The 58,972-nt window shown below is 40.8% G+C and overlaps 1 protein-coding gene across 1 annotated transcript; it reads left to right on the top strand.

Moving 5' to 3' along the window:
* Window positions 1-8,161: 8,161 nt before the first annotated feature.
* Window positions 8,162-36,444, top strand: LOC119822239 (zinc finger protein 431-like). The gene is made up of 5 exons (XM_038341229.1): window positions 8,162-8,299; window positions 31,170-31,296; window positions 31,499-31,559; window positions 32,688-32,762; window positions 32,879-36,444. The coding sequence occupies exons 1-5, from the start codon at window positions 8,297-8,299 to the stop codon at window positions 33,762-33,764; spliced, it is 1,152 nt and encodes a 383-aa protein (XP_038197157.1). The 5' UTR covers window positions 8,162-8,296; the 3' UTR covers window positions 33,765-36,444.
* The last annotated feature ends 22,528 nt before the right edge of the window (window positions 36,445-58,972 follow it).

Consider the following 58,972-nt stretch of genomic DNA (forward strand, 5'->3'; position numbering starts at 1 on the left):
AGACTGGGCCAAGGGAAGATGGGGAGAGAAAAGTGTGAAGGGGAGAACGGGGGGAGCTCGGAGGAATGGGGTGCTTGGGATATAGGAAGGGTGGATATGGGAGCAGGGAAGCATATATCTTAATTTAAGGAGCTACCTGAGGGTTGTCAAGAGACTTGACCCTAGAGGGGTTCCCAGGTTTCCAGGGAGACGCCCCCAGTTAGTTCCTTGGGCAGCTGAGGAGAGGGAGCCTGAAAAGGCCAGTTCCTATAGCCATACTGATGAATTTCTTGCATATCACCATAGAACCTACACCTGACGATAGATGAAGAAAATGACAGAGCCCCACATTGGAGCACCGGACTGAGCTCCCAAGGTCCTGATGAGGAGCAGAAGGAGAGAGAACATGAGAAACAAAATCAGGACCGTGAGGGAACCTCCAGCTGGCGACAGATGGGGAAGGTGACTGAGCCCCACATTGGCGCACTGGACTGAGCTCCCAAGGTCCTGATGAGGAGCAGAAGGAGCGAGAACATGAGGGAGAAAGTCAGGAAGGAGAGGGGTGCGTTCACTCATGGAGACGGTGGGACAGAGCTAATGGGAGATCACCAACTCCAGTTGGAATGGGACTGATGGATCATGCGACCAAACCCCTCTCTCTGAATGTGGCCAACAGCGGGGGCTGACTGAGAAGCAAAGGACAATGGCTCTGGGCTCTGATTCTTCTGCATGGACGGGCTCTGTGGGAGCCTTCTCAGCTTGGTCGATCACCTTCCTGGACCTGGGGGGGAGTTGGGAGGACCTTGGTCTTAGCATAGAGTGGGGAACCCTGATGGCTCCTTGGCCTTGAGAGGGAGGGAGGGGAGGTATGGGTGGAGGGGAGGGGAGGGAAGGGGGAGAAGGAAAGGAGGGAGGGGAGAGGAGGAGGGAAGGAGATGGAAATTTTTAAATATAAAAAAAATAAACCATGAGAAAAAAAATAAAAAATAAAAATATAAATATCCTACTCCTTTTGCAAAAAAAAAAAAAATGAAAAATCTACAGCAGATTGTCTGTGGCACCCTGAGACGCAAAAATGTCAGTCCATGGTAAAGTGGCATGACCCTTTAACAGCTCAATGGAAAGGACCCAACCCAGTCCTAATCTGGGGTAGAGGATCTGCATGTGTCTATGATCAGACAGAAGGAGGCCCTCGTTGGCTCCCCGAAAGGCTAATAAGGCAAGTTAATATAACATCTTAGTCCAGGAAAGGAGAAAAACCTTCCCCTGAGACAAGTTTCTTTTCTTTTCTCTCTACAGATAATTGCCAAGATGCATTTCCTGCTCCTAATAGCTGGGATCCTGCTTGGCCCACCCCAGAGCTCCACCTCTGCTTCCAACCCCCACCAGCCACTTAATTATACCTGGATGGTAATCAATGAACGAGGTGACATCTTTTGGAGTGCCTCCTAGTTTCGCATGAGGACTGGTGGCCTATCTTATACCCAGATCTCTGAAAACTAGGCCTGGGAGCCAGAGTCCCCTGGGGAATAGAACATGTTTTCGATCAAAGTGCAGCTCCAGAGATAGACATGCCTTCCTCAGGTCAAGCTCTGGGGGGAGGGTCAGCTGGAGCCATAAAATTAGGAATACTTGTCCTAAGATCAGGCAGGCCTGGGTGCTCCAACCAAATTGCTAGATCTGTCCTTACGGCTTACCCTATGTATGCATGCCCAGGATACCATAGAGATCGTTCATTACTTCCCCAGTGTGGAGGGAAGAATGATTTTTACTGTCGATCCTGGTGAGGCTACTGGTGATACTTCCTGGAAGCCATTCTCCTCCTGGGATTATATAACTCTTCAGGGAAATTACTCGCACCCCTCCACACAACTCTCCACCCTGGATGCCTGTGAAGCTACCAACCCTAAGACCAAGGGATGGTGCCATCCGCTTAAGATTCAATTTACCTCTAAGAGAAAGCAGGCCACCTGGTTGTCTGGGTATTCTTGGGGCTTAAGGCTCTACAAGGAGAAAGATGATGATGCAGTCATCTTTACAATTAAACTATCCAAACAGGTCCCAGGGTCCACATCTCCCACCCGGGTGGGACCCAATAGTACTCTTGGTCCTTCTGAAGAATGACAGCCATCGTTTAATGAACAACGGCCATCGCCTAAGCACCTTGGGACAACTCCATCACCCCAGAGTCACTCTAATTACTCTGTATCTCCTGTTTTACCTCTTTATGACCCTGGCACCTATAATTTTGTTTTAAAAATAATTAATCAAACCTTTTAGCGCTAAATGCAACTAATCCTACACTAACAAATTCCTGTTGGCTATGTTATCATTCTACCCCACCTTTTTTATGAAGGTGTAGCCACCTATGGAAACTATAGCTACTCCAACGACCCCCAAAAATGCAGATGGAGCCAAGCCCCTACAAGTAAAATTACCCTGACTCAGGTTGTTGGCTCAGGATTGTGTATAGGAAATAACATACCCTCATCTCACAAGCATCTTTGTAACCAGACTGCTCCAGCCAACAGTACTTTCCTTTATTTACTTCCTGATACAGAGACCTGGTGGGCCTGTAGCAATGGGCTGACACCCTATATCTATGTCCCCCACCTTAAACAACCTAATAGTTTTTGCATTCTTATTCAGATTGTTCCAAGATTAATCTATTATACCTCAGAACAATTTGCTCAGGCTTGGGATTCCGACAATAGCTATTCCTTGACCAGAGTTAGGCGAGAGCCTGTGACCACAGTAACCTTGGCTGTTCTTTTGGGCCTCGGTGCCGCTGGTGCTGGAACAGGTATATCCACCTTAATTTACTCCAACAAGCACTACTCTGAACTACACCTCACTATTGACAAGGATATCCAAAACCTAGAAAGAGAAAGCTGAGAGAGCAAGAGGAAGGGTGGCTCAAAAATTGGTTCTCCACCTCCCCCTGGGTCAACACCCTCTTACCTTCCCCTTTGGAACCGCTTTTAGGATTTTTATTATTGATGGCTTTCGGACCGTGGGCCCTTAATAGGCTCACTAAATTTGTTCACCAACAGGTGGATTCCCTGGTATCCAAGCAAAATTGGGTGCATTAACCACCAGCTTGATCTAGTTAATCGAGGGCTAGAAGAGCCCCTTGAGAGTAAGTCTCCTATTGGAGCCACATAAAACCCAGAGATATATGTGCCTGTCTGATGTGGGAGAGTCATCTGTTTGTGTTGATTTCATTCGTTAATAAAGAAACTGCCTTGGCCCATTTAATAGGCCAGCCCTTAGGTGGGTGGAGTAGACAGAACAGGAAGAAGGAAGTGAGGTAGATGCCTCGGGCAATTGACATGCCTCTCCTCATGTGGGACAGTTGCCATGAAGCCAGCCACAAGGTCAGACATGCTGAATCTTTCCCAGTAAGACACCACTTTGTGGTGCTACACAGATTATTCGAAATGGGTTAATCAAGCCGGGCAGTGGTGGCGCACGCCTTTAATCCCAGCACTTGGGAGGCAGAGGCAGGTGGATCTCTGAGTTTGAGGCCAGCCTGGTCTACAAGAGCTAGTTCCAGGACAGGCTCTAGAAACTACAGGGAAACCCTGTCTCGAAAAAACAAAAAAAGAAAAAAGAAAAAAAAAAAAGAAATGGGTTAATCTAGATGTGAGAATTAGACAATAAGAGGCTGGAACCAATGGGCTAAGCAGTGTTTAAATGAATACAGTTTGTGTGTTGTTATTTTGGGTTATAAGCTAGCCAAGCGGCCGGGAGCCGGGAGGGAACACAGCCCACTGCTCCTCACTACACCTGTCCACAACAGGCATGGGCACCAGCAAGGGGTGCCAGGCAAAGCATTGCAGGGAAAAGACCATGCGTTCTGTCTCTGGGTCTCCTGAGGAACATGTCTGATTGAATAGAGGTTGCTGTCCAGAGGTATTGATATAAAAACCTAGATCCTCTCCTCCCCCAAAAAGACATCTATAACTCTGAAAAGAAAATTCTTCCACCAAGTTGGAAAGAATTTCCCCCACCAATTAAACATGGGAGGATAGGGCCTCTGTTCCCCTCACTGGTTAATGCCTGCTCATCTACCAGAAGACCTTTAACTCGCCTCACTCTAATACTTAAAGAGGGCAGACATGCCGGTAGCAAAGACCTGTATTTTGAGATCTGCATTTAGTTTACAGCCATCTTAAACTCACAAGTTAAGAAAAATATTTACCTCTATCCCCCCTGCAGGGTCTAGGAAGTCAACCTGGCATCTTATCTCCTAGCAGAGACCTGCAGGCACCAGACTCCAGAATCAATTAGTGTTTTCCTTTGTTAGTCAACAATCACAGACCCTCAGTATTTACTTATCAGCTAGGGACATCTCCTGACCTGAATTCCAGCAGACCGGAGTTTCCTGACACTCTTCCCTTCCCCCTTTGCCCGTTTGCTATATAACAGCTTCTGAGGAAATAATAAATGGGACGGCTTGATCAGAAATCCTGTCTTGCCGTCATTTCTCATGTGTCTTGTCCCTTCATTCCTCTCCCCTAGGTTTATCAGGGACCCCAGTTCGCATCCCGCTTTTCGGAATATGTATTGATATATATATATATATATATATATATATATATATATATATACTTGCATATTGTTTACATTTGGAGGTCATTGTCCTCATTTATTGCACAGTTGCTTATTAAGTTAGATAGGTATTGAGGATTATATAGATCACTATTCATCTATGTTTGTCATATTTATAATTAGACTAATCAGGTTCTTTAGATACACAGAGATTATATTCAATATAGATAGATAATCTTCAACCTCTTCAAAGAGCTGTAGAAAATGGCCTTTAATCTAACTCAGAGTTCCATGGTAGTGAGACACAATCACTCCTGGCAACACCGATCTATTCCCAAGAAAATGTTGAGCACCAAAGACACTCCACCTGGAGCCTTTTTTCTTGGCAGAACTGGCTTTTGGACAAAGAAATGCCTATTCCTCAACCATTGTCAGAGATACAGAGTATCTGTAAATGGGTAAAACAGGACTGTCCTATCCTGCCAAGACAGGGTAAGATAGTTTTGAAAAGTTTTTTGCCTTTGAAAATGGTATGTCAGTTATGTTAAGGCCTTAGCCAAAGTTGGTTGCTTCAACACTGCAAACATGACTTTCTTTGGGTGATTGCCCAGGTAGCCAGTTGTCTCTGTGATTTGTTGCATGTTTTGGAAGTTGTTTGATTGCACTTCCTAATTACTTGGGTAACATTATTTCCCTTCTCAGATCTTCAATGGGGATGAAGACTATATAAATGTATTTACTTTCCTCTCATGACTTGGCCAAGTTATTTATTATACAAGACTTAGGCTAGTTAGAATAGGACATTTGTTCTTATTGTATATAATTTCGTAGTAGATTTAGAACTCTCTTAAACAAAAGGGGGAGGTGCTGTGGGAGCTCCTTTCACTCCTCCAGCCAATAGCCGCTGAGATACCAGCCCACTGTGGCATTGTCTCCCTCTCCTTAAAAAGCAGTGGCAGCCCTCCTCATGCTCTCTTGCTTCCGGCTCCACTTCCAGCTACTAGACTCCTTTCCTGATCGTGCAGAGGGCTGTTGTCTGGGACAGTGATCTGTAAGTTTTTCCCCTTTAAATAAATAACCATTCAATGAATCATAATTTCCAAACTGGTTTGGGATTGTTTGTTCCCCTTCAGAGGGGAACAAAGCAATATCTATCCCACCCACAGAAGTTCCAATGACATTGCAAACAAAAAGTTCACCCTGGAGAACCAATAAGTTTATTGAGTTCATTTTCTGAACATGGTTAAGGAGACACAGAAGTTTAGATACTGTGATGGTTTGAATAGAAGTAGCCTGATGTAGAATTTCTGTCTGTATTCTATGGATATGTTTTATTGCCATTGGTTAACAAAGAAGCTATTTGGTCTGTGGCATGGCAGAATATGGTTAGGTGGGAAAATTAAACTGAATTCAGGGAGAAAGAAGGCAGAGTCTGGCAGAAGCCATGTAGGACCTCAAGAAGCAAGATGTGAGGACACAAACCACGAGCCTCATCATAAAATATAAAATAATAAAAATGGGTTAATATAAGATATAAGAACTAGCTAGGAATATGCCTGAGCCATTGGCCAAACAGTATTGTAATTAATATAGTTTTTGTGATTATTCAGGTCTGGTGGCTGGGAAAGCAAAGGCAGTCTCCATTCACAGGAGCCCCCAGAGTCCCATAGGGACTGGAACTATTAGGAGGAGTGGCTTTGTTGGAGTAGGTGTGGTCTTATTGGAGGAAGAGTGTCACAGTCATTTTCTTCTGCCTTCTATTCTGAATGTAAACCTCTCAACTTTTTCTCTAACACCATGTCTGCCTGCACCATGTCTGCCTGAAAATCACCATGCTTCCCACTATAACTACAATGGAACAAACCCTCTTAAACTGCATGTGAGACCCAGTGAAATGTTCTCCTTTGTAAGAGTTGCCATAGTCATAGTTTCTTTTCACATTAGCAGAATCTCTAAGACTGTTACTCAAAAGCAGCCACACAGGAATGTCTCCACATAACTACAGTGGTACTCACATTCTTGCATATGTGGAGTTCACCTTCTTTCTTCTTTTCCAAAGCCCATGTACTCTTTATTGCATTATATTTCACAGTGTACATAGAAGGTAGGCCTGATAGCACTCCAGGTAAATTCATATTTTAAAAAACAGCTTTCTCATAGGTCCATATGTAGAATCCACCTCCTCACAAGTCTTTTCTAGGCTATACACTCTAGCTTCTCCCAAAAACCATTAGTTCACAAGTCTTTAGGGCTGAATTGCATTTAGTTGTCAGGGAAGGAGGCTGTATACTCAGAAGGACAGGATACCTCTTTCTATGATGGAATATCAACAGTCACCAAGCCTGGTGGTGGTCATCCTTTTTAAGCAGGTACAGCTAGCTGACCTTAGTAATGTGACAATTGTTTGTCTTAAGACAGTGCTGAGCAACAACAATTAAGTTAAAAAAGTTGAATAAAAGCTGTGAAAAACATAGAGTAACAAATTAATATTTCCTAGGTACAATCTGTTAAACAGTTTTAAACCAGGAAACACAAGGAAGCCTTTATATAAAACATGGCATTGCTACTGTAACTATGCTTTTGGTTTTTAATGGGCATATGTAGTCAATACAAAGAAACAGCAAACACATAACAAAACATCATCAAATTGATGTGTACAGCATCTAGGACAACACTACTAAGAAATCTTTCTTAAAACTATGATGCCCCAGCTTACTACAGAGAAATCCTTACAGTCTCTATCCTCTCCATGAATGAGCACCCATTAGCTGTTTTTACCACAGATGTGTGACCAATAACAACATATACAAAACATAAGCAAACATTTAAATCCCAACACCATAATTTCTAACAGCCTGGTTAGCATACCACTCATCTTTGGGGTATTTTACAGTCAGCCCTCCTGTAGCTAAATTCTGCTTTGTGTGACTTTCTATCTCCTAGGTGTTGGTAAATCCTTTATACCACCAATTTTGTTCTTCTACAGCACAGCTTAGTAATGGAGTGTTACCCAGCATGTGAGATGCCATTTATAACCTCCAAAAAGATAACTCAAACACTTAATTGTCAAATGGGAAGTGCAGAACTTCTAAAAGATACTTGAGAAACTAGACCTCTCTGAGTTTGGCAGCCTGTGTAGGTCTTGAGAGGTTTTTCTAAGGCCCTGATGTATAGAGCAAAAGTAGAGCTAGCTCCTTCCCCAAAACCATAACTATGCTTGGGACAACTGGTAAAGGTCTGGGGACAGGGCCATTGGGAAGGGGTTTGTTTCTTCAGATCCTGAGAACCCAACTCTTTCCACACACGTGGCTACGGTTATCAGTCCTTCACACCACTGTTAACTTTGTTTATAATGTTCTTGAACTACCCTGTGTTCCTCTTGTACAACAATGTCTGATTAGCCTTCTTCTGAAATTGTACACTTCCTTTAAAAACTGAATCAGTCCATCGGTTTACATTAACAAGAGCCTTGCTACGTCATTTGGCACAGATTTCCAGCCAATCTGGGACAGATCTGTGTTTCGGTAGGAAGCCAGGGCTGTGAACCACGGTCCTGTCACTCAGGTCTCTCTAGCCAATCAGAACCTCGAGTGGACCCGCCTGTCAGATAGGGTTCTTCCGGGGCCAGGCTTCTGCTCTGTGCCTCTGCTGAGGAAGTCGGATGTCGTCCTCGTTCTGCTGTGGAGAGACCGTGGACTCACTTGGCAGCCGCACCATCGTAAACTAGAGACTTCGGTCCCCAGACGGGAAGGAGTGGCCGGCCATGGTGAGCGAGGGACTGCGGTCCCCAGACTGAGCCTGGGGAAACGGTGTGGTGGGGCCTCCCCAGCCTGAATGGGAATGGGCGGGCAGACACAGAGTTCCACATGTTACTGCATGTCCTTTCTGTCCCTGCCTGGTAATCCTTGCAACTCCGTGGGCTGCATCTGGCAGATCACTGGGAGTGTGGCTGCGCTTAGAAATATCCTTGTTTTGGACGTCACTGTGAAATGCCGGCACCTGTGGTCCTTAAATTGTCACTGTCGAGGGCGGATTTGCCAAATTCGGAGAGCCCTAGTCTCCCTAGTATCTTCCAGATGTTCCCACTTTTAGCATTTACGTTTAGGATCTGGCTGGAGTTGATTCTGTAGAGCTTGTAAAACGGTATCTCCTGTTGAGGATAGCACTCCACTGCTAAACTGTGATGTAGAAGAATAGAATTAATGATAATAGAATAGATGGTATAAGGATATACCAATAGGATACTTTAAGTCACACAAAGTAGAATTTAGGTAGTTGCCTACCAAAGACTCCAACGATAATGTAGTATGCTAATTAACCACCAAGCCTGCTAGAGATTAGTATGAGAAAATGCAAGTTTACCAGGTTTAACTGGCCATTGAACTATATTCCCATAACAAAGGAGACAACCCTAATTTACAACCAGCCAAAAGCCCACCTCCCATCAAAAAATGACCTCTAAGGTGCTGCTGGAGGGGCCGTGACTTTAAGTCCTGATGTGCCATAAAGGTATATTAATTCTAGAACAGCTGCATCTCCAGTCTCTGAAAAGTGGTTTTGAGCCAAGATATCCTACGTAGATTGAAGTGGACTTGAACCCTGCCTGTAGTCCATTGCTGTCCTCCTGACTAACCACCCTAAATTCTTGGATTACAGCTCTGCAGCACCACAGTTATAAAATTAAAAGTTTGAGTAACATAGTGGACTGACTGTTCATTGCAGTAACAGGAAAAGGATTTGCATGTGGAGCAGGGCTAGGCCAGGAGGAACTGTGTACTGTGTTACACAGTACTGTGTAGGGGGAAACAAGATTAGGCAATAGCTAGATCAATGACTGAAGCACTGCACATGTCCCCCTCATAAAGAAGAACTTGATGGGACATGGTGAGTGACTTACTCTGTAATTAACCAGCATGTATGAATTCCTTCCATGTAAATGAAGACAGACAGAATTAATGAGTTTGTATAGTTTAGGGAGGATAGCTTGAGCTACTAAGTATTCACTTTCCAGTTAGGGAACTTTTCTATGCAGATATATGCAATCCTGATTGACTCAGTTAAGTCAGCTCAGAGGTTTGAAGCACAGACTATTGGCTGTAAATCTTTCTTAGCTTAAAGCACACTCAGCAACTAAGACTTTACAGGGGACAAAGTCATACAATGTCTTAATAATGGTATTCTCTGTACCAGGGAAGCACTTACTTTGTTTCAAAGTCAGTATAGCTGTGTGTTCTTCCAATTATTTTTAATCATTTTAAAAAGTCAATTATTGATATTATTTTTTAAGTTTCATTTTCTTTAAATACATTACTGCTCTAATCTCTATTTGTTTCTATTTTCCAATGTTTCCCAGTCATTAAAAATTTCATTCCATTTTTTTCTTAAGTGCTCTTTGTTTATTTGTATCAGTTTAGAGTGGGGGATCAAATGACCCTATCACAGGTGTGGCCTAAGACCAATAGAAAAGACAAGATCTTTATATTACAGTTCATAACAGTAGCAAAACTATAGTTATGAAGTAGCCATGAAAATAATTTTATAGTTGGTGGCTCACCAAAACAACAGGAACTGTCTTACAGAGTCACAGCCTTAGGAAGGTTGAGAATTATGGGTTTAGATGAATTCACCTGTAGCTCAGGCTTGCCTCTCCCTATGTAACTCAGAATTGCTTTGAACACTTAATCTTGCCTCTGCTGCCTAGGTCTGGGAAGACTGTCCTGCAACTCATTTCAGGCTGGGTCTTGACTAGTCAGTGAAAAGGAAAATTAGACCAGTGAATTAGTGTCCTCCAACTTCTTTAGATTTTTATTGTGAATTTACAAATGAAGCGGGACCTGTGTAAGAATTGAGTTAACTGACCAACTGTAAAGCAGGTATTGTCACAGCACAGAAAGGGATTGGCAAGAAGGTGAAAGCTTTCCTGCTTTGACAGTAGTTGACATGAGTAGTAAGGTGATACATTTTAGGTGATCAAAAACTGTCCTGACTGGCCATATCTTGGGTTCACAGACCAGGCAGTTAAGAATCCAGATAAAGAACTGAACTTTTATGAAATGAAATTACTGTAGTTACACTAGTTCTTCCAAAATAGAAGAACTGAATAAAATTGTGTGGCCCTTCCTAACATGAATGTGTTTTCCAAATTTAACTGCAGCCTGGGAGAAAGGCATGAGTAGTACTTGGTGTGCTCTAATGCCTATTCACTGTCCCTGGAGCACATGGCCATAAAGCTTGTTTCAACTTTTTAATATAACATTTGGGAATTCTAATTACATCATTTTCACTTTCCTGTGTCTAAGTCCTCCCTTAGGCCCTTCATTGTTTTCTAATCTGTGACCTCCTTTTGCTTTCACAGCAGTAACTGTTTGAATGTGACCTGTGTTTAACTACACTGGACATTGATTGTGTAATGGAGTGTGTACAATGGACCTTGTGCCTTGTAAGAGCGACAGAATGTGCTCTGGAAAAATGGAAGATTCTACTAAACTACAATTTCCCAGACTAGGGCCCTGTCTGACCCTAGTGGAAGGAGAGAACTAGGAAGGCCTGGGCTGTCTGAGTCAATATCAGCTTACCCAATAGGGTAACTGCTGATTTGGGTGGTTCTAGATTATGAGGGACCCTGAGAAGGTTTAGCAGTAAGGAGTACCTATGAGAAGTAGCTTACAGGTTCTTTCTAGAATTCTCCTCTGGTTCTGCTATAGGAAGCTGTAAAGACCACAAGCTATGCCATGGTGTCCACTGTCCCCAATCTAGGGTGAACAGGTTGAATGAACTATCAGAGCTGCTGGGACTGGGATGGACCATAAACCATACTGGTTCTGTTGGTCCCTGTGTTGACCTGGGCAGTGTCCCTTGGCCTCTGTGACTCACTGAGTGTGGATTCCCTGGGGAGGGAAGGTTGGTATGGGAGGCTAGGATGCTTGTAACATCACTGTCAGTACACACACAGGCATTACTTTTGGTAACAGTGAAAAGACGGATTGGAAAGCTGAAGGCCTGGTTTCTAGAAATTCTGAATGTTGCATTCCACGTGCAGGTTTGTCTTATAAATGTTACAGAGAGTTTAGAAAATGGTAGAAAGGAGATAATGGGCATCATTCTTCAGCAATACATGTTTAGAATGCTGTTAACTGTCTGCTACTGTTAGCCACCATGGTGTGGATTAGTGAAGTCGAGTTTAAGGGGATAAAAGGAATTTCTGAGCTGCAGAAGTATCTCAGGTTTGCATGGTGTTGGGCAGATGCCACATCTTGTGCCATAATCCATACGGCAGGAAGCAGACATTAAATTATTCTTCTACATTACATTTTGATTGAACTTCATTAGGGCTCAGTTTGCCTAAAACCACAAAGGAACATGAGCCATAGTAAGTTCTAGAGGAGATCACCTTCGTTTGCAAAGTGAATTCTAGAGCATGGAGCCTTTCTGGAAGAACTATCAGTAGCTAAAGAGTCAGAAGCATAACACTTTAAGGGTCACTTTGAGTTAATTTTGTGAGAGTTGTGAAGTCTGTATTTATTAAATTTCTGTACACATAAAATCATAGCTAGGTAGCATTGGTTAAAATCAGTTTTTCTGGCTGAATTTCCTTTGGTATTTGGATTAAAAGTTGACTATATTTACCTGATTTTGTTTTTGACTTTTTCTATCTCCTTTTTTCTTTCACAAATATTGTATGCATTCTTGATTATTGTGGTAAATATAGAAGTCACATTATATCAGTATGTGTACTATTTGTTTTTTTTTTTTGATAATCCCATGTAGCATTCTGAAAGTTTTTCAGCTTTGCATGTGACTCTGAAATTAGCTTTTCTGTTATAAATTTTGGGTCATTGTCTTTGGACTGTATCAGTTTGTGGTGCAAATTGACCGTATACAACATGTTAACATTGATGCATTGTGTTTCCAAGGATGATTTATTTACTGTATATATTTCACTTTTGTTCTTGTTAATCTGTAAAAGACATTTAGACTCTTAAATAAAATATTATGAAGCTTGGTAGGTGGTTCAGCACATGTTCTTCTTCGGGATGACCTGAGCTCCTATCCTAACACCCAAGTCAGGAGGCTCATAACAACATACTACTCAAGGTCCAGGGGATCTGGTGTTTCTGGATTTAAAGAAACATACAATGTTTCTTTAAAAATATGTTATCTTGCCTCTGGTTTAGCAAAGTTTTCCTATCTTCACTCTGATGCATACTTACATCTAAATATCTAATCATCAATCAGGAAAGTGATTCTAACTTTTGTGAACATAGTATAATAAAAGTTGTATTTTATTATGCTGCCAGTCATCACAAAAGTTCACACTCTAAATTGCTGTGTTCCTAAGCCTATTTTCCCAAGGCTACTCAACTGTGTCAGTACCTTAGCTCAGGCTCTAACAAAAGTCTCTGATTCAAGGGACATAATCCTGGGGGCAGATGCTTTAGTCACTGGGCCAATCTAGATGATGTCTCTTCAGATGTGCAGAGCAGAGCATTGCTCTTGATAGCTGCTTCTTTACTTTGGACATCATGGGGATCTTGGGCTATATCTAGTTATTTGGAGTGAGTGATACCACTTGGTTCTGGTTGTCAGGTACAGCCTTGGGTGTTGTAGCTACTTTTATATATCTAATTACTGATTAAGCTACTTTTATATATCTAAAAGGCTTTTTTTTTAGAAAAAAAAAACTATGCTCATTCTTTCCCCTGGTCCTTGAGGCATACATAGTGCTGATGGGGACCACATGCAAGAATCATCAACTCTTTCACAGCAGTTTGCAAATTCAGACCACAGCAGGAAAAGGAGAAAGCATACACTACATATTCCAACTACTAATAGACAAATAAATGCAAGAAAACGAATTTCAGGGACTAAAACATGCAGCTATTAAGCAAAATGGTCAAAACTATGTAGGTCACAGGATATTGTTGTGATTCCTCTAGCATATATGTATTTTCCCAAATTTATATTTCTCCGGGTTTGGTATGCACCAAGTTGAAAACACATTTAAATTAAATGTAATCATTTTCAAAGGAAAATGTTGTAAAGGAGAGTATAGCAGGGTTGAAGCTCTAGGACTCTGAGCTAAGGCAACCATAGTACAGCATCTTCATTCTCTCATAGTCTTTTACAACAGGAATGAAATATACCATAAAATAATCTTTTTCTTTTTGTTAATCAGATTTTGATTCTTACTCTAGAACTGTCTGGAATGGATATTGATATTATAGACCAGGCTGGCCCAAACCCACAGAAAACCCCATTATTCTCATAAATCCCTCTTTATTCTAGAATTCATAGTACATCTCTGAAGTTCATCGTACACGTGTATGTAATGTATACTTTTTCTTTGAGACAAGTTCTTACTATGTGATTACCCCACTGCCTCAACCTCCTAAGTTATAGAATTAGAGGAATGATTCACAGTTTCTGGATCTGTTTTTATTTTCATTGCGTTCAAAAACAAAGAAAAGAAAGTCTTGAGAGTATCCTAACAATTTTAAGAAACTTAAACAAGAAACTTAAGAATGGTACAATCAGGACAGGAGAAAAGGCTGTGGTGTCTTTTTAAAGATTCCATGAAACTGTTCATAGAATTTCAGTCCTTCAGGAATTAGTGTGTACAAGTTTATTTGGAGTACATGATAGATGCTATTTTTTATGTTGGCCGACTTTATTTCTGCCCTCAGATTATACTTAAGGTGGAAACCTTCCTAGAACCTAGAAGAGGAGGCTTTTCATCCTCAATATCACCTCCTATAGTGATTCTGCAACACCCCCCAGTGGTGTTTTCCTTTTTGCCACATAGTGATTTTCCATATAGGAACCAGAGTGATCTAATTATACTGGCAGGAAAAACCTTTTGGTCATTTATTACCAATTTAGACATTATTCTAGCTGTTGTGCCCATTCTCATCCTTCGCGTCCTAGTAATCCTCTGATGACTAACAAGCCCTATTAGCTCTCTTCAACATGATTTCAAAATGTCTAGTCTAAAAAAATAAAGGGAGAGATAGTATGGACTGCAAGGTGACAACTGCTGCTTGACAAAGTACCAGCATTTTAACATTGCAGACCACACTTCTCCAGTATCCTTTTACTTTCATTTTTAGTGATCAATTTTAATGCCTTTCTTTTAGAAAATTTTGTGTGGGGTTTGATAAAGGATAAAAATGTATATAATGGTATCCTCTCTAAACAAAATAATTCTTTGAGAAAAAAATCCAGGGAACCAGGAATTCTGTTTTTTCCTCCTAATTACACCAAAAACAGGATTGTTAGAGATTCTTAGACACACCTCATCCCAAGGATGAAATGCCTACAATTCAGATCCACACCCTGAGGCCTTTTAAGGCAGTTAATAAATATAGAGAAATCAGAATGGTATGATATAATGGGAAAAGACATCAGGACCTTCCCTTTTGGGATCATTATCAGGGGAACAGGCTTATATAGTTAAAGACTATGAAACTGTGGTATAGTTTCTGCTCAGCAGTAGAAGTCCTTTTCCCAAGGTCAGACATTTGGATAAAGGGTCTCCAGTCCCTCCAGGGACTTGAGGATAGTTCCTGTTTTCTAAAAGGAGACATTGTTATCTCTAGCAAGAGGAATTTATAACCCTTCCTACTTTTACTTTTTATAGACTAGTGTCTATTGTCAAGGTCAGTGCTGGATCCCTCAACCTTTAATCTCAAGCCACACCCCAGCTCACATCCCCTTGTCTCAAAGTTTAAAGGGTAAGTCTTCTATCAATTCAGAGATGTTGTCTACCACCCCTATTCACCCTCAGATTGTGCAGGTCTCTTTCCCCACACATATACCTCCCCCAACTTCACCTTCTTTGGGATGTGAACCATCCCTCCACTTCCCACCCCTACCCTGTCAAAGCAGGTCAGGAACCAGAGTGTTCTAGTTAAAGGGTTGCTCAGTTCATGATGCTCTGAGGTTTTAGAGTTTTTTTAGGGACTTCAAATTCTTAGGCCTGTTCTTACTATTCTGAATGGAATTTTGTTAATGTTGTTTTAATATCTAGCCCAAGGTAGTCAATGATTCATGGTAGTTTTCCTCCCAGCTTCTGTGTGCTGGGTTACATGCTATGTACTTCTCTTAATAGTTAAAAGTTAATGTCAGATCTGAAGAACATATTTTTTTAGAGTTAGAAAGTGGTTCAGCCAGTGAGAGCTATACAACAGGCTACAGAGACTGAAGGTGTTTCTTTAAAAGCCTTTGTGCCCTTCACACACTGGGGGTATTGATATGAGAATTTAAAAACAAATATTCAACAAGCATGGAGTAACAGGATACAAATTTGGCTGCTTCTCAGAAATGCAAGAAGAGTTTACTACAGCTTGTTGTGCCACTGTCACAAGACCCCAAACTAAATAAGACTACCATAGAGCCAGTATCTAATGCAAACTTAAAGGGGTTTATTGAAACAAGTCCAGACTTGGGCAGCAACTCAACACTGGAGAGACTGAGTGCAGTATTGATGCTAGGATTTGTTATCATTAATAATGCTGGTGACCCATGATTGGCTTCATGAGGTGCAGCGGCGGGTGGCCCGAGGCCTTCGCAGGGAGACACAGATAGGCTATACAGAGAGAGCTGGGGTATAGGGTTTATTTAGCGGGTTATGGAAGGAAAAGGGAAGGGGGAAGAGGAGTGTAATAGGAGCGGCGGGCTGTCCCACTACCCGGCTCCCGGCCACCTGGCTAGCTTTACACCCAAAATAATTACATGGAAACTGTATTCATTTAAACACTGCTTGGCCCATTAGTTTCAGCCTCTTATTGGCTAACTCTCACATCTTGACTAACCCATATTTAGTAATCTGTGTAGCACCATGAAGTGGTCGCTTACCAGGAGAGGTCTTAACCTGTGTCTGACTCAGAGAGGGGAAGCATGGCAACTGCTTGAGACGGCTGCCTCACTGCCTTCTTCCCAGCATTCTGTTCTGTTTACTCTGCCTACCTAATTTTCTGTCCTATTAAAGGGCCAAGGCAGTTTCTTTATTAACCAATGAAAGTAACACATAGACACTCCTCCATCAGAGGAGAAGAGAGAGAAGCAGAAGCTACCTCTACAGAAGAAGTGGGGGAGGTGGGAGTTGGGGAGGGACAGGGAGACCTGCTTGCCTTGGCAGAAGGGGGAGGTTGGGAATGGGCAGGGCTTGTCTCTTAAAGGGACTGGGCACCAAGGTGATAGGCCAGGTCAGCAAATTACAGGATTTATAAAGGGGAAAACCATAAGTGGGTCACAGCCTTGTCGGAAGGTCTCAGGGTAGCTGACATCTAACTTGTTTGGTTATGATGAGGGGAAGTACAAAATTGAAGAGTAAAATAGTTAAAAATACATCAGTACATCAGGCGTGGTGGAGACATGTGGTTAGTGGCTGTCATCAGTCATACTCTTCATCAGTTATATCCAGCATAGAATTTGACTTGTTTTGGGAACTTGGGATCATAAAGAGGGCATAAGAAGGGTTGTTTTCATTCATACTGGTATGACCCTGGCAGGTCCTGTGGCAGGTGAGGGACAGACAGCCATGCCATGTAGAGAGAGCTTGGGTATAGAGTTTATTTAATGGGTAGAGGAATGATGTAGGAGAGAGAGAGAGAGAGAGAGAGAGAGAGAGAGAGAGAGAGAGAGAGAGAGAGAGAGGGAGAGAGGGTAGGAAGGTAGTAGTTACCTCTTCTGAAGAGGGACTGACAGAGAGTGGGCTAGAGAGGAGGCGGGAGATCCCTTTCCTCTGTGGTTGGAAGGGAGAAGATTGGGAATGGGAGAGACTTGTCTCTTAAAGGGACAGGGTACCCAGGTGACAGGCCAGGCCAACAGATTATAACAGGGGTAATCTTAGTTTAGTTCAATTTGACCATCACAAGCTTAACATCTGAGTTACTCTGAATCATAACACTTAGGAGATGGAACCTAGGAAATGGAATTTTAAATTTTAATGTTAGGTGTCAGGTCCAAATTTTAGGGACCCCCAAAAGACCACCAGGGAGACCAAATGCCACATGTAAAAGCAAAGAACCTTTATGCAAGTTTGAACTTGGGCTTTCCATGTGTTCAGCACATTGGCACAATCAAAGCCTCAAGTTCAGTTGGGGTAGAATTTTATCATAGCAGAAGTTGGGGTGAGGGATTTCTAAGGTTCAGGACCCCTGACTGACTGACATCTGTCTAGGGGTGGCTTGGTGAAAGTGGATGGGTGTGTGCTGGGCTAAAGGACGTCATGGATCCTATCTACAATGGTTGGAATGTTAGGTATGTCCTTTGGATGGTTAGGTATTTTCCCCAGGGATGGTCGGTCCTGGGTGGTCTCAGTTTGTGGTATGTATTGTGCCTGTCCTGACTGGGCCTTACAGTAGGTATTTGTAATGTGCTGCTCTAGAGAGTTTCACAGAAGGAGGAACTCTCACTCTGACATCATGTGGAATCTTCACACTGGAGTGGTTATTTGCTAATACATGTATTGTGTATTTTTTAAAGTTTAAGGACTTTCTTGTCACCTTCCTATACTAATGGATGATAATATAATTTGTATGCTATTTTAATTGCCAACTTTGTCCTGTGGTAAAGGTATCTAGCTAATGTCTGGCACTAGAGAAGTATTTGCTTCTTACTTTGCTCATAAAATCTAAGATCTCTTCCTGGATAATGTACATTTTAATGTTTGGTCATGACATACTTAGAGCAATTACAATACATATATTAATATCAGTTTTTTATTTTTAACCAACATTCTATTGCTGCTCTGGAAGTTTTATCATAAGATAAAGGCAAAATATAAAAGATAGTGATAATGCAGTGTCTGATATTTACAGCAAAGTATATCATTGTGAACCCAGACTCCCAGAATGAAGAGCAAAATACAATTCTGTATTTTAGTCTGCCTTGAGGATATTTAGGGGAATTTAATGGGTGGTAGCACATTTTGATAGATTTTAAAATGGCTACATCAGCATGCCTCTTCATTTTGTGTTTCTTATATGCAGCAAAATATGGACCTAGTCTGTGTCTTCTTATTGGATAATTCACACCATTTCTATTTAGCTATAGCAATGACCAATGATTATTGATTCCTGTTATTGTTGTTATTGTTGGTGTGTTTGTGTGTGTGTGTTTGTGTGTGTGGGGGGGAGAAAGAGTACAGTTCATGCTGTCATGCCATTCAAGCTGGGCAAGGGCTTTGTAATAATCTGTCCTGTCCCTTTAAGAGACAAGCTTAGGAAAACCTTTATATACCTAACTGCTGCATAATGAAAATCTCCCAGGCAGGTGGGAAATTACCAGGCCCAAGATGGAGTAAACAGTGGCCCTATAGCTATCCACCAGGGGGCAGAAGGAGCACAGGTACAAACAGGATGTTTAGCCGGAAATTGCAACAAGATGTCTGGCCAGCAACTGTCCTAAAGATGAACCTTGGGAGGAGGGGTAGACCTGTGGACCCTATACAGTTTAGTTGTGAATTCTATTGGTTTCCTTTTCTCAATATCTGAATGATATTGTGCAGTATGACTATAGCAGTTTTCATTATTTATTCATTAGTTGGTGTAAATCCAGGATGCTTTTATTTCCTGGCTGCTGTAAATGTAATCTCAATCTAAATGTACTGTAAATTGACAGAAGTCTCTAGAAAAGGATATGGACTCCCTATTTTATATTTATATATGGGAGTGGTACTACTGGGTCACATGGAATATCTAGAGTTAGCTTTTTGAGGAACCTCCATTACTAAGCTTTAAACTGTTTTCACTCATTTGCATTCCCTCAAGCACTGAAATGGAGTTTCCTTTACTACACATCTATGCCAGCACTTGTCATTTCCTGTTTGGGTTTTTAATCTTATCCATTCTGACTGGCGTAAGATGAAATCAGAGAGATATTATAATTTGCATTTCCCCAGTGGCTACAAATGTTGAATATTTTTAAGTATTTGTCAGCCATTTGTATTTCATTTTCTCATAGCTCTCTATTTAATACTACGTCTCAAGATTAGCATTTAAAACTCTTCTTAAAATATAGATACATATCAACTCACTTTCCTTTCTCCAATTACCTCATACCCCTCACTTACTGTCTCAAATTGATTGCCTCTTTTTCTTTTATTATTATTGAATATATATGTGTTCACTTGACTATTTATATACAAGCTCCTGAGTCCATTTAGTATTTCTTATATTTATATGGTTTCAGGGCAGACTACTTTGTATTGGATAACCAACTAGGAGGTTTTTCCCTGGGAAAACATTATTCTCCCTATGTCAATCATTATCCACATTTGGGGTCTCATTTTATCCCCCATCCCACCTTCTATGTTAATATGTTGTTTGGTCATGTTTTCTCCTTCACCTGAGATCTTGGGGGGCTCATGATCTGTCTACCCTGCCAGCTGTGGCTCTGGGTCCCCAGTTCCTGGATGAGTCCTGCCCTGCACTATCAGGGCCCTGTGGTTACAGTGGATGGTCTACCCTGGTGTCTGCACTGGCCTTGATCTTAGAGCAGCTCTCCAGTTTAGCTGCCAACCTCTTGCCATTCTGCCTCTTTTCTTGGGACTGAGGTCACCAGAGGAGGTCCTCTGAGTCATCTTAAAATAATTCTTAAGGACATTTCCTGGGGGCAGGTGTGTGAGCATGTTTTTTTTTTTTTTTTTTTTTTTTTTTTTTTTTTTTTTTTTTTTTTTTTGGTGTGTCTGTGAAGGACTTGCCTAGAGGACCTTCTGGAGATTGTTTTACTTGTGCTTGTAAGGGAGGGGGTGAGTGAAGCGATTTCTTCACTATTTGCCTCTGCAAGAGGTCTTTCCTAGTAGGCATTTGGCAAGGCTGGCTCAAGGAGATAGGAAGATAGTCCTGCATAGATCACAAGCTATGCTTACCAGCCCAGGTCTTGTCTTGCCTGTCTGCCAATATCTGTGGAGCTGAAGAAGGTGTTTCTGGAGCATCACCCTGTTTGATCAATTTTATCCTTGGGAGTCAGCCATGGAGAGCCTTACTGAGTCTTGCTGAGAAACGGGTCAACAAGGACTGATAATGAAACCCAGAAAGGTGAGGCCATGCTGCTGCCACTTCAGCACAGAAACAGCTTGCCATGGTCACACAGGTGAGCCCCTGGTGCTGGGAAACTGAGGCAGACATCCACCTGCCCCTTTTAAGGACCTTCCCACCAACAGGTAGCCTTCTAATTCCTTAGCCTCTAAACCACTCTCCAGATCCTACTTTGAGCCCAAAGGACTTCCAAATTCTTCCTGGAACCCAGCTGCTTTATAAAGTTTTCCATGGGTCCCATACTGCCTTCTTAGCCATCAGAAATTGCTAGAGACTTTGAATATTTTTGCGATAGCCTGATTAATCATATTGTTGAGCTCCTCAGTAAAACTAGAAATATAAGGCATGCAAACTCACATACTGTTGTTTTGAGGCATTCACTATTTTCTATTTTAAAAAAATGGTTATGGTGGCTATTATCAGAATTGTGGAGGTTGTTTGATGTTATAAATTGTTCCTGTTTCTACAGATTATGGTTTTGATTTGTTTTTTGGTAAGAATCATGGTAATTGTAGTTAGAATGGCAAAAACCCACCAAACAACTGACAACAAATGCTGGAGGTGAGCAAGAAGGTAAATATTTGTAGTTAGTAGAATATACGCTATATTTTACTATGCTGATGGTCATCACACAAGATTCACACTCTGAATTCCTAACTATGGTCTTAAGCCTATCTCCCCAAGGCTGTTCACCTGTTTGAAATATCTTAGCTGAAGGTCAAGTTCAGTCTCTAACAGAAGTCTCTGATTTGAGATTCATGAACATGTGGGAGACTCTCTAGCTGCAAGGCAGATCAAGGTGGTGTCTCTGGATGTGCATACCATAGCATTGCTCTTGGTCTCTGCTTATATACTGTCCAGTGGGCATCTTGGTTCTAGGACTATGTTTGGTTGAGTGAGTGATGTCACTGGATTCTAGTTTTCAGGAGTAGCCTCAGGTGCAGTGGGGTTCCTGAATAAGCTATTTTTGCATATCTAAGGGGATTGTTTTTATTGTGCTCATTGTAGGAAGGTTTCTGATTCACATATATGTTTGCCCATGATTAATAAATAATGCACTAGAATGACTTGGAAATGATGATGGTAGGGCTTTCCTTTGGGCAACTGAAAAAAATGGGAAAAATAATAGTTTACCCTGTACAAATTATTAGAAGCAAGTTATTAAAAATCGGGATCTCAAAACACTTATCTGGTATTAAAGAAGTGCTTCACTTACCTACCTGTCCAATTTGAGGACAAGGAGCAACCTTGTCATTATTCCCACATTGAGTTAAATATAAGCAGAGTATTTCATGTACTCTATCATGAGGTGGGCTCCACCAAATATTTCATGATCTAAAAAGGTATAGTGTGGAAACAAACTTACTTTTACTTTTTCTTTCAATAATATGGCTTTACTATTTCTTTACTTAGCTCACGATACAGGAGAACATATTATGAAAAGACCCTCGTTTTCAAGGGTGGCGATTTCCCCCTTAACTCCATAACCCGAACCAACAGATGCAATTAGCAAGAGGTTATTTTATTAATTTCACAGGCGTCTGTGGGTGAATCAGCAGGTCTTGCCAACTGATCACACCGATCCAACTCTTTATTCAGCTTTTATAGGTTTACAGGTTACATGGGGGGGGCTTAGTAACAGTAATTCTATTGGTAGGGGCTTGGGTCATCTTGGGGACAGTCCCATTTGTCTGTTCCCAGGTTTTCTTGCAAGGTATACTTCATCAATTTGACAGCTGTGATAAGGAGGTCTGAGATCTTAGTCCGGTCAGCTAATCTCTTGACCAGATATATCCCATAAAATACCCTGCTGTGGTGCCAGTTGTCCATAACGGAGACAGTATCTGACCCAAAGGTCACCTTATCTCTGTCTCCTAAAGGTTAGCTCAGTTCACGTCTGTTGTATATCAGGACTGGCCAGGACACCATTCTAAATTTATAGGGGGGCATTCTGGTCTTGTAAATGAAACAGCCAGTCGTAAAATGACCTAAGCTTCCCAAACATCTGAGAAAACAGCTCCCTGTGAGTGAATGATCCTTGATCTGCTGGAAAAGCTGCTGATGGTCTGTTCTCATTCTCCCAGACTTGCAACTATATATATATTCCTCATTTTTGGAATCCATATTTATTTATTTCTTGGACTCTTCAATTATACTTCCTTGTGAACATTGATACTTAGTACTTGATTCATTACCCTTCAGAGAGGAAACACTGCTAATTTTACTTTGATGCAATGAACAATAAATCCTGTTGTGCATAGGCTTTTGTAGTCATTCCTCATGTGTTTTTATTAGAAAATGTAGTAATCCAATAGAGTCCTCTTTGTTTCATGTAACATAGAATTGCTCCTATTTAACTCAATGTATTGATAGCACTACAATTGATAATATAATTGTGTTTCAACAACCTCCATTTCTTTTTCTGGTTCCCAATAAAATTAGAAAAATACTGGTTTTCCTAAAATTTCAATCCAATTCTTAAAAAATTTCTAACTATTTTCAAAGAAAAACTTTCTTAAAAATTCATTGGGTTACTATTAGCTGGAATATTTACTTTAATGGGCATTGTTTCAGCTTTCATAGTTGCAAATGACTCAATTTACAAACTATTGAAATGTTTCTAAAATAGAGTTCAAGAAAAGATTGATATTGACTTCATAAAATGATAAGGTGAAGGTGAAAGACCCCCGGAGTTTGGAGACTCTCACTCACGTCTCTGGATAACACGAACCCCCCAGGAACTCACAAGAGACCGTCCTTGCTGCAGTCACACCAGGTTTATTGACAGGACAGGAACCAGCACCCTGAGGCTGAGACTCATATCCCACACAGGGGAAGAGGAGTTCAACCCCCAGTAGCTGGGAGAAGGGGTATTTAATGGAAGAAACCATAACCCAAAGGGGGTAGGGAGGGCGTCATTGGAAAATTCCGAAAATACCAGTGATAATCACAAGGGGGTAACTCCCCGTTTCTCAAGATTGTTCTCAAGATTATAATCTAACTTTGTGGTCAGCCAGTTCCTGGAACAGAGTCACTGAACCTGCTAACCTAGATTTGTTGGCTCTACTCTTCCTGGTCCTTCCAAGGTAAACAACATAGGAGTGTAAACAGTAAATTTCTCTCGCTTCCAGTTCCTCTTCAAATATAAATATACAGAAAATTGCTTGGAATTTCCCTCTTGTTTAGAAAACTATCATACTTTGAATAATGAGCCAATAGTATAGAATGAAAGATTTACTGAAATTGTTTTAAAAGATTCAGTATACACTATTCATTAAAACATACATAGTGACTTCCAAGCCAACTGGAGCTCTCCAATGAGATCTTTTCTCAAACAACAAACCAAAATTATTTTTTTATTGACAGAAAATTTTATTTAATTTCTGAAAACCTTTCTTTTCTCTGTAACCTTTCCAGCAATATGAAGGCTTAATGGCTGTCCCTTGGACCCTATTAGCCTTCTACTATCATTATGTTGGAAGTGGTGCAGGGTTGAGGGCTGCCAGCCCAGTGAAGAGAGAGAATCAACAGGACTTCAGGATTAAGGGACCACCCTGACTTCACATTATTGCTGTATTTCTCGGCTGAATCAGAGGGGTGTCATTTTCAGTGTAGAAAAAAGTCCAAAGACACTCTACTAGTGAAAAATTACTTTTAACACTCTCTCTCTCTCTCTCTCTCCTTCTCTCTCTCGCTCTCTCCCTCTCCTCTCCCTCTCCTCCCCCTTCTCTCCCTCCCTTCTCCCCCTCCGCCCCTCCCTTCTCTCTCTTCTCTCCTCTCTCCTCCCCTTTCTCCTCCTCCTGCCTCCTCCTGCATTCTCTCTCTTCACTCATCTCAGCGTCTCTCTCTCTCGTCGGTCTCTCCTCGCTCTCTCTCGTATCCTCGTCTCTCATCTCTCTCTGTGTATGTGTGAGTGTGTGTAAAAGAGAGAGACTATGCAGCATGACTTTCCTCAAATTAACAGTGGTCTTCTTGCTTGTGTCTACTATTACATGATTGCAACTTCATTTCTGCCCAGTGGGGTGCTTCTAAAATTATTTAGTGAGACTGGAGAATGGTTAGACAAAGATACAGTTCTGTGGAAAGATGAAAACATTAGAGCTCCTGTATGTATAGTCGTGTTGTCTTGTAACAAACCAGTTATTTATAGGGACTTCTGCTGAGATTAAGCTGGGTCTCTTCAGTGCATTTTGGAAAAGGATTTCAAGATGGGTCAATACAAATCAGAGTTGAAATTTTATTTATTTTGAGACAGGGTCTCTATGTTGCTCTGGCTGTCCTGGAACTTGGGATGAAATCAATAATTTTAGATGATCAATAAGTTTCCCAACTGGCGATTTCCTGGGGTCCACAGACCAGGAATCTGGATAAAAGACTGACCTTCTCATGAAGCCAAATTACTGTTGTTAACATTAGTTCAACCAAAGTAGAAGATCTGAATGAAATAGTGTGGTCCTGCCTCACAGGACTGTTATTTTCCTGATTTAAGATGTACAACCTAAGAGAAAAGTTGTGAGTAATCCTTGTTGTGCTCACATACAAATCCCTAATCTCTGGAGGACGTGGCTATAAAACCTGTTTTGACTCTACAAAATAATTCTTTTTTTTTTTTTTTTTTGGTTTTTTTCGAGACCGGGTTTCTCTGCAGCTTTTTTAGAGCCTGTCCTGGAACTAGCTCTTGTAGACCAGGCTGGCCTCGAACTCACAGAGATCCGCCTGCCTCTGCCTCCCAAGTGCTGGGATTAAAGGCGATTGCCACCACCGCCCGCTACAAAATAATTCTTTAATAATATAACTTACATCATATACATAGTCTCTTTCCTGCTTTTAAGCCCTACCATGACTACTCATTGTTTTCTAATTTGTGTCCTGTTTTTCTTTAACAAAAGTTACACAGTAACAATAGTTACTGTTTGACTGTGACCCTTGTTTGACTGCAGGACTTCCCAGCAGTGAAGCAATAGGTTGGCTGTACTGGACATTGAGTGTGTAATGGAATGTGCACACAAAGGACTCTGCCTTGGGAGAGGATCAGGAAGTGCTTTGGGAGACTGGAAGAATTTCTACTAAAATAGAAACTTCTCACACTAGGGACATGTCTGTCTGGGTGGAAGGCAGTAAAATGATCTCTGCTCACCCAGTAGGGGAGCTGCTAATAACCTGAGACTCAGCGGGGTGGCCCTAGATAATAATGGTCTCTGGGAAGGATAGCAATCAGGAGTACCACTGCCAGAAGCTTGCAGATTCTTTCCAGGATTCTCTTTTGATTCTGCTTTAAGGAGTTGTGAGGGAGACTCATTCATGCCAGGATGAGTATGAAGGCCAATGTCCTTAGTCCAGGAGGAGCACAGTCTGCTGAACTGTCAAAGCTGTTAGGACTGGGGTGGACCAGGTTGTGACATTATTATTATTATTATTATTATTATTATTATTATTATTATTATTATTATTATTATTATTATTATTTGTTCCATGTGGTGGCCTGGACAGTGGCTTAGACTCTGAGCGTCCCTGTGTGTGAATTTTCCTGGGGAGCAGGAGTTTCTTCAGGCCTGGCGATGGGAGACTGTAATGCTTGTTATATCAGTTGTGTTCAGTGTGCCTAAGCAGGCATTTCTTTTGTTGTTTGATTGGAAGAGAGATTAGGAAATTGAAGGTCTGATTCCTAGAAATTCTGAAGGTTCTCTTCATCTTTCAGGTTTATCTTCTAAATATTACAAATAGTTTAAAAACTGGTAGAAAGGAGTTGTTGGGAATCTTCCTTTAGTGATAATACCCAATTACAACTCTTTTAACTTTCCACTACCAACCAACCTCCTTGAGTGATTCAAGGAAGTTCAGTTCTAGGGGGTTCTGATTTCTCAGCGATTTCTCAGGTGTGCATGGTGGATAGGTCAGATTCCACATCATGTGCCATAATCCATATGGCAGGAAGTAGACAGTAAATTGTTTTTCAACATTGTTTCACGATTGGGCATCAGTGGGGGTGGACTTGCCTGGAACCACAAATGAGTTACATAATGCAGTACAGGATCTGTGGGAGACAGAGTTCTAGAGCAATGGGGCTTTTCTAGAAGAAATACCACTAGCTGGATGGTCAAAACATAAAAGTTTAAGGGTCACTTTGAGTTAATTTTGTGGGAATTGTGAATTCTGTTTATTCAAATTTTGTATAAGTGGATTCGTAGGTAATTGGCTAACATTGATCAAGATCATACTTTTCCTGGCTGGGTATCCTTAGGTCTTTTGATTAAAACTTGGGTATATTTTTGTGATTGTTTTTCTTGGCTGCTCTTTCCCTTCACCTCCTTTATTCTATACTACTGTATACATTCTTGATTATTGTAGCTTTTGTGGTAAATACAGAAACCACATTGTGTCAATGTGTGTACTATTTTTTCATAATCCTGTTGAGCATTCTGAATGTTTCCACTTTTCATGTAGCTTTGGAATCAGTTTTTCTGTTATAAATTGTTAGGAATTTTCTTTGGATTGTATTTAATATGTGCTTCAAATTGACCATATGTAATATCTTAATATTGATGCCTCATGATCCCAAGGATAATTTATTCGCTTTTTTATTTATTTAGGTTTTGTTTCTTTTGTTAATCTGTGAAAGACTTTTACTGTTTTGGATAAAATCTACTCTGGGACCTGGCAGGTGTTCAGCACATATTCTTCTTGGGGATGACCTGAGTTCCTATCCTTACACCCAAGACAGGAAGCTCATAACTTCCTGCTACTCCAGGTCCAGGGGATTTTACACCCTTTTCTCTGGTGTGTCACCTGTATAAACATCGAAGTCCTTTTCTCTTTCATACACATACATATATAAATGTGCTCCTCTTCCAGTTGTCTCTCTTTGTATTATTTTGGCTGGCTCTCCCTACCATGCCTGATCCCTCATGTTCCGAGCCCCACCTACCCCATAGTCCATCCACAAAATCTATTCTATTTCCCCTTCCCAGGGAAATCCATGGTCTTCCCCCTAGAGCCTTCCTTGTTAACTAGCCTCTCTGGATCCAAGAATTGTAGTATGATTATCCTTTAACCACTAATACCACTTTTAAGTGAGTACACATAATCTTTTCCTATCTGGTTTTGGGTTGCCTCACTTAGGCTGAAAAAGAACTCAAAAAACTAGACATCAACAAACCAAACAATCCAATTAAAAATGGGAAAAAGCACTAAACGCAGTATTCTCAATAGAGCAATCTCAAATGGCTGAGAAACATTTAAAGAAATTTTCAGCATCCTTACCTATTAGGGAAATGTAAATAAAAACTATATTGAAATACAGCACAATTAATAAAAACCTAAAGACAGAAATAGGGATTCAACCTGAAGGTCAGAAAAGCAAAACAGCCAGCCACAGGGTCTTACCTTTACTTCAGTCTAAAATGACAATCCTGCCTCCAGGAGTCTCAGAATGAGACTATGTGTGAGAGTCTCTTCCCATCTTATATTCCTCTCTAGGACTGGGATTTAAGATGTGCACCACTACCACCACAATCTAGTGTGGCTACTGGGATTAAAGGTGCGTGCCACCACTGCCTAGTCTGTAAGGCTGATCAGTGTGGCTGTTTTACTCTGAATTTCAGGCAAGTTTTATTTATTAAAATACAAATGAAATATCATTACATTGAATTTCTGTAGTAATGAGGAGTGGCAGTGGGCTGTGTCCCAGCTGCTTATACCCAAAATAACCCCATGGGAATTATATTAACTAAATTGCTGCCTGACCCATTATCTCTAGCCTCTTATTGGCTAACTCTCACATCTTGCTTTAACCCATATTTGTGAATCTGTGTGTTACCACGAGGTCGTGGATTACCAGGAAAGAGTCAGCATGTCTGACTCTGGCGACTCCATGGTGGTTCTCCCTGACTCTACTTTCTTCCTCCCAGAATTCTGCTCTGTCTTCCCCGCCTACCTGAATTCTCCCTATCAACTAGGCCAAGGCAGTTTTCTTTATTCAACCAATGAAATCAACACAAATACAGAAGGACCTCCTACACCAAATTTCTATCTTATACCTATCAGAATGGCTAAGATCAATAACACAAGTGACAACTCATGCTAGTCAGGATGTAGAGTAAGGGGAACACTCCTCCATTGCCAGTAGGAGTGCAAACTTGTACAACCACTATGGAAATCAATATAGTGGTTCCTCAGAAAATTGGGAATCAATCTACCTCAAGACCCAACTATACCACTCTTGGGCATATACTAAAAGATGCTCCACCCTACCTCAAAGATACTTGCTCAGCTATGGTCAATGGAACTTTATTCATATAGCCCCAAACTGGAAACAACCTAAAAATCCCTCAACTGAAGAATAGATCAAGAAAATGTGGTTTATTTACACACAATGAAATATTACCCAGCTGTTAAAAAATGACATGAAATTGCAGGCAATGGATGGATCTAAGAAAAACATCCTGAGTGAGGCAACCTAGACCCAGAAAAGACAAAGATGAGATGTACTCACTAATAAACGTATATTAGCTTTTAGAAATATCACACTACAATCCACAGACACAGAGAAAACTTAAGTAAAAAGAAGGGCTCTTAGGGGACACATGGACTAACTACATTTTCATCGTGCCTATAGTGACCTGAATCAGCATGTGGACTGATTAATAAAAAAAAACTTCCTATATCGGAGGGTATATGAGAACCATTAACTCTCATGGTGGCTTTCTTTTTGTTGCTTATGGAATCTTTAGTAGGGGGGGCCTTTCTAGAGGAAGTCCTCTTATTAAGGATCTGATTTGAGGGTCTATAGCCTCACCCCATTTTCTGTAGTGGAAAGTTTCTCATTGAGGATGTGATTTGAAGGTCTATAGCCTTACCCGATTTCCTGTTCTTTGTGTCTACTTTCTTGTGATTGAAGTAGTTAAGCAATAGCTCTCATGCTGTCACCTATTCACCATCATTGTAGAAGCATATCCCTTGTAGCACAAGTTCTAATAGGTGTCTTAATAATAAAAACAAAAAGTAAGATAGGGGAAAATGCTGAGAGATAAGAGAGATGAAGGAGCAAACCACAGCCACCTTCCCCTACTCAACTTCCAGCCAAAAAGACTGAGCTTTCCATTCTCCTTTCGTTTTATCCTACTCCTCTCCCTGCCCAACCACATCACTTCCACAAACTGTCTGTATAGATCTCCAGACTGCTAGATCTAGATCTGCCCTCTGAATCTTCATGCAAGCTTTATTTGTACAGATATCACCACAATGCCCAGATAAGATGCAGTTAAAAGAACGTGCTTTTCATCCCCTAAGCAAGTTTAGTCACCTGTCTGTTGTTGTGGTTGTTTTGTTTCAGAAGACAATGGTTTCTCTATATTGTACTGACTGTCCTAAAATATTCGTCTTGAAACCAGGCCAGCCTCAAAATAAGAGATCTGCCCCACTCTGCTTTTCAGGTGCTAAATTAAAGATGTGGGCTATCATGCACAGGTTTTTAAGTTTTCATATTATTGGCCGGGTGGACCTGGAATGTAGTTTTTTGTACATGTCAAACATATGCTGTTGTGATGAACTTCACTGATGTCTTAAATTATAAACTTTCGCCAGAGGCTATCTTTTTTTTCTCTTTGGATAGCATACATTCATAACACTAATTCTATCTTAGGTTCTTGAGTCATTGGAATGCAGGTGTGTGACATTCTTACTACTTTTGTATCTGTCTTAATTTTTGGACAATGTGAGTATTTTGCCGTGTCTACATGGATATGTACCACATATGTGCCTGGTAAACCCAGTAGTCAGAACGTGAACTCCAGAAACCCTGAACTTGGAGTTATGGATAGTTGTGGGCTCTCATATAAGTACTGGAAATTGAACCCATCTCCTCTACAAGATTGGATAGTGTTGTTCACTCCTGAGCCTCCTATCCTGCCGTGTTTTTTTTCTTTTTCCCTTTTTTCATTATTTCCATTTACAATGCTTGCATTTTCATCTATCCAATCTCTAATGTTTTAAACATGCATTCCCTTTTAGTAAGATCTTATTCATCTTACAATTTAAACTATGACATTTCAGGTTTCTGGAAATGAGTGCAGAACTAAAATGAATGCATATCTCTTTGTAGGAACTTCAGTGAGATCCTCTTTTTTGTTTGTTGATTTAGGTTTTTTGGGGGAGTGGGAGAGGGCCCAAATATGTACCTTTGGCTGTCTTGTATGTCATTACATAGAACAGACAGGGCTCTAACTGAGATTCACCTGCCCTTGTCTTCTGAGTGGTAGGATTAAAGGCATGAGACAGTATATACCAAAATGAGTAAACATCTTTTTGTAGCTAGCAATTGTTCATTCAGTGTCTCTGATGCATACCTAATCTTATTTTTTTTCCTTGTCTCTGTATGTCTGTTAATAGTCATTTCTCTTGGAAGGGTAAATCCTTTTCAAAGGGCAAAGAAATGACATATCTGAACCTCCTTTTCAGTTTCTTTCTAGGAAAAAAATCCTCACTGTAATGGAATGAGTATGAAACACAATAATTATGCTCTTATATTGTAAAGATGTATACATTGACATTGTGATCAGTATCACACTTTCTGTTGTACACATGTATGGGATATTTCAGAATGCAGTAACCTATGATGATGTGCACATCCACTTCTCTTGCGAAGAATGGGCTTTGCTGCTACCTTCCCAGAAAATTCTCTACAAAGATGTGATGCTGGAGACCTATAGTAACCTTACTGCTCTAGGTAAGACTGAATTTCCCTTCAACATTTAAAATAAGGAGACAACTATGTCTTGGTTATTTATGCTCTTTTATAACTGAGTCTGAAAAAGCTGAAGAATGAGATGAATAAATCAGGCATGGTTCTTATGGTCACTGAATATAGTAACTTAAAGTTTGCATAATTTCCAGTAATATATCATGCATTTTCTGATTCTATATTTTAGGCTACAAATGGGAAGACCGTAATATTGAAAAACATTGTCAAAGATTTAGAAGACATGGAAGGTAATTTTCATGTGCAAGCTAATACAGATGTCCCACGGAAGAATTTTAATATGCCTTAGAAGTTTTAAAGAAAAGCAACTTTCTAAATAAGCACACCTTTAAGTGTATTGATGATTATTAAATTCTCACAACACTATATACCTAAATGTAAAGTATCTAATCTGTTTACAAGGCATTCTTCTAAGAAAGAAAACACTACTGGGCAGTAGTGGCACACACCTTTAATCCCAGCACTGGGAAGGCAGAGGCAGGTGGATCTCTGTAAGTTTGAGGCCTGCCTGGTCTATAAGAGCTACTTCTAGGACAGGTTCCAAAGCAACTCAGAGAAGCCTTGTCTGAAAAAAAAGAAAAAACAAAACAAAAAAAGAAAAGAAAAGAAAAAAAGAAGAAAGGAAAGAAACAATGCATTAACAAATATCACTATTTTAATTATAGCCCCATGAGAGCTAGGCTATAGATCTATCAATCAATTTAGTTCCATACCATTGTGATATAGCAAAACACATACCTGGTCATAAGTACATGTTAAAGTCTTCTAATAAAAAAATAATCCCTAGTAAAGTTAGTGCTACTGAAGTTCTTGTGGTGAGTTACCAAATTATTGTGAGTGTGGCAATTTATGAGAGTTAAGAAGGTTATTGTGAAGAAACTTTAATAGCATATCTCCATGAGGAACAAAAAATTAAGCTGTCTTGGTGCAATATGGAAACTTTAATTTGCTGTCTTTATTGGTATATTATATGTCACTCTTGAAACAAGCCATGTATGCCTAAAGGATAAGGAAAGAATAGCAATGTACTTCCCTCCTAGAACTATTAGAAGATATGCAATAATCCCCACTTTGAGTAGACTTTCTGAATGTGAAATAAGTTTACAATTATTTTTTTTCAAACTTCACCTGAAATATATTAACTCATACTACAGAAAATTCTGAATACGAAGAGTGGAAATTCTTCTGCTTGTCCTGGTTCAGTTTGCAAATGTAGTGTGACTCACAGTATAGGAGAATATCATGAATGTAACCAGTGTGTAACTCTGAGTTCTTCCAATTCTCTTCAATTACATAAAAAAACTCACATAAAAATGCTATAAATGTGAACCATGTACTAAGTGCTCTTAATATCGCAGGTATCTTCAAGCACACAAAGGAACCCATAATGAAGAGGAGCCCTATGAATGTAAACAACCTGGTAAAATCTTAAGGTCTGACTCTTCTTAACCATTATACCAAACTGCCAAATTAAGTCATACAGAGAGAAAAACATGCATCAACGTAATGAATATTGTAAAGCATTTACATGTGTCAATTATCTTCACAGGCATAAAGGAAGTCATACTGAAGAGAAGCCCTATGCATGTAGTCAATGTGGTAAAACCTTTTCACAGCGGAGTTACCTCCACATTCATAAAAGAGTCCATACTGGAGAAAAGCCCTATGAATGTAATCAATGTGGAAAAACGTTTTCACAACAGAGTCATCTCCACACTCATAAAAGAACCCATACTGGAGAGAAACCCTGTGAATGTAAACAATGTGGTAAAACATTTGCAGATTACAGTCATCTTAAAAGACATGAAAGAATTCATACAGGAGTGAAACCCTATAAATGTAATCAGTGTGGTAAAGCCTTTTCAAAACATGGTAGTCTCCAAATACATAGAAGAACTCACACTGGAGAGAAACCATATCAATGTAATCAATGTGGGAAAGCTTTTGCAGATTATAGTTATCTTAAAATACATGAAAGAATCCATACTGGAGAGAAACCCTATGAATGTAAGCAATGTGGGAAAGCCTTTTCACAACCTGCTCATCTCCAGATTCATAAAAGAACTCATACTGGAGAAAAACCCTATGAATGTAAACAATGTGGTAAAGCATTTTCAATTTGTAGTTCTCTTAAAATGCATGAAAGAACTCATACTGGAGAAAAACCCTATGAATGTAATCAATGTGGGAAAGCATTTTCATACCTCTGTAGTCTCCAAACACATAACAGAACTCATACTGGAGAGAAACCCTATGAATGTAATGAATGTGGGAAAGCATTTGCAAAACATAGTGCTCTCCAAACACATAAAAGAACTCATACTGGAGAGAAACCTTATGAATGTAAGCAATGTGGGAAAACCTTTTCACAGCCTGCTCATCTCCAGATTCATCAAAGAACTCATACTAGGGGAAGACATCCACGGCCCATCTGATGCCACTTTGTTCAGGTGGGCACAAGCCACCCACAGGCCAACCTCGGTCCTCAAGACCTGGGGTGGCAGAAAGACATACAGGGCTCATCTGACCACTCTCTGCTCAAGCAGACACAAGCCAGCCTGATTCCTCAAATTGTGCCATGGCAGAAAGATATGTCCAGGCCCATGTGATACCACTTAACTCGGGTGGGCACAAACCACCAGCATGCCAACTTGGGTCCTTAAGACCTTGACTGGACAGAAGACATCCAGGGCCCATCTCATGCCACTCAATGCAGGTAGCATCAAGCCAACCACAGACCATTCTGTGTCATGACCTGGGGTGGCAGGAAGACATTCAAGGGCCCACCTGGCACCAGACAGTTGGCTCCAATATGTTGAGCAAGTATATGGTAAAGAAAGAAGTGAATGGCTCATATGCTATGGAAACAAGGCAGAACAGAAGTGAAGATGGTAAGGTGTAGGCTGATGTTGGAGGCTTTCTTACCACTCAGGGCCATTATGATATCCAGTCTTGGGCTACTGCCAAGGGCCATCTCTGGGTCCCATGAGAGTACCACAGCAAGGGTCTGTTGCCAACAAATGGCACAAGGATGCCAAGTACCTGGGGTGCCACTGGTGGCCATCTAGGTGTCTAAGCCATTCTGCCACCAGAGTCATGCTGATCTAGATGGCGTGTGCTGCTATATGGGGCCATTGTGTGTTCCAGGCCCGAGCTGCTTCTGAGGGCCATGTATGGGTCCGTAGCCCTACGACAGCCAGGATCTGAGCTGACATCTGTTGTTCCTGTTGCAACCGAAGGCTGTGTGGTTTCCTGGTGTCTGATTTGCCACCTGAAACCATATTGGTACCCATGGGCCATGCTGCATCTGGACTATACAGCTATAAATGTTATATACTGATCTCTAGTGAAATCTGGGCCAGGGTTATAGCAGAAGGCCAAGTCTGGGTCTGTGACCCTACCTCAACCAGGATCTGTGGATCTGGTTGCCAGGAAGACCATGTGAATTCCTGGGGTCTAGGTTGCCACCTGGGGCCATGTTGTTTGAGAACTTCATTGCTGTCACAACCATTCTAGCCTGTGTGGCCTGTGCTGCCGCTAGGGAAGATGGTGACATATGGACCCAGGTTGCTGGCAAGGACCATATCTAGCCTCAGTCTGTGTTGAAGCCCATAACCTATGAAGCCATGAAGGTCCAGGTAGATTCACAGGGTCAGATCAGCCTCCTGAGAACTCCATGAACATGTTGAACTCCATGAACATGTTGAAGCTGGGGCCATGCAGATCTGAGCAGCTCATGCTGCTACCTAATGCCAGGTGATATATGGGCAAGAGCTGCAGCTGAGGACCATGTCTGGGTTCGTAGCCCTACTGCAGCAATGGTCTATGTTGATGTCTGAGGTTCCTGTTACCATGGAAGACTGTATGAATGCCAAAGATCTGTTGTCATGTTAGGATCCCAGTGCTAAGTGCCAATCTGAGTGGCACTGCCACCTGGAGCAATAGTGACATCCAGACCTGGCTACTACTGCGGACTATATCTGGGTTTGCGGTTCTACCCCAGCTGGAGTCTGTGTTAAAATCCCAGGCCTATGTTTCCACCAAATGTTACTTGGAAGCCTGGAGATAGAGCCAAAATCTGTGAATTTGGTGTCTGGTCACCATGCCGCAACTAGAGCCATACTTGCCTGAGTGGCCTCTTCTGCCCAGAGCCAGGATGTCATTTAGGCTCAAGCCCCTGCTGGGGGCAGTGTCTATATCTGTGGTCCTGCTGCAGCAGGGCTCTGTGTTGTTGTTTGTGCCATGTCATCTCAGGGGATGATAGAAGCTGTGTCATGAAATCAGAGGGCTATGCTGAGCCATCCCTACACTTGGCTTGCCCCAGGATAGATGGTCCTGTCTCTCATTGGACATTACAAGAGAACTATCTCTACACCTGCACTCTGGGGAGATGGCCCCACCCCTCACCATTGGTGAAAGAGGATTTACCCTGAAACTTGGCCATAAGGGAGCTGGTTCCACCCACCCCTTGCCTAAGGGAGGAAGCTCCAGTTGCCTGGACTGACCAGCTCAACTACTACTCAGACACAGCTGGGCTTGGAGTTGGCCCACTCTAACATCTACCCTATTTAGGACCTACAGGAACTCATGAAGGGACTGGTCCTTTGGAACAATACCTCAGGATCTCCATGACTTGGGATAACTGTAGGGTATCCAAGAGGAGTTTTGGTGAAGATTCAATGATGATGATATACCAGAACCCAGAGGCCTTGAACAAAACCAATGACCCATTGCAATGAATATTTTCAAGTCAACCTGATTGGACAAAAGGGTATACTTTGAAACACCAAAGCTCCAAACAGCACCAAGACAAGTGAGGTGTTGGAAAGGTGGAAAAGATGAAGGAGCAAAGAGGGTTTTTTTTGTTTTGTTTTGTTGTTTGTTTGCTTACCTGTTTTGTTTTGGTTTGATTGTTTAATTTTCTTTTGGTGGGAGGGTTGTTCAGGGATAAGGTGAAGTTACAACTGGACTGGAAGGTGAGCAGAATTGGAGTGTATGATGAGAAATTCACAAGGATTCAATAAAGAAATTATGTTAAATTTTAAAAAAGATCTCATATTGGAGAAACCCTATAAATGTAAGCAATGTAATAAAAACCTTTGCATGTCACAATTATCCTCAAAGTCATGAAAGAATTCATAATGGAGAGTAACCCTATGTAAGGAGTGCTGTGATTACCTTAGTCTTTGACCCTGAAAGAATTTATCCAAAATTAAATCTTACAGTGTGTTAATAGTTAAAGCCTTTGTATATCACAGTAGAATTTGAGGATTTTAAAGACCTCATACTGAAGGAGAATCAATGAATATAAGGGATTTGTTAAGGTCTTTAACCAACAAACTTACATTTTATTACAAAAAATTATTTTTCTGGAGAAAAATAAATTTTATTTGTCTTTCATGGACTTTGAATTTGAACAAAGGTAAACTTTGAATATCACACTTTTCAATTACATGAAATAACATCCAAGTATAAAACTTTATGAATGTGTGGTAATGCCTTTTCTATTGCTGTGATGAAACACATATCTAAGGAAACTTATAAAATGTTAGTTTGGCATATGGTTCTAGTGGGATACAAGATTATCATGAGAGAGCCATGGCAACTTGTGCCAACCATGACAGCGAAAGCAGGAAGCTAAGAGCTCATATTTTTTTTCTCATTTTTTTATTCAAGATTTCCATCTCCTCCCCTCCTCCTCCCCCTTCCCTCCCCTCCCTTCCACCCATACCCCCACTCCACCCCTCTCCAAAGACAAAGAGCCATCAAGGTTCCCTTCACTATGTTAAGTCCAAGGTCCTCCCAGCTCCCCCTAAGTCCAGGAAGGTGAGCAACCAAACTGACAAGGCTCACAGTGAGCCTGTCCATGCTGTAGAGTTCATGTTCATTGCCATTGTCCTTGGTTTCTCAGTCCTCCTCCACCGTCAGCCACATTCAGAGAGTCCGGTTTGGTCCCCTGTTCCATCAGTCCCATTCCGACTGGACTTGGTGGTCTCCCGTTAGATCTGTCCCACCGTCTCAATGGGTAAAAGCACTCCTCGCGGTCCTGGCTTCCTTGCTCATGATCTCCCTCCTTTTGCTCCTCATCAGGACCTTGAGAGCTCAGTCTGGTGAAGAGCTCATATTTTTAACCTGAAGCATGGAACAGGAAGTTCAACTGATATGAGGATTTAAAAACCTCAAATTCTACCACCAGTGAAATATTTCCTCTACAGACTGGCATTCTCTAAACATTTCAAGTGATGCCAACAACTGAGAAGTATTCTCTGATTTTGAAGCCTACATGTTTGCTTTCTATCAGATGAACCAAGTAATAATTAAAAAAACTATGTAAATGTTTCGATGCCTCAACATTTGGGTTATAGGAATGAATGTTTACATAGAAAAATAGTTATGAATGAAAATGTTTTTAACAATTTGTTCTAATTTTTATTACATGATGTCAATGTGCCTTTGGGTACATCCATGTGCTTGATGGTTCCCAAGAAGGTTAGTGTTAAGTCTGGAGCATAGCCCCAGCCCCTGACACCCATCCCAGCCCCCCTGGCCTGGGAGTTGCGATGGTCTGGACTCCACATCCCAGCATGCCACTCCCACCGGGCATTTAAGTGGGCTTCCAGAGGAGGAACACATGGTTCTGGGTTTGCATGTGCTCCCTGCTTTCCTGTCTCTCCACCATGCACTTGGCCACCCAAGAGCATTGTACTTAAGAAAATGATGGGCATTTTAATTTGGTTTGATCTGACCCAGTTGGACTTCTTTGTGCCAGTGGAGACACCCCTCTTATTATCTTTTTCCTAACAGTTAGACCCTGTGATCTTTCTACATTTCTAGCAGGAAGTATATAGGAAGTTGTCAAAAAAAAAAAATCACCTGGTTCCTGGGCACAAACTTGTCTTAACTACTCGGTTGTCTCTAGCCCTATAAATATTTTACAGCCTTTATATATAGTCTTGACATTAGGAAATAGGGAAGAACTCATACATAAGACTAGCCCTATTCATGTAATCAGTATAATAATGACATTAAGCATCACAGTTGTCTCTAATTTCAAGAAAAATTGCATCTTTTTTTATTGTATTCTTTAAGCAAATACATTACCATATTCACTCAAGTCTGATGGTGGAGATCACAGTATTGCTTGTATTTTGCATTTGTAATTGGTATTGAAGTGTTCTGTATATGAGGCAAATCCATTTATAGAAGTTTATTTGGTAGTTCATATATTCTCTGATTTCTGTTTTTCTTCTGTTGTGCTTTCAGATGGTGATAATTTTATTCTGCTGAAATGTATAGAATGGGGTGCCCATCATCTAAGTGGCTCATTGTTTATTTAAATATCAGACTGTATGTGATCATACTTTTGAAATAACTGTGTCTGAAAAGGTGGTGGGTTTTTACTACTCTTTTTTTATGTTTTCACAAATTTCCTTTAAATGTTGTTTGTGTCCCAGCCAGGCCTGGATGTCACTAAATAGTCAAGGCTGCATTTGAATTCATGATTCTCATGTGTCATCCTCCTGAGTACAAGCTCAAGGATAGAAGATACACTCCCAATGTCTACAGTTTTGTCAGTACATTTTTAAAATGTTAATGTTAAAATGCTTAATAGAAGAAGATATAAGAACCATTGAATATATTACCTGTGTACCCTAAGCAGCATTTTCGTATAGCATTGTGATATAATAATGTAGAATAATCAACAATCAATTGTACATTGTACAACAGTTTGGTGTACTGTGGATATATATAATATATATATAATTATATATATATAATTTGATATTCCTCCTTATTTATGATCAAGTTTTTTTTTCCTCATGGTTTTTTTTTTATATTTAAAAATTTCCATCTCCTTCCCTCCTCCTCCCCCCTCCCTTCCCTCCTCCTCCCCCTTCCCTCCCCTCCTCCCCCTTACCTCCCCTCCCCTCCACCCATACCTCCCCTCCCTCCCTCTCAAGGCCAAGGAGCCATCAGGGTTCCCCACTCTATGCTAAGACCAAGGTCCTCCCAACTCCCCCCAGGTCCAGGAAGGTGATCGACCAAGCTGAGAAGGCTCCCACAGAGCCCGTCCATGAAGAACAATCAGAGCCCAGAGCCATTGTCCTTTGCTTCTCAGTCAGCCCCCGCTGTTGGCCACATTCAGAGAGACGGGTTTGGTCGCATGATCCATCAGTCCCATTCCAACTGGAGTTGGTGATCTCCCATTAGTTCTGTCCCACCGTCTCCATGAGTGAACGCACCCCTCTCGTTCCTGACTTTCTCCCTCATGTTCTCGCTCCTTCTGCTCCTCATCAGGACCTTGGGAGCTCAGTCCAGTGCTCCAATGTGGGGGTCAGTCACCTTCCCCATCTGTCGCCAGATGGAGGTTCCCTCACGGTCCTGACTTTCTTTCTCATATTCTCTCTCCTTCTGCTCCTCATCAGGACCTTGGGAGCTCAGTCCGGTGCTCCAATGTGGGGCTCTGTCATTTTCTTCATCTATCGTCAGGTGGAGGTTCTATGGTGATATGCAAGAAATTCATCAGTATGGCTATAGGAACTGGCCTTTTCAGGCTCCCTCTCCTCAGCTGCCCAAGGAACTAACTGGGGGCGTCTCCCTGGAAACCTGGGAACCCCTCTAGGGTCAAGTCTCTTGACAACCCTCAGGTAGCTCCTTAAATTAAGATATATGCTTCCCTGCTCCCATATCCACCCTTCCTATATCCCAAGCACCCCATTCCTCCGAGCTCCCCCCGTTCTCCCCTTCACACTTTTCTCTCCCCATCTTCCCTTGGCCCAGTCTCGCCCAACCCTCAAGTTCCCAATTTTGCCTGGCGATCGTGTCTACTTCCAATATCCAGGAGGATTACTATATCTTTTTTTGGGAGTTCACCTTCTTATTATCTTCTCAGGGATCCCAAATTTATAGGCTCGATGTCCTTTAATTATGGCTAGAAACCGACTATGAGTGAGTACATCCCATGTTCATCTTTATGGGTCTGGGTTACCTCACTCAGAATAGTGTTTTCTATTTCCATCCATTTGCCTGCAAAATTCAAGATGTCATTGTTTTTTACCGCTGAGTAGTATTCTAGCATGTATATATTCCACAGTTTCTTCATCCATTCTTCCACTGAAGGGCATCTAGGTTGTTTCCAGGATCTGGCTATTACAAATAATGCTGCTATGAACATAGATGAGCATATGCTTTTGTTGTATGATTGGGCATCTCTTGGGTAGATTCCCAATAGTGGAATTGCTGGGTCCTGGGGTAGGTTGATCCCGAATTTCCTGAGAAACCGCCACACTGCTTTCCAAAGTGGTTGCACAAGTGTGCATTCCCACCAGCAATGGATGAGTGTACCCCTTACCCCACAACCTCTCCAGCAAAGGTTATTATTGGTGTTTTGGATTTTAGCCAATCTGACAGGTGTAAGATGATATCTCAAAGTTGTTTTGATTTGCATTTCCCTGATAGCTAGGGAGGTTGAGCATGACCTTAAGTGTCTTTTGGCCATTCGAACTTCTTCTGTTGAGAATTCTCTGTTCAGTTCAGCGCCCCATTTTTTAATTGGGTTAATTGGCATTTTACCATCTAGTCTCTTGAGTTCCTTATATATTTTAGAGATCAGACCTTTGTCAGTTGCAGGGTTGGTGAAGATCTTTTCTCAGTCAGTAGGCTGCCTTTGTGTCTTAGTGACAATGTCCTTTGCTCTACAGAAGCTGCTCAACTTCAGGAGGTCCCATTTATTCAATGTTGCCCTTAATGTCTGTGCAGCTGGGGTTATGCGCAGGAAACGGTTCCCTGTGCCCATTTGTTGTAGAGTACTTCCCACTTTCTCCTCTATCAAGCTCAATGTGTTCAGATTAATATTGAGGTCTTTAATCCATTTGGACTTGAGTTTTGTGCATGGTGATAGATATGGATCTACTTTCATTCTTCTACAGGTTGACATCCAGTTATGCCAGCACCATTTGTTGAAGATGCCCTCTTTCTTCCATTGTGTACTTTTGGCTCCTTTATCAAAAATCAGGTGTTCGTAGGTTTGTGGTTTAAGATCCGGGTCTTCTATACGATTCCATTGGTCAACTTCTCTGTTTTTATGCCAATACCAAGCTGTTTTCAATACTGTAGCTTTGTAATAGAGTTTGAAGTCAGGGATGGTAATGCCTCCAGAAGTACCTTTATTGTATAAGATTTTTTTGGCTATCCTGGGTTCTTCGTTTTTCCATATAAAGTTGATTATTGTCCTCTCAATCTCTGTGAAGAATTTTAATGGGACCTTTGATTGGGATTGCATTGAATCTATAGATTGCTTTTGGTAGAAATTGCCATTTTACTATGTTGATCCTCCCAATCCACGAGCAGGGGAGATCCTTCCATTTCTGGTATCCTCTTCAATTTCTTTCTTCAAAGACTTAAAGTTTTCTTGTCAATATAAATCCTTCACTTCCTTGGTTAGAGATACTCCCAGATATCTTATGCTATTTGTGGCTATGTGAAGGTGATACTTCTCTGATTTCCCTCTCTGCTTCCTTATTCTTGTGTAGTAGGAGGGCGACTGATTTTTTGGAAGTTGATCTTGTAACCTGCCACGTTACTGGAAGGAGTTTATTCAGCTGTAGGAGTTCTTTGTGGAGTTTTTGGGTTCGCTTATGTATACTATCATATCATCTGCAAATAATGAAAGTTTAACTTCTTCCTTCCAAATTGAATCCCCTTGATTCCCTTATGTTGTCTTATTGCTATTGCTAGAACTTCAAGCACTATATTGAAGAGATAAGGAGAGAGTGGACATCCTTGTCGTGTTCCTGAATTTAGTGGGATAGCCTTGAGTTTCTCTCCGTTTAATTTGATGTTAGCTGTCGGCTTGCTGTAAATAGCTTTTATTATATTTAGGAATGACCCTTGTATCCCTAATCTCTCCAAAACTTTTATCATAAAGGGTGCTGAATTTTGTCAAATGCTTTTTCAGCATCTAATGAGATGACCATATGGTTTTTTTCCTTCAGTTTATTTATATGATGGATTACATTGATAGATTTTCGTATGTTGAACCAGCCCTGGATATCTGGGATGAAGCCTACTTGATCGTAGTGGATAATTTTTCTAATGTGTTCTTGGATTCGGTTTCCCAGTATTTTATTGAGAATTTTTGCGTCAATGTTCATGAGTGAGATTGGCCTGTAATTCTCTTTCTTGGTTGAGTCTTTGTGTGGTTTAGGTATCAGGGTAACTGTAGCTTCATAGAAGGAATTTGGCAGTGACTCTTGTGTTTCTATATTATGAAATACCTTAAGGAGTATAGGTATTAGGTCTTCTTGGAAGTTCTGGTAGAATTCCGCATTGAAACCACATCTGGTCCTGGGCTCTTTTTGGTAGGGAGGTTCTGATAGCAGTTTCTAATTCTTCGCACTAAACAGGAATGATTTAGAGCAATTTACCTGGTCCTGGTTTAACTTTGGTATATGGTATTTATCTAAAAAACTGTCCATTTCTTTTACATTTTCCAATTTTGTGGCATACAGGCTTTTGTAGTAAGATCTAATGATTCTCTGAATTTCCTCTGTGTCTGTGGTTATGTCCCCCTTTCATTTCTGATCTTATTAATTTGCGTGTTCTCCCTCTGCCGTTTGATTAGTTGGCTAAGGTTTGTCAATCTTGTTGATTTGTCTCCAAGAACCAGCTTCTTGTTTCATTGATTATTTGGATTGTTTTCTGTGTTTCTATTTTGTTGGTTTTCTGCCCTCAGTTTGATTATTTCCAGTCTTCTACTCTCCTAGGTGAGTCTGCTTCTTTTTTTTCCAGAGCTTTCAGGTGTGCTGTTAAGTCACCAATGAGAGCTTTCCCTCCGTTTCTTTAAAGTGGGCACGTAGTGCTATGAACTTTCCTCTTAGCACTGCTTTCATTGTGTCCCATAGGTTTGAGTATGTTGTGTCTTTGTTTTCATTAAATTCAAGAAAGACTTTAATTTCTTTCTTATTTCTTCCTTGACCCAGGTGTGGGTCAGTAGTTGACTGTTCAGTTTCCATGAGTTTGTGGGCTTTCTGGGGGTAGCATTGTTGTTGAATTCTAATTTTAATCCATGGTGATCCGATAAGACACAGGTGGTTACTAATATTTTTTTGTAACTGTGGAAGTTTGCTTTGTTACCAAGTATATGGTCAATTTTCGAAAAGGTTTCATGAGCCGCAGAGAAGAAGGTATATTCTTTCCTATTTGGGTGGAATGTTCTATAGATGTCTGTTAAGTCCATTTGGTTCATTACCTCCATTAAGTCTTTCAATTCTCTGTTAGGTTTCTGTCTGATTGACCTGTCCATTGGTGAGAGAGGAGTGTTGAAGTCTCCAACTATTAGTGTGTGTGGTTTGATGGCTGCCTTGAGTTCTAGAAGTGTTTCTTTTACATAAGTGGGAGCTTTTCTATTAAGGGCATAGATATTCAGGATTGAGACTTCATTCTGATGGATTTTTCCTGTTATGCGTATAAAGTGTCCCTTTCCATCTCTTCTGATTGATTTTAGTTTGAAGTCAACTTTGTTGGAAATTAGTATGGCCACATCCGCTTGTTTCTTAGGGCCATTTGCTTGATAAACCTTTTCCCAACCCTTTACTCTGAGTAGGTGTCTGTCTTTGTGGTTGAGGTGTGTTTCTTGTAAACAGCAAAATGTTGGATTCTGTTTTTGTATCCAGTCTCTTCGCCTGTGCCTTTTTATAGGTGAATTGAATCCATTGATATTAAGTGATATTAATGACCAGTGGTTGTTAACTCCGGTCATTTTTTTGTAGTAGAGTTTGTGTGTTTCCCTTCTTCTAGTTGTGCTGATGAAGGGTCGCTAGATGCCTGAGTTATTGTGGGCGTTATTGGACTCCTTGGTTTGTGATTTTCCTTCTATTACTTTCTGCAAGGCTGGATTTGTGGCTGCGTATTGTTTAAATCTGTTTTTGTCCTGGAATATCTTGTTTTCTCCATCGATGGTGAATGCAAGCTTTGCTGGGTCTAGGCTTGCATCCATGTTCCCTTAGTGACTGTAGCACATCTATCCAAGCTCTTCTGGCTTTCATGGTTTCCATTGAGAAATCAGGTGTAATTCTGATAGGTTTCCCTTTATATGTTACTTGACCTTTTTCCTTTGCAGCTCTTAATATCTGTTCTTTATTCTATATGTTTTGTGTTTTGATTATTATATGGCGTGGGGACGCTTTCTTTTGATCCAGTCTATTTGGTGTTCTGTAGGCTTCTTGTACCTTCATAGGAACATCCTTCTTAGGTGGGGGAAGTTGTCTTCTATAAAGTTTGTTGGAATATGTTTTCTGGGCCTTTGAGTTGTAATTCTGCTCCTTCTTCTACCCCCCAATTATTCTTAGTTTGGGCTTTTTCATGGTGTGCCCAGATTTCCTGAATGTTTTGTGTTAAGAATGTTGTAGATTTGTTAGTTCTTTAATCTGTGAGTTTATTCCTCTATAGTGTCTTCAGGCCGAGATTCCTTTCTTCCATCTCTTGTATTCGGTTGGAAATACTTGTCTCTGAAGTTTCTGTTCGTTTACTCAGCGTTTCCATTTCCTAGTCTTCCCTCAGATTGTGTTTTCTTCAATACCTCCATTTCATTTATCAGGTCTTGTACTGTTTTCCCTTACCTGTTTGATTGCTTTTCTTGTTTTTTCTTGTTTTTCTTGGGTATCTTTGAGAGATTTATTCCATTTCGTCTACCTTTTTGTTTGTCATCTCCATTTCTTATGGCAGTTTTTTACCTCCTGTTAAGGTCCTCTATTATTTTCATAAAGTACTGTTTAATGTCGGTTTCTTCTATATCTTCTGGGGTAGGGTGTTCAATTCTTGTTGTTTCGGGATGTCTGGCTTGTGGTGATGTCATGTTGCCTTTCATGCTGTTGGAGGAGCTCCTGCATTGGCGCCTGCCCATCTCTTCCTTCAAAAGGAGCCCGGAGGCGTTTGGTGTCCTAGACCAATCTTTGCTGTGACTGAAACTGGTTGGATCTCCCCAGTGCCAGAGGAGGACCTATTCCTTGCGTCACAATCTGAAGAAGCCCGCACTCCCTTGCAGGAATCCTCAGACCTGCCTGGAGGCCAGAGTCTGACCCCTTTGGGTGGATGGCCTTAGTACAGGAGCAGGACACCTGAAAACACTAGGGAAGGCAGTTCAGATGGAACTCCACTGCACAGGATCAGGGATTCCAGGCAGCCCAGGGACGCTGCCCTGACAAAAGGGCCAAGGTGGGGACAGGGCAGGATGGAATATCACACAGCAAACCTGACAGCACAATCTGAAGGAGCCGCATTCCCCCCCGGCAGGAATCTTCAGACCTGCCTGGAGGCCAGAGGCTGACCCCTTTGGGTGGATGGCCTTGTACAGGAGCAGGACACCTGAAAACACTAGGGAAGGCTTGGAGAGGCAGGGTCGTTGAGAAACAAAGACACAAGCCTGCAGAGGGAGCTGGGGGAGGGGAGGGTCTGTGCTCTCTTCCAAGGCAGGTTTGCCCCCAGGGTCCACACCCACTCACCCGTCCAGATGGAACTCCAGGGCCACAGGGATTAGCATGTCCTGTTTCTAACAGTATCTCAGGTTGACTGAGTTTTGTTAGCTAAAGTGGTGATATCCCTTCTTCAGATTTCCCCCCAAACTCTTTCTTTAAAAGCGTGGATTTCAGTCTATAAAGACTGTACCATTTGATAAAAACACCACATTCTATCACTATTGTCCAAACCATATTTTTGAGCAAAATAGTGAGGGACAAGAGTAATCCCCAAAATCAAACTAGTGATGTAGAAGGAACATCATATAAGTCCTTGTAAAACCTCGAACATGGTTTTAAGAAAGAGGCTATTGAAACTTGGGTGGTTAGGTTGTCCTGACATATTGCTCTTTTTTAAATAGCAACTTATGATTCTATATTTAGGATATAAATCTTACCCTGTGGTTTAATTAGCTGGATTAGGTTGCAAAACTATTACCTGCCAGTAGGTGTCACCCTGCCACATACAAAATAACCCAGCTGGGGCCTGGCGATGCAGTTGAATCTAGTTTTTAGTGTGAAATTCTGAAAGATATGCTTAGATAAAAATAATTTATTAATAGAAATTACCAGGACTGGTGTACTGTGGTGGGCTCTGATCAGTCAGCAGAGCCCGGGATAACCACAGGAGCACTGGGATAACGAAAAAGCAGGTACCCAGGAAAGCCCATATCCCATCAGCATTCTGCGTGGTTGTTTGTGCTGGTGTGTGTGTGGTGAGTGTGTGTGTGTGTGTGTGTGTGTGTGGTGGGATGCAGATACTGGAGCTAGCGTGTGGGGACTGGAAGCTACTCTGAGGCGAGTAATGAGATAATATAAAGAATTCTGGCTGAAATTCTGCAGCAAGAAAAGTCACTGCTTCATGAGAATTCTATATCCAAATGAACTGCTGGCTCCACTCACAGGCCATGGCCAGCTGATGTGCCTAGCTGGGTGTACTCCAAGCTGACAGTGGGTAGCAGAGCCAGTGGAGCTGTTCTAAAACCAAACGTTGGGTGCCAAATGATGACATAAGACACAAAACAATCCCACACCAGTTCAGAATTATGAATAATAAAAGGGTTATTTATTTAAGGAAAAAACTTACAGATCACTGTCCTAGACAACAGTCCTCTGTGTAAATAGGAACAGAGTCTAGCAGTAGGAAGCAGGAGCTGGAAGCAAGAGAGCGGGCACACGTTTACCGCTGCTTTTACAGTATAAGAGGCCATGCCCAAGTGGACTGATATCTTAAAGGCTTTTGGCTGAAGGGGAATAATATGCTCCCACAGCAGTGGTGAGGGAAGCAGAAAGAAAGTATCAAAATCTCTGGGAAATGAATTGACAGATAGAGGAACCACCGTGTGTGTACTGGAATGCATCCTGAATGCTCTGGAAGACTCTTCAGTACTTCAAATTGCTGAGCTATTTCTTCAGCCCTTGTTTTCTGTTTTTGATTATGTTTTCTGTCCAAGACAGCTTAGGTGATTAGGAAATAAGACTCCTATTCATCATCAAAGAGTGGAATCTCCTTCAAGTGGGAAAATTAGCCTCAGTCAAGGATGAGCTCTCTAATTGATTACCTAATGCTTGATTAGGTGGTTAAACCTGAAACTATGTATACATATCCAAAAAAATTTACTAAGCATGATATGGTCATATATTTGTGCATACTTCTTCATACAATTGTATATAGAGACTTGGCAAGAAAGGAGGAAATTGATGTAATTATATTTTAATTGAAAATGAATTAAAAATAAAATGTAAGTGAAAATTAAAAAGCCTAGATTCTCACCCTGTGAGTCACAGACTCTTTGGACATTGAATAACCCTTTCACAGGGTTTGCATATAAAATAATCCTGTATATCATTTATTTTTCATTATGATTCCTAGCAGTAACAAAATTATACTTAATGAGAGTAGCAATAAAATAATTTTATGATTGTGGATGGCCAAAACATAAGGAACCATATTAAAGGATGCAGCATTAGGAAGGCTGAGACACCACTGGCCTAGAGAAATGATTCAGTGTTTAAGGCCCATGGGTGCTGTGTAGGGGACCACAAGTTCCATCCATAGCATTCATATGTTCACTAACAAGCTACTCTACATAGTTCTGGCCTCTACATATGCACAGACATATACAGGCAGCCAACAAATACATAAAAGTCTTTAAAAAATAAAAAATTTCTACAATAATGTCACAGGCCTGAGAAAAGACAACAACCAGGTTTAGTTAAAATGGGCAATATGGAAGCAGTTGCGACTTTCTCTGAGCCATCCTACACAAAAATTAAAGTAGCCTAACAAGGTTAGAATAGCTCAGCATAGCTATCAATCTAAGATCAGCATTCATAATAGGAATAGGTGGCTTTTCCTTAGTATTTTCTGTATTTGTGTCCTCTGTCTCACAATATTGTAAGAATTGTGGCATTGATGCATCTATCTCTCAGATCATGCAATCAACTTTCATAGTAACATTCTCTTTATTTTCAGCTAAGAACTTATGGTACAAAATGAACATTCCTGAAGTATTTCTGTATGTCATTTTTATACTTTATGCAGCTTTCTGTATGACTTTGTGCTAAGAATGCCCAGAATGTCTCTGCTTTTTACCATGTTCAGTTAGTGGACTTGTTAAATGAGCATGAGAAATCTTTGGAAATGATTTTCATGCTCTCTTTGCTTGCTACAGGTTAAAAAAAAATCTTCCTCAGCTCTTTGTATTGGCTCTTGTGGGTATTCTTGGTTATCAACTTAACTACATCTGAAATTAACTAAAACTGGTATACCTATGGGGTATTTATTAATCATGTAAAATGGTAAAACCCAGATTAATTTGGTTCTTCTGAGGTGGGAAGATTCATCTTTAATCTGGGCTATGACTTTTGGTATCATATGTACAGAATTTGGAAGGAGGAGGTTTTTGTTCTTTGTTTACCCTAGCTCTCTCTGGCAAGTTCATTCGTATAGTAATGTTAGAAGCCAAGTCTCAGAATTCTTGTTTATACTGAAGACTAGCTGAGATATCCAATCTTGCAGACTGAACAACTATTGGAGTCTTTGTTACAACATGGTCAGATTTTAGAGGCATGAATACTTCTGAAATGCAAATCTCTACACAGCTGGGACTGGTCTATGTCTGTGGTAGAAGCCAGAGCAGATAACCACTGTGCTGTGTCCCTTCAGCACATTGTCTCTATAGGGAAGATGCTTTTGTCACTCAGGACTCACTAGCCAATCAGGGCCTCCTAGTAGACACACCAGTCTTCCTGCAGGGGTAGAGGGTTCTTTGACTCTACAAGTTGTAGATTTGCTCCATTACTCAGTTTGGAGTGTTGCTGTACTATGAGACCATGTCCAGGCACTATGACAAAATGTGGGTGAGATTGGGTGAGTCCAAAAAAACTGGCATGGTAAGCTAGAGACTGTTTTTCAAAGATATTGAGGAACTGACAACTGAGTTGCTAGAGCAGTTGTGCTGGATCCTCCCCAGGACTAGGTTTGTAACTAGAGGCCAGGCATGGTATCTGACTGGAACCAAAGTGGCTCTTATAATTTCCTGGGTCAGGGCACTGGCCTCTGAATGACTTTGTTCTGAAGAATGAGCTGTAGAGAGCATGGGGAGCAGAGCTTGTATACAAAAACTTCCTTATTGAACACAATAACTGTGCAATGTGCTTTGGACATAGCTCTGTAAGGGAGGTTAACAAACTCAGAGGTGTGGTTTCTCTAATGTCTTCTAGAAGTTCTGAACTTATTCAGCAATAAAGGATTCATTTAGAGATAACTTTGTTGAGACCCAGTCTGGACTCACCCTGACTAGAATTGGTGTGACCAAAACCCACAATCAATTTTGGTGTATCTGCAAATAGAGGCAGACAATGTGAAAATCTTTGTACCTACAACCCACACCCTATAAAGAGATCAAGTTGTAGGAAAATACAATTCTCTGACATATTTTTCTACAAGGAACACTCTTTATCCCACAGTTTATATTCAGATCAGCTCTTGGTACAGAAAACTATTAAAACTTTCTTCTTTTTTTCATTTTCTTTTTTTTATTAAAAACTTCCGCCTCGCTTCCTGCCCCTTCCCAGCTTGCACCCAGAACCCCCCCTTCATCCTCCTGTTTTGGGGCCACAAAATCCCACAGTTCAGCCTGTTTGGGTGCCAGGACCAGGAATTGAGTGCACCCAGGCGGGTGGGAGGTCCTCTGTTTCAATAGCCTTACAGCAAGGTAGGCCCTTTGTCAGCGAGCCACTGGGCCAGCAAGGAGACCTGACTGTCTACCAGAAGATCCATTATTCATTGGGGGGAGTGAGTGCCTGAACCACGGCAGCCACCCGGAGAGGGACCACGAACATTCCCCAACCCCCCACACACTTCCTGCTCTTCCTGCAGGGGTTATTCTCCCCGGATACTGCATACTGCATCTTTCTTCCTGTACCTTCCCAGCTTGCACCCAGAACCCCCCCCCCCACCCCCGTCCCGCTTCATCCTCCCATCTTTGGGGCCACAAAATCCCACAGCTCAGCCTGTTTGGGCGCCAGGACCAGGAATGAGTGCACCCAGGCGGGTGGGAGGTCCTCTGTTTCAATAGCCTGCCTGCAGCAAGGTACACCTTTTGCCTGTGAGCTGCCTAGCCAGCAAGGAGAATTGAACTTCTAAAAGAAGACCCATAGGGGATTATTCAGAGGAAGAAATGGGCAGATGTCAATGCAAGAATTCCTCCAACAATTTGAAAAACAACATGAAAGCACCAGAACCCAGCGAACTTACAACAGGAAGACTTGAACACACTAATCAAGAAGAAGTAGAAAAAATTGACTTTATGAAAGTAATAGAGTCCCTTAAACAGGAAGTGTAAAACTCTCTTAAAGAAATGGACGAGAAGAATAACAAAAAGTTTGAAGAATTGATTAAATCCGTAAACGATATCCTAGGAAACCAAGCAAAAACAATCAAACAGATAATGGAAACAGTGCAAGTCTTGAAAACTGAAATGGAGGCAAAGAAGAAAACACAACCCGAGGGCCAGCTGGATATGGAAAATCTACGTAAACGAACAGAGACAACAGAAACAAGCATAACCAACAGAATACAAGAGATAGAAGAAAGAATCTCAGATTCTGAAGATACCTTAGAGAAAATAAACGCACTGATCAAAGAAAACAGCAAATCCAACAAATTATCATAACAAAACATTCAGGAAATCTGGGACACAATAAAAAGACCAAACCTAAGAATAATAGGCATAGAAAAAGGAGAAGAATTACAGCTCAAAGGCCCAGAAAATATATTTAATAAAATTATAGAAGAAAACTTCTCCAACCTAAAGAAAGATATTCTTATTAAGTTTCAAGAAGCTTGCAGAACACCAAATAGACTGGATCAAAAAAAATCATCCCCTCGCCATATTATAATCAAAACACAAAACATACAGAACAAAGAAAGAATATTAAAAATGAAAAAGGTCAAGTAACTTATACAGGTAAACCTACCAGACTTACACCTGACTTCTCTATGGAAACCATGAAAGCCAGAAGGTCCTAGATAGATGTTTTGCAGAAACTAAGAGACCATGGATGCCATCCCAGATTACTATACCCAGCCAAGCTTTCGTTCACTATAAATGGAGAAAACAAAATATTCCAAGATAAAAACAAATTTAAACAACACGTAGCCACAAATCCAGCCTTACAGAAAGTAATAGAAGGAAAATCACAAACCAAGGAGTCTAGCATTGCCCAAAATAACTCAGACATCTAGCAACCCTTCACTAGCACATCTCAAAGAAAGGAAACACAATCTTTACTACAAAAAAAAAAAAAAACCAACAACAAAAACGATTACCAGAGTTAACAACCACTGGTCATTAATATCATTTAATATCAATGGACTCAATTCACCTATAAAAAGGCACAGGCGAAGAGATTGGATACAAAAACAGGATCCAATATTCTGTTGTTTACAAGAAACACACCTCAACCACAAAGACAGACATCTACTCAGAGTAAAGGGTTGGGAAAAGGTTTATCAAGCAAATGGACCTAAGAAACAAGCCAGTGTGGCCATACTAATTTCTAACAAAGTTGACTTCAAACTAAAATCAATCAGAAGAGATGGAAAGGGACACATTATACTCATAACAGGAAAAATCCATCAGGATAAAGTCTCAATCCTGAATATCTATGCCCTTAATAGAAAAGCTCCCACTTATGTAAAAGAAACACTTCTAGAACTCAAGGCAGCCATCAAACCACACACACTGTAGTGGGAGACTTCAACACTCCTCTCTCACCAATGGACAGATCAATCAGACAGAAACCTAACAGAGAATTAAGAGACTTAATAGAGGTAATGAACCAAATGGACTTAACAGACATCTATAGAATATTCCACCCAAATAGGAAAGAATATATCTTCTTTCTGCGGCTCACGGAACCTTCTTGAAAATTGACCATATACTTGGTAACAAAGCAAACTTCCACAGTTACAAAAACATATTAGTAACCACCTGCATCTTATCGGATCACCATGGATTCAAATTAGAAATCAACAACAGTGCTACCCCCAGAAAGCCCACAAACTCATGGAAACTGAACAGTCAACTACTGAACCACACCTGGGTCAAGGAAGAAATAAAGAAAGAAATTAAAGTCTTTCTTAAATTTAATGAAAACAAAGACACAACATACTCAAACCTATGGGACACAATGAAAGCAGTGCTCAGAGGAAAGTTCATAGCACTAAGTGCCCACTTAAAAAAATGGAGAAAGCACAAATTGGAGACCTAACAGCACACTTGAAAGCTCTAGAAAAGAAAGAAGCAGACTCACCTAGGAGAAGTAGAAGACTGGAAATAATCAAACTGAGGGCTGAAATCAACAAAATAGAAACACAGAAAACAATCCAAAGAATCAATGAAACAAAAATCTGGTTCTTGGAGAAAATCAACAAGATTGACAAACCCCTAGCCAAACTAATCAAATGGCAGAGAGAGAACATGCAAATTAATAAGATCAGAAATGAAAAAGGGGACATAACCACAGACACAGAGGAAATTCAGAGAATCATTAGATTTTACTACAAAAGCCTGTATGCCACAAAATTGGAGAATGTAAAAGAAATGGTCAGTTTTTTAGATAAGTACCATATACCAAAGTTAAACCAGGACCAGGTGAACAATCTAAATAGTCCTGTTAGTTGCGAAGAATTAGAAGCTGTTTTCAGAAACCTTCCTGTCAAAAAAAGCCCAGGACCAGATGGTTTCAATGCGGAATTCTACCAGAACTTCCAAGAAGACCTAATACCTATACTCCTTAAGGTATTTCATAATATAGAAACAGAACAGTCATTGCCAAATTCCTTTTATAAAGCTACAGTTACCCTGATACCTAAACCACACAAAGACTCAACCAAGAAAGAGAATTACAGGCCAATCTCACTCATGAACATCGACGCAAAAATTCTCAATAAAATACTGGCAAACCGAATCCAAGGACACATTAGAAAAATTATCCACTACGATCAAGTAGGCTTTATCCCAGAGATGCAGGGCTGGTTCAACATACGAAAATCTATCAATGTAATCCATCATATAAATAAACTGAAGGAAAAAAAACCATATGGTCATCTCATTAGATGCTGAAAAAGCATTTGGCAAAATTCAGCACCCCTTTATGATAAAGGTCTTGGAAAGATTAGGTATACAAGGGTCATTCCTAAATATAATAAAGGCTATTTACAGCAAGCCGACAGCTAACATCAAATTAAACGGAGAGAAACTCAAGGCTATCCCACTAAATTCAGGAACACGACAAGGCTGTCGACTCTCTCCTTATCTCTTCAATATAGTGCTTGAAGTCCTAGCAATAGTAATAAGACAACACAAGAGGATCAAGGGGATTCGAATTGGAAAGAAGTTAAACTTTCATTATTTGCAGATGATATGATAGTGTACATAAGTGACCCGAAAAACTCCACCAAAGAACTCTTACAGCTGATAAACTCCTTTAGTAATGTGGCCGAATACAAGATCAACTCCAAAAAATCAGTTGCCCTCCTATATACAAAGGATAAGGAAGCAGAGAAGGAAATCAGAGAAGCATCACCTTTCACAATAGCCACAAATAGAATAAGATATCTGGGAGTAACTCTAACCAAGGAAGTGAAAGATCTATTTGACAAGAACTTTAAGTCTTTGAAGAAAGAAATTGAAGAGGATACCAGAAAATGGAAAGATCTCCCTTGCTCTTGGATTGGGAGGATCAACATAGTAAAAATGGCAATTCTACCAAAGGCAATCTATAGATTTATTGCAATCCCCATAAAGGTCCCATCAAAATTTTTCACAGATCTTGAGAGGACAATAATCAACTTTATATGGAAAAACAAGAAACCCAGGATAGCCAAAACATACAATAAAGGAACTTCTGGAGGCATTACTATCCCTGACTTCAAACTCTATTACAGAGCTACAGTATTGAAAACACCTTGGTATTGGCATAAAAACAGAGAAGTCAACCAATGGAATTGAATAGAAGACCCAGATCTTAACCCACAAACTTCTGAACACCTGATTTTCGATAAAAGAATTAAAAGTACACAATGGAAGAAAGAAAGCATCTTCAACAAATGGTGCTGGCATAACTGGATGTCAACCTGTAGAAGAATGAAAGTAGATCCGTGTCTATCACCATGCACAAAACTCAAGTCCAACTGGATTAAAGACCTCAATATCAATTTGAACACCCTGAACCTGTTAGAGTAGAAAGTGGGAAGTACTCTACAACATTTGGGCACAGGAGACTGCTTCCTACGTATAGCCCCAGCAGCGCAGACATTAAGAGCAACATTGAATAAATGGGACCTCCTGAAGCTGAGCAGCTCCTGTAAAGCAAAATACACTATCACTAAGACAAAAAGACAGCCTACTGACTGGGAAAAATCTTTACCAATCCTGCAACTGACAAAGGTCTGATCTCTAAAATATATAAGGAACTCAAGAGACTAGACTTTAAAATGCTAATTAACCCAATTAAAAAATGGGGCGCTGAACTGAACAGAGAATTCTCAACAGAAGAAGTCCAAATGGCCAAAAGACACTTAAGGTCATGCTCAACCTCCTTAGCTATCAGGGAAATGCAAATCAAAACAACTTTAAGATACCATCTTACACCTGTCAGATTGGCTAAAATAAAAAACACCAATGATAGCCTTTGCTGGAGAGGTTGTGGGGTAAGGGGTACACTCATCCATTGATGGTGGGAATGCAAACTTGTGCAACCACTTTGGAAAGCAGTGTGGTGGTTTCTCAGGAAATTCGGGATCAACCTACCCCAGGACCCAGCAATTCCACTCTTGGGAATTTACCCAAGAGATGCCCTATCATATTATAAAAGCATTTGTTCAACTATGTTCATAGCAGCATTATTTGTAATAGCCAGAACCTGGAAACAACCTAGATGCCCTTCAGTGGAAGAATGGATGAAGAAAGTGTGGAATATATACATATTAGAGTACTACTCAGCGGTAAAAAAAAAAAATGACATCTTGAATTTTGCATGCAAATGGATGGAAATAGAAAACACTATTCTAAGTGAGGTAACCCAGACCCAAAAGATGAACATGGGGATGTACTCACTCATAATTGGTTTCTAGCCATAAATAAAGGACATGGAGCCTATAGTTCGTGATCCTCGAGAAGCTAAATAAGAAGGTGAATCCAAAGCAAAACAGTTATCCTCCTGGATATTGGAAGTAGTCTAGATTGCCGGGCAAAAATTGGGAACTTAGGGGTTGGGTGGGATGGGGCTAAGGGGAAATGGGGAGAGAAAAGTGTGAAGGGGAGGATGGGGAGAGCTTGGGTGAACGGGATGGTTGGGATATAGGAAGGGTGGATATGGGAACAGGGAAGTATAACACTTTGTTCTTAAGGCCTAAAGAATAGATCCCAAAGGGTAAAAATACAGTGAGTGGAAACCTTTGCTGACATTCACCTATCTTTTAAGAAAAATAAAATTAACCAGACTATCTTCTTCATATTCTTTGTCGGTCTTTGCAGATCATTCACTGTAGGGTTCTTAGCTTCTGTTTCTTTTCTTGTAGTTATTGTGGTGTTTTGGATAGGAATGGCCCCTGTAGACTCATGTGTTTGAATGTTTGGCTCATAGGGAGAGTGATGATCAGGTGTGGTCTTGAAAGAAGTGTGCTATGTAGCAGGTGGGCTTTGAGGTATCATATGTTCAAGCTAGGCCTAGTGTGGCATTCTCCTGCTGCCTGTGGATCAAGATGAAGAACTCTCAGCTCCTTGCCAGCTAAAACACCTCTCATATTAACTCCTTTCCTGATGTGTTTCTGTATACCTGTGTCCTCCTCTTCATTAGTAAACCAGAAGACGGGGTCTGTATAAACTATCCACTCCAAGACATTTGACTCAGGACAGCAAATATGAACAACAGGTGTTCCAAATATCTTAGAGCAAAAGAGGCTCAGAAATTCCATTTGGTTGGTGTGACTGGGACAGCACATTAAACTCAGCATAGCCTGTATACATAGCCTCCAACTATCAGAGCTACCAGTGGCAGCAATTTGTCTGACAACGAGAATTATATTCCTTTGACTCCCTTGGGATATATAGTTTCCCAAGACCAGCTCTAGGCTGATGCAAATTCCCATGAGCCTTCCATATCTAAATACCTCAAAGTGTCCGCTTCCTTTGATAGTTAGCTAGTGTTTGAGGCACATGGCTAAGAAAATTCTTCATTCCATATGGAAGTCAGAAAATGTACAGTGTAAAGCAATATGCAAAAAGTAAAGCAAACACACACCATGGAAGTCTCATGTTACCTCCTTAGTTTTTAAATGGGATAATATTCTGAATGCCCAGTAGCATCAGGATATTTATGGGTATTGCCATTTTGGTTTATGTCAAGTGGTGATAGTAATCAATAATTCACATTGCATTTACCTTTTCAATGAAATCGTTAGCAAAGATGGAATGCCAAGTCACACCGCTGTTTCTCTTATGATGAAGTCACAAATAAGGTGGCAGCAAACTACAAAGTGGCTTTTTGCTCAAGGTTAACCCAGCTCCCTGCTGAGGGATGACTATTAAGCACTGTCTCTGTGGGATCCAGATGTTTCAGAGGTTAAATGTCCACTGTTACACCCTTTTCTTTGAAATGATACTTTAGTTAGGTTAGTATGAACACTATCATTATTGGGTTAGAATGGCACTCTCTTGACTGTGGTGTCTTACAAAATGAATGAACCAGTTATATCACTCCAATATACAATGGCACAGAATCTTTCTGGCACATTCCCCTTCCAAATGAGAGGGCAGGGAACACAATGCAGACATACTGAATGAAGGCAAAACTGGAACCCAAGAGGGTAAACACTAAATCCTGCAGCTCGGTTTCAGACCCTTGGGGCATCAGTTTCAAAAGCTTAAATATCTTTGTCCCTGCCACTTCTTGCATCATCTCTCTCTGTCTCTCTCTTTGGCTACCTCCACTTGTTATATACAGCTCTCCATGACAAGTATCTCATAATTTTGTATCTCAACATCATTTGGTCTCAAAATTCAACCCAACTTCTTCACAACTTCATGCAATGAACACTGAGGATCTCCTCAATGGGCCTCTGACTCTGCCAAATATAAATGCATGCAACAATGCTGTACTGAAACCACAGAGGAAGAGTCTATGACCTTTAAATTTTGACTTTTATTTTCAGATAAAAGTATCATTCAGATGATACCACCATTTTGAGGATCTGGCTATAAATTGTCTTTGCCTCACTTGCCGCAGAGTGTTCTGTGGAAAGTTGCTTTCTGTGGTTAGAAACTGGCTCTTATCCTTAGGGTGCTTTTTCTAGGCTTACAATGAAGGGCAGGTGTCTTTTCCTTAATGTCACTAAAGTCCTTGGAAATTATTACCAACTCAAGCTACCTAAATTCCGGATTAAAGGCATGAGTCACCACACCTAGTTTGTCTGTGGTTTTTTTTAAGTTAGTAATTGCTGATATTGTTTTTCTCATGTATATTCAATACTGTTGATTTGTTTATGTGTCTCTCTAAATATCTGTTAGCAGGCCTTTCTCTTGCAATGCCAGATCCTACTCAATGACCCAAGAAACAATGACCTCCTTTTCTCTTCCTTTTAAAACCATTTGTTTTTCTCTCCAATCTACGTTTTATTTCTTTTTGCCCTACTTGTTGCTCTTTTTCACTATAGACCTGCAAGAATCATAAGTATTAAGTATTACTGACTCAATGTTTTGTCAAAGAAGTCATGGTCTTTTAATTCTGCCTCTGTTTTCAGGACATAGGCAGAATACAGAGTTGCCAAAATAGTATACAAATTACCTAAGTTTATGGTTTTACTGATATTAATGGACAACTGTCAAATCAACTCTTATAATAGAACACGTTTAATTAGGGTCTTGTTTATACTTTTCAGAGGATTAGTCCATTGCCATGACAGGAAAGATGGCAGCAAGCAAGCATGGAACTGAAAGTTTACATGCTGCTCTGCAGGCAGAAAGGGAGAGCCCACTTCCAGTGACACACCTCCTCCTACCATACCATAACCCCTATCTTTTCCCAATTAGTTCCACAAAATCAGAAGCAAACACTCAAATATATAACTCTATGAGGACCAATTTCATTCAAACTACCATATGACCTCTAGCCTAAATTTCATGGAGTTTATTTCCCACTAAATCCTCATGACCTTGACTGGAATATTCTCAGCACTCTCATATTCCAGTTTTTCCTGGAATGGTCTGTTAAGATCTGTGTAGAGCTTACAATGGCTTTTGATATCCTCAGTCCTGTTATCATCTGCCTTCCTCCAAAATACAATATTCTCAAGTTCGTTCTTATAACAAAAGCCTCATTTTAAGGCTACTGATTTTTGTTCATTTTGCTGTGATTAAACACGATAAGCAGACTTTTTTTTTTTGGCTGACACTGCCAGGCCAAATTAAGTCATTGAGAAAACATAGGAAAAGAACTCAGGATAGCAACTGAAGGTGAAAATCACGGTGGAATACTGTTTGCACTTGCTCTTACCTGGTCACTGTCTCATGTTCAGCTAGCTTACTTAACTAGCCTGGACCACTTTCTTAGAGATATTA

This window comes from Arvicola amphibius, chromosome 9 (assembly GCF_903992535.2).
Source record: "Arvicola amphibius chromosome 9, mArvAmp1.2, whole genome shotgun sequence".
NCBI lineage: Eukaryota > Metazoa > Chordata > Mammalia > Rodentia > Cricetidae > Arvicola > Arvicola amphibius.

Bases quoted from the DNA above. Each gene is read 5' to 3' on its own strand.
- LOC119822239 (XM_038341229.1), top strand. The intron at 31,560-32,687 runs GTAATTTTCATG...TTAATATCGCAG, and splicing joins AGATTTAGAAGACATGGAAG to GTATCTTCAAGCACACAAAG. The intron at 32,763-32,878 runs GTCTGACTCTTC...TTATCTTCACAG, and splicing joins CAACCTGGTAAAATCTTAAG to GCATAAAGGAAGTCATACTG.